General features: G+C 43.2%; 1 protein-coding gene across 1 annotated transcript; it reads left to right on the top strand.

The window, feature by feature from the left end:
* Nucleotides 1-31,782: 31,782 nt before the first annotated feature.
* Nucleotides 31,783-46,076, top strand: si:ch211-137a8.2 (uncharacterized protein LOC777613 homolog). Its single transcript, XM_063492623.1, has 13 exons — nt 31,783-32,006; nt 32,338-32,488; nt 34,134-34,316; nt 34,391-34,525; nt 34,614-34,808; nt 36,614-36,728; nt 36,883-36,981; nt 37,103-37,185; nt 38,718-38,789; nt 40,020-40,250; nt 43,314-43,472; nt 43,629-43,684; nt 45,872-46,076. The coding sequence occupies exons 1-13, from the start codon at nt 31,783-31,785 to the stop codon at nt 46,074-46,076; spliced, it is 1,908 nt and encodes a 635-aa protein (XP_063348693.1).
* The last annotated feature ends 23,373 nt before the right edge of the window (nt 46,077-69,449 follow it).

The following is a 69,449-nucleotide window of genomic DNA, read 5'->3' as shown; positions in this document are numbered from 1 at the left end:
GTGTTACTCGTCTCTAACTTAGAGCTGACAGTGATGTGCTTCCACACAGTCCTCCAAAAGAACAACAGCATGTCGAACAGCAGGCGAGGACACTGATCAGCTGGTGAAATAAAGACAAGAATAAAGACAGGATTACACACACACATGCTCGTTTTGATATCTTAGTGATGACAGCTAATGCTTTCCCTAGGCCCTAATCCTAACCTTCAGCCTAAACCTAACCATAACCTAACTCTAACCCTGACACTAAAACCAAAACTCGTGAGGACGGGCACTTTTGTCCTCACAAGTGACTGTTGGTCCCCACAAGTATAGTAACATTCCAATTTTTGGTCACAGAGGGGCGTTTTCCTGTAGACGTCTTTTTGCAACCACAGGTATCGCCCCCTGGTGGGTGTTAAAAAGGCTGTATGGCCATTTTTACTGTGTGGTTGTTCACATATGTTTGACACTGCTCCAAGGGGCACAGACCGACTGTCTCAGCCTTCCAGGGACGAGTGTTAGTCAGTATTTGAAAATGACAAAAACAAATGTTTTCATTTCTCAAAGATCAGACGCTGTGTAAAAGTGCAGACCTGAAAAACGTCCCACCATGAAGCAGTTTTGATGTTTGAATCATTTAGTTTGCAGAAATGAGACAAACAGACGATCATGAAGTGACTCCAAGCTGTTGCATCAGTTTCTTTATTCTCAGGTGTGTGGAGCCGTCTCGGCTCTTCAGGTGCGATTAAAATGCAAATTTAGCTCCAGTGCACGATGCGTCGTGGTCGCCTGTTGAAAATGTGAGAAAATGTCAGCGATTAACAACAAGGACAACAAAAACAAGACATTTGACCCTTTTTTGTCATTTTTCTCCTCGTAGCGTGTCAGATAAAATGCCGCTAAAAAGGTCGCAGCCGATGTAGCTGTAAAGGTCAGGAGACGCACACACACAGAGCACAAGTGTACAGCGAACAACACAAAGAACGGACAAGTGGAGCTCAATCACGCAGCGTGTGTTCACGGGTGGAGTTGGGTCAGGCGTAAAGACTGGGTAGTCGTACTGCCTTCTCATTGGTCGGTTTTGGGGGCACATATGGAGTCCTGATTGGCTCATTTGCATCATAACAGGAGCTGTTACTGGCTGACGGCCTGACAGGCGGCCGTGCCATTGGTCAGTTTAGAGAACAAAAGGCTGTTTGGGCATCGAGGCGGAAAGGTGAGGAGGTCGGAGAGTGTGCTGAAGTCCACATGTTCCCTCTGCTCTCGAATGAATCGCACACAGATCAGCTCCAGTAAATGTGAGCCTGAAGGCTTTTGTACCAAATATACAAGCTGCAATTTTACTCACACAACCATCCATCAGTAACACTGGTATGTTCTTGGATTTCAAGCTAAGCACCATGAAAATCCACACGTTAACATTACCATTCATTTTCTTCCACTTATCTGATTCATGGTCACGGGCGCCTGGAGCTTATCCCAGCTGTCACAGGGCGAGAGGCGGGGTAACCCAGAGAGCCAGACAAGCATTTACACCTACGGCCAATTTAGAAACGCCATGCACGTTTTTGGACTGTGCGAGGAAGCCGGGGTACCTGGAGAGAGCCCGCACTGACACAGAGAGAACGTGCAAACTCCACGCCACGGCCCCAGACGAACACAGGACGTGCTAACCACTGCACCACTGTGCTGTCCTGTTAATATTACACGTGTTAAATATAAAAGACTGGAGAGAAGCATGCAAAAAACTGTTTCTAAGAGAAAACGAAACCTCGGCGTTATCATCACAGCCGGTGGTTTTAGTTTTGTGTTGTGTTCCTCGTCTTAGGCTCAGGCAGGTTTGATTCCCACTGGGCTGTTTTGGGTAATGTAATTGTATTTTGTTGCAGAGATATTGAAAGAAGCTGAAATAGCTGTGCTCTCATGGAATATCACTTTGATCCAGAAGCTGACGTCCAGCCTGGCCTGAACCCAACATGACATACAGATCACTAGCTAATGTTAGTGCAACTTGCACAACATGAAATCATGTAACTGTCATACTCAGCCGACTAATTTCGGTAGAATAGAAACATTAGATTAGGTAGAAGACGTCTTTTAAGCAGCAATACAAAATAACTTCCAACATATGTAAAAAATGGTATACCAGTCAGAGTGCACAACTATACTAAAAATGCTGCCACCGTGTGGTGAAAACTTTATTTATTTATTTATTTTTTAACAGTAAGTACCATTAAAGGGAACCTCTGTCTGTCCATGCAGCTGTCAGATAGTGGGGATTATGGGAGCGTGACGCATCAAATGCAAGAAAGACTCGAAGATTAGAATGAACAGCAAACAGATCGCAGTCACTAGCAGCTCATTCTTCAACCTGTTCACACAAATCCACAGTATCCATCACCTCATCATCCGAGTGTAAAACACTAGCTCCATGTCAGGAAACAAATGTTAAATCACATGACTGTGAAATCGACGTATTTCAGTAGTAAATATGTTTCTTGTTGTAGTGACTTTACAGAGACGCGTCACAAGTTTTATTTTAAAATCATGATCTACAGCCGCCTCCAAACAAGGAGTTTTATTAGGAATATGTAAAAATACTCTAACCACAGGGAGCGATGACATTATTTACACCACTGCTGAGCCCTCCTGCCTCCAAGTGCAGACTCCTACATGTTAGGTGCACACGCAGTAGTTGTTTGTTCTACGCTCTGTTTTTATGGCCCCTCCTGCACTCTGGGCAGAGTTGAAATAACTGACTGATATCTTGAGTGTCTGTACAATGATCTCAAGTTTCCTTTAAACCTGAAAGCTGAATCTTCTGGATTTAGATGAATCTCTTAGGCCATAGAAACCCTGGCACAGAAAAACTGTTCTGTCGCCACACTGCCTGAAGTTTAATCAGTGCTATCTCTGCCTCTGAAGCAGACCCTGATGCTAACGCTATCATAGATACTCCCATTCTCTGCCCCAGGAGCCTTAGCTCACTGAAGCCAAGAGATGCAGCCCCCATCAAACTGCCATCAGCTAATCCTCCACAGCCGCTCTGTAGCATCTTCTCTCCATCAGAGGAATGCACTCAGCTCAGTAACGGCTTCATCCCTATCCACCGGTTTAAGTTGCTCTTTGGTCACTTAGACCCAAGTGAGGCTAATCAACCACTGAAAACAACACATAAATATTCATGGACAGGAGCGCACGTCATGATCCTGGGTTTTGGATCCATGTTTTCTGTTTTAAGAAGAAGAAGAAGAAGAAAAGCCCTTTATTGTCATGGTACAACGAAATTATGGGTGCTCCACGCCAACTGTGCAGGAGTAAAAAACTATATAAATAGTAAAGATATCAGGAATAAATAGTAAACAGAAGAGATTTATACAAACTAGAGAAATATATACAAAACAATAGAAAGGCACACATTGGAGAGCAAAGTGCTCGGAGGTGCGTCTGAATAGAGTCTGCATGTGAGTGACCTGAGTGATGAGGGTTACTCAGACCGAGACCCAGATTGGTGAGGTGGGTGGGCAGGGGTGGAGGTATGGTGTTTGTTTGATTCTGATGAAACTAATGTTTTACTAAAGGGTAACCATAATTTGGAAGCTTTTATTAATGCCATATGGCCCGTACCCCATACTTCTCTAAGAAGACAATCTTCCCCATTTCCATAGCGAACATTGGTTGGATGTAGTTCCTGTACAACCACAGCAACAGGTTGGTTTGCATTCCTGATAATAAGTCAGATTAGTGCCCAGCAGCACCTGACTCTGGGCTTTCAGAGCGATCCTTTGTCACAGATGTGCTTGAAACTTTACATAGAGAAGTTTTAGGTAGCTAGCTGGAGGATAGCTAGCTGGGGGCAGCTCTGCTCAGACCGTTGTGTCCTGACCCGGATCCAAACAATAAGCACAAAGATAAGATTACTCAAACTTCATAGTCGGCTTCACTTCAGTACTCAGCAGCAATGCTACAGAGAAACCACCTGTCCTAATGCTTAACCCTTTAACATGGAGTGTATCATATTTAATACATGAGTTCCTAGACGTCTACATCAGCCCCTGAAAAGCCAAAATAAATTGTACAGTACATTTTAGTAAATAAAAAAAAGAAAAACAGCAGAATGTAGCCAATGTAAACAAATGAAAACTCATAATACAAATTAATATTTACCTTTTACCTGATTCTGCTCTCCCCCCATCCTCCCTCACCCTCTGCTTAGCTGAACTAAATTCATGGTTCTCTTCTAATTTTCTCAAACTCAATAGTAATAAATCTGAGCTCCTCTTGGTCGGCACTAAATCAACATTATCCAGAACCAACAGTTTCTCTGTTACTGTCAATAACTCGCCGGTCTTCGTTTCTCCCTCTGTGAAAAGTTTGGGTGTCATCCTCGACAGTACTCTATCTTTCAGTTCACACATTAATAACGTCACTCAGTCTGCATATTTTCAGTTGCGCAACATTAATCGTCTCCGTCCTTTTCTCACCCCACATGCTGCTGCCATTCTTGTCCATAGCCTTGTTACTTCCCGGATTGATTATTGTAACTCACTTCTTTCTGGTCTTACTCAAAAATCCATCCACAAGCTCCAACGCGTCCAGAACTCTGCTGCCCGTATCATCACCAGGACCCCTTCTGTCCATCATATCACTCCTGTCCTGCAGCAGCTTCATTGGCTCCCGGTCAAATATCGTATCAATTTCAAAATACTCTTGTACACATTTAAGGCTATTCATCATCTCTCTCCTCCATATCTCTCTGACCTGGTTCAGATCACCGCCCCATCTCGATGTCTTAGATCTTCTTCTCTTTCTCTCTCCGTCCCCTCCCCCCGTCTTGCCACCATGGGGAGCAGGGCTTTCAGCTGCTCTGCTCCTCGACTCTGGAATTCCCGACCTCCTGATTTAAGAAATATCTCTACCTTCTCTCTCTTTAAGTCCCAACTCAAAACTCACTTGTTCAAAATAGCTTATCCCACATAACCTCTCCACTCTGCTATTTTAAATTTGTTTATGTCTTATGCTTTTATGATTGTGTAAACTGTTTGCTTTTATGTTGCTTTTATTATTCTGCTGTGTACAGTGACCTTGAGTGTTCTGAAAGGTGCTTTCAAATAAAATGTATTATTATTATTATTATTATTTTATTGTTTTTTAATTTGTCATTTTCAAGAAAATAGAATTTTCTGGGGATTATTTTATGGTTCAGGCTTCAAAAGGTTAAAATGAGAAACAAAAATAAAAAATTTTTATCGATTAAAGGAAATACTGGAGAACAGAACCCAAACTTTTCTACAGTCGTTCATGTTTATTGGATGAAAGTTAGTTTCAGCTGCCACTCAGGCCTCAGCTCAGTTTGAAGAAAATATTCAGTCAATCAAGATTTTTTTTTTTTGTTTTGCACATCAGGTGAGGGATTTTTGTTAAAGCACCTTCAGCATCGCTGCTACAGTAACAGTCATGTGATTAAAGGTTATAAACTGACAAAAACAAACAACACTGACTCTTTGTGTGAAACTGGAAATAAACAACAACTTCAAGTCCAGTCCAGTGTTTTGTCTGCCCAACTACCCACCCCAAACTCCTCATAACCACCCATTTCTTTCATTTTTTGTTCCCTTCACACCCTCTGAGCAGGTAAAAAAAAAACATCATTAAAAAAAAAAAGAGGTGGATACGGGCTTTAAAGCAGCCTCTAAGCCTCATAAAGGCACCAAGCAGGATGGACAGTTCAGATATAATTATTGAAAGTACAAAAATATGTTTATGCACCTAACCATAAGAAAAAGCAAGTCCAACATAATAAGAGCCGTGATCAGTCCATGAATTATTATCATGGTGAGCTGAAGAGAGCCAGAATCAGCGTGAAGGCGACAGATGGGGCCATGACAAGGTCATCCATTCGGCTCAGTAGCACCAGAAACTGAACTTGGCAACATTTTTGTGTAAACAGTTGTTTTGGCCCAAAAATGACAAAACAGAGCAGAGGGAGGTGATGTGGATTCCTTCCTCGGTCCAAATTCAAATCTGCTTAGTTTTGAGTCTGAAAATCAGCTGATCAGAGCGTGGCTGAGAGCAACCACACAGCAGACAGCAGGAGACCATTAAATATGAGAGTTTATCGAACAGGGAACTTTAAAAACTCATGGATGGCTCTGGTGGTTAAACCTTTTGAACAAAAAGAGCTTCCCATGACTGGCAGATGTGACAAACCAAGCAGCTACAGCCTAAATTTACCAGCTCCCTGGCTCGTGTCGGCCGTTAAATTCCCTTTTACTCGTAGCCATAAATACAGCTCATTGTCCTGGTGGGATTGTGTTGGCAGCACGCCGTTCGCCGTGGCCGTAAATAGCCTCAGAACCGGCATCTTATGTAATTTCCTACTAAACCTCTCTTTGAAATACGCCGCCTTACGTAACTGTCCTACAACACCGGGCCTCATTTACATAATTGTATAGCGATAAACTCATTGCGCTAATCTATAGCCCAGAGTGTGTCCCCTCATTTACATATATGCAAATGAGCCTCACGTGTCTGCAATTCCTCAAAATACGGCAGGACTTTGATTTCTTCTGTCTGTTTTTTCATGTGTGTGTGTTTGTGTGTGTATGTGAGCATATATGAATACATATCAAACGACTGATCATATAGTTCGAAAGTATTTTTGAGGCTCAGAATGTGGTTTTAGTGTCAGGGTCACAGTTGGGTTATGGTTAGGGTTAGGGAAAGCAGAGGTCGATTAGATGTCCCCGCACGATATGAATACCCAACTCTGTGTGTGCAACATTCTGATTAATAAATTGTTTTGTTCTACTGTCTGCCCCCCACAACAGATAGTTTGACTCTGCTTCAGCTGTCAGATTCAGCTCTGTGTTATAAATCTGTGATTTTGGACGATGATGATCATGGATGGATGGTTAATCATCCAAAATGCCGTTCACGTTATAGTCCAGAGATTCTACGTTGAATGAAAAGTGAATACAGTGTTGGGCGAGTCTCACGCCACCCCTCTTCTCTTTATATTACAGAAAATATATTTATTGAAATGTATGAAAACATAAACTAAAACAAAGCAAAAGAAAAAAGAAAGAAAAGGAAAACAATGCTGTTATCAGTCAGATGCTTTCCGGATAAATCTGATGGTGTCGTCTGCGTTCGTAATTCCATCAGTTTCGAAGGATCTCCAACATCACCGATTAAAAAGCCAAACCATGACAGAGCCTCCAGCGTGTTCACAGATGGCTGTAGACTCTGACTGCTGACCTCCTCCTGAGCGTGGATCCATCTCTCCATCAGACCGGTTCCCCTGGTCTTCAGTCCAGTTTCATACCTCTCCCTTCGCACGGCTTCCTGACAGCCGTCCTTCACTGAGACCATTTCTGCTGAGAACAGCAGACGATCAGCTGAAGGTCCCGATCGTCTCTCTGCTCTCGTCTCAGCTCTTTGCTGGATTGTTTTCCTGTTTCTTTCAGACACTCTTCATTTGTTGCAGACAGTTTTTTAGACGTTACACTTCTTTTGCCCAGCTTCCTCAGAATTTTTAACAGCTCTTTTGTTTGTGCAGAAATACTCCTTTATGCTGTCAAACTGTGTTTTCTTTGAGATTTTTTATAGATTCAACTAAAGAAATTGTTTAAAAATGTGTTGTGTGACAGGCTGCTGGTAACAAGGTGTCTAAAGATACTTTTTAAAACTGGTTCTTTAGCTTTGCGATGTGTAGACAACATTGTTCGTGCGTTGAGTTGGGAGCCCTTTATGCTTGAACGATTCATATGTCTGCATTATCATTCCTGTGAAAAAGCAGCTCGTGTCCAAAGGAAAACTCTGACAGGTCTCAGAAGGAAAACTGTTGCTCAGGAGCACTTTAAGACATTTTGGCTCCTTGGAAGGTTTGACTCAAGACTTTTGCACGGCTAACTGTATCTCCCTTTGTAATCTCACTGATAACAAAGTCCGACAGGAAATAGTTTGTTAGCTTACCAAACCAGCAGTTAACACGATCCATGATGCTAACTCATCTCTCCAGCCTGATATCAAAGCCACACATGACATGGTCACCTAACAGTAATCTGTCTTCTCAGACATGAACTGTCACATCTTCATAACAACCAGCAATGATGCGCTCCATCACCAACACCTTCAACCTTCAAATGTGGACTTTTCAGCTCTTTACAAGTAGAAAATGTTCATCTTGTATACATTGACACGAATTATGAACACGTGAGACCAGAGAGATGAAAATTTGCTTTCAGAAACACGAATCAGATGTTTGAAGGTCGTGACTGTTTCACAGAGCGCTGTGACATCAGCCTGCGGAGACTCGAAGAACATAGTCTAAGGTACGTCACATGCAGGCTCTGTTAGCTGTCAGATGTGTTTCATTTACAATGTAAGGGCCTTCACGGTCACTTATAATGGTTTTCTGGACTTACACCAGGCTAGTTTCAGGCTGGCTCAGACGCACGATGGATATCTGGGTCAGTTTTAGGAAAGAAAACAGCAAAAAAGAAGAAAATATATAAGAAGAAAGTTTTAAAATAAGCATGTTTTTGTTCATCTCAACATCTCACATTTTCTTCTATCTGAACACTGGCACCAAAACATTATCTTGCAAATATAAAGACATTTTTAAACTGTCAGATTTTGAAATGTCTGCCTTTCATTTTTTGTCTCCACCTAAACTGCTGAGGAAACGGCCCGTATGTGCAGGCAGCTCATTACGACTGTAGTTACTGTGCAAACTCAGAGAGTGACATGAAGACGTATATCACACGGACAAAAGAAAGGAAAGAAAACATCAGTTCATAAAGGACTGCGAGTTTTTTCCATGGTGATGTTGTCACTGCGCGAGTGCTGAACAAACACCTTCTCCTCTGCACATAAAACACACAAAGGTGTTGTGTGGGCTGCCTGACGAAGCCTCCGCCTGGGCATGTTTTCACACAGAGGTCAGGACGGCGCCGGGAAATGAGGCGAGGCCGGCCACACGGGCTTCACTTTTCCTTTTGTGGCCTTTGAATGTTTTTAATTTCAACAGTTATGTACAAAAAGACCAAAAGCTATAATTAAACTACACAAAACACTGAAAAATGAATAATTATGTGAAAACAGCTGCAAATCTGGTGAAACTGCTGGTTTAGGTGGACGCTCACGTCACCATCCCGGAACGTTTCCATCCTGATCATGAAGCAGCTTCATGAGATACAAACACCATAAAACATAAAGCCAACACTTCAGAAAGCAGCACATGTTTGTGCTCGTTGACACGGAGGGTCCGAGTTTTCCTCACAGCCACAAATATTCATGGATTTTAATAAGAGCTGATTTGTCTTCAGTAGGGATCTGTTACCACGGCAACCCAGAAAACAGGGCTTTAAAAAACTCTTTGAACCGAAAACACAAATGTTTTCTGAACTTTCTGCTGGCTACGTCTAACAAAATTGAAATTCTTAAAACTTACAAAGTTTTTAGGGCTTGACTTTAACTTTATATAATTAATAGTAAGATTAAAATAGTCTGTAGCAATCAGCTGTGTGAGGAACTCGAACTGAGCTCTCCAGGCTTCAAAGGTCGACTTTTTCATCCACTAAAAGTGTAAAAACTAAACATTGTGTACATGGATGTGCTTTAAAACACATGTGAAGTGTTGTGGCTGAGCTGGAGAGGAGCAGGTGCCCGTAAGCACAAATGTTGTGTTTCATGAAGTGCTCTGAGACTGTGTTGTGCAGTTTTCATCATAAACGTGTTACTGTAAGATTTTTTGTGAATGTGTTTAAGGTTTTGCTTAAAGACTAAATGCGGTTCAGTGTCGGTGCTTTGGCAGCTCAGGTGAGCACAACAATACCTGAATAAGGTTTATAATTAACGCTGTGATTATAAATGCTGCATCATCACATGTGAGGCCTTGGAAAGTGTGTCTGCTCATTAAAAATTAATCTGCGTGTTTACAGTTCTGAGCTAGATGGTTTCTGAGTTTTATTGCTTTATGGTTTGATTACAAATTGAAAGCAGGCCAGGCTGACGTGGCCACGTCCCATTCCAAACTCGGAGCACGTCTATGCGTCCTTGACAGACACCTGTGGACCGAGGCAATCCTCAGACAGACTAAACACGAGTGAAATAAAGAGTGAAGAGCACAAAAGCTTCACAAGGTTGTGAAAGGTTGTGGTTTTCTGAGTAAGGAGGCGAACGAGGACACATCAGAGGAAGGTTTGGCACAGAAATAGGACGAGCTATTGCAGCGTGATGCAGGTGACCTGCAGCAGGTGTTTTTGTGTGCGTGCGTACAGACAGGTCTGTTGAGGGGGGCGTGGCTTGTAAACTACCTGCAGCAGGTAAGGTTCGGGTTACCTGCAGCGCTCCAGTCTCTGCACAGTCCGCTTTGGAAGAACAGAATTCAGTGTTTGCTGATGAGTTTGTTCACTTATCGATCAGCCGATCAGGAGCCCAGAGTCGCAGAGCGGAGATCATCCACCCGCAGGTGAGTCGGTCATTACTCACACCTGCGGCCTCCTCACAGTCCGAGTTTCTTCTTTTTTTTTTTATTCTGCTGTTTGTTGGCTGGTTGGTTTCTGGTTGTTTGTTTGTTTTTTATTGGTTTGTTTGTTTGTTTCTGGCTGGCTGTCGCGTGAGAGCAGACTTCAGTAATCACTTCCAGCGAAACTCCATCAACGCTCGTATTGTTTTCAGGAAACATGCGGTTTTAATGCGAGACTGTGACGTGTAATTCATACCTGCGTAAGAACTGGTTTTGTGCACGCGCGTGTTGTTGGAGTCATTCACGGACGGAGGGCTGCTGGGAGTGTATCCGGTGTCCGGTGTGCCCTCCCGATACGAGTTTGCGTGTTTGGTGTGCAAATGGTTCTGTTGCCTTGGTTACAGTGACGTCACGCATGCTGCTGGGGTGACTTCAGCTTCACACGCACTTAATTTAAATGTGCATACATATATTTTTAAATATAGTAAATGCTTTGTTATTGGCGGCGTCTGCAGAGTCCGCTTCATGATAATCCAGCAGCGCCGTCATGTTTGCGTCACTTCACCTAATATTGACTTAAACTAACACGAACCTGTGCAAACCACCTGAGGACAAAACCAACACTGATACGGGATTTTGAAAACAAACTCTACAAATCCTTAAAACTTGTAAAAACATTACATATGAACTATACGTATATAAGTTTGTGTGAGCGTCGGGCCACAGCAGATGGTTTGATGTCGAACAGCCGCTCATCGTCTGTTTTTGCGCCGTTTTAACCAAAACTGGGTCCAAACTGGAGGTTTTGTTGCCGTTAGCTCGGCTCTGTTTCACGCTTCCTGGACTTTGGAAAGGAAAGTTTGGCTATTGGAAGTTTTTTGTCCTGCACGCTTTTATGAGTTTGAGCAAACATAAAGGAGGAAGAACATAAAATGGAAACGCTGTGATAGATGATTACACTTGTTCCCCTAACCATTCATTAACCAAGTACATTGTCATTTAAATGTTGCACTGAAAGTACAAAGAACATGAATTTGCTTACTTTATTGCAATAATATGATCTAATTCAGTTGCTGCTGCCTTTGGAAGCCACTTTGCAACCCTCGCCCCGCCCCAGCTCCTTTCATGCTATCTCGAAAAAGGGCCATAAACGAGGTGGACTTTAGCGAGCGGTCTGCAGCACTGTGATGTACTGCAAAACAATCTTAAAGAACTTACCACCAGTTACTCCTGAGACGTGATGACTGAAAATATTCAGATTAATAAATTTAATATTATGTTCGTCTTAATCTTTCTGTCACTAAAAAAGTCAAACACTCCTCTGATTTAAAAACCTCCCAAATCAGAAGATTTACTACATTTGATAGTTTTCACTTTGAACTTGTTATCTTTAGCTGACCAAAGCACCCTGGACTCCAGCTTTAAATCCAAACATTAAGCTTTCTATAAGTTTTGTCTTCTCTCTCCCATGTTTTGCACAGTAAAGTATTATCAGCAGGTCTTAATCCACTTCGAAACATAAGTATGTACGTTCAGGCGCACCCTCGCCTCCTCCGGTCTGTGTTGACTGGTTCGCTGCAGGAATGTGTGGCTGTGGTTGAACAGCTTCTCCACCCAGTGACAGCAGAAAAATACTCATACCTACTGTGGGCGTCCGACAGCAGGCTGATCCTCCGCCACACCTGAGCTAAGAAACAATTAGATGCACGTTTGTGTCAGTCTCTGAATTTCTAAAACCGACCAAACAAACAAAAGCCCGTCTGGCACCACAGGGCAGCAAACACTTGAGTTTATCTACCCAAAATGAGTAATCAGTTGGAGGTTTGCTTTGTGATTAAAGATTTAATCTTGCAGTCCGGATTTAATGGCCAACATTATGCCTCAAACACTGAGCATGCCAGCTGGTCTTAGACATGAGCTTAGGGTTAGCTTAATGACTTTAACCCATCTCAAATCTAAAAGTTGGCTTTTCTAGGTTTTCCTCCTTTGCCTGGTTCATTTTTTTTCTTCCAGGTTTTGTCAGATTACAGCATCTTTATTTTCTAAGTTTTCGAACATTTCATTGTTCAAATGTTTAATCAACAAGTCGTGTAAAAGACTGGTGACCCGTCCAGAGCGTACCCTGCCTCTCACCTTACGGCAGCTGGGATGTTGACGGCCCAAATCGTAGACGTGGACAGCAGGCAGGATTCAATAATAGGCGAGCTGCTTATTTACAAGGGACAAAACAAAGTCCAAACTAAGGAACCACAAGTTGTACGTGCAGACACTCTGACAAAGATCGACGACTGGGGGACGACTGCACAGAAAAGCAACCAGACACATGGCTGGATGATACTAGAGCAGGGGTGGGCAACTCCAGGCCTCGAGGGCCGGTGTCCTGCAGGTTTTAGATGTGTCCTTGATCCATCACAGCTGATTTAAATGGCTAAACTACCTCCTCAACATGTCTTGAAGTTCTCCAGAGGCCTGGTAATGAACTAATCATGTGATTCAGGTGTGTTGACCCAGGGTGAGATCTAAAACCTGCAGGACGCCGGCCCTCGAGGCCTGGAGTTCCTCACCCCTGCTCTAGAGATAAATAACCACCAAAATAAAACAGGAAGTGAGAAATGATAACTAAACGGAGAAACCCAAAGACATTTACTTGAGATCAGGAAACTGACTCGAGAGGATGGAACAAGAAACTCTAAAGGAAAAACTAAACGCTAATACAACCAGGAACAGAGAAATCTAAACTCAGTACACTAAAGAAATGCATGAAGCACCAACTCCGGGTCAAAGGCCCAGCACCGTGACAGTTACAACATGACTAATTTCTCCCTTTCTGATTGTTGGTAGATGCTTACAGAACAAGGATTGGCTGTTCTTCAGGTGTCCGCTACAGTGTACTTTCACCTTGCAGAGTTAAAAATGTTTGATGGACACCTGAGGTTTTCCTGTTCAGTAAAGTCTGGCGAGTGTCAGCTGAGCTGCGAGCTCAGACTCTGTCACCACGAGCTAAACCCTTCACGGCTCCGATGATACCCGGGTGTCTGTTTGGCAATTACTTTGAGTCAATTTGATCGGTTTAAAGTCCAACATTAAACAAATACCTGGAAGAAGTGAGGCGCCACCTGCTCTGCTAATGTGCTGCCAGAGCAGGCATCAGGTTGATACTGCGTCCTTATGCAACCTCGAGCCTGAGCGCGTGCAGCTGTGTCAGGTTTAAGGTTTTCAGGTTGTATGTTTTAGTCACATGTTAGTGCCGCTGATTCTTATTGAAGAGCTCTGGCTGGTCTGGATGTTTGTTAGAGGAACATTCAGACTGTCGGCTTTTCTGTAGTTTAAACCTGATGGCTTCAGACTTGCGTTATACGGCTGTCCCATGTATGATGTCATTGATGTCACTGTGGATAACTAACCAATCCCTCACCTTATTAGAATAAGATCAGGAGCTAGATCTGACTGTGCAGGCTTAAATTAGCTGTTAAATGTACTTGGTTGGCTCCTGTATGAACTCTGAGGGGAAGGTGACTGTGTCACAGAGCACAGGTGAGATCACCTGCAGCTTTTAATTGTGACAGATCACATGACTGTCTATAGTTTCACTTCAGCCTGAGGTGTTTAACGGTGATTGGACCTGATGGAGTTACTGGAGAGATCCGCCTGACCCTGAAGCTCCAGTGTTTATCGCTTTGAAATTTAAAAGTAAAGTTATTTGATCTTTAAAGGAAACTTCTTGTATTTAAAATAATTTTGAAAGCTTGCAAATGTGACTGTCAGCAGAATTTGAAGAGAAGACGTTTTTGACTTTATCTCCAAAAACTTCCCAGCAAACACGTTTGAAACGATGCTGCTGTCTCTCAGATAAACTCATCAGGGTGTGATGGCAAAATTCACCCTGTAGACGAAGGTTCACGGTGTTTCCATGTAGGCCATAACGCAGGTCCAGCGTGTCCCTGTGCACACACCGGTAAATATAAACACGCTCAATTTGCCTACATGTGATTTTTGGATTTGGTGCATGATGAACTCGACTAGTATGGACGGTTGTAACCATGTCAGCGTTGTGATGTCACCCTGTGATGTGAGCAGTTTGTGAGAAATGACTTTGTGTCGTCTACACTGAGTATTCTCTCCATCGAGATGAATTTGTTTCATTTTGTTCAAAAAGCGCTTAAAATAATTTTTGACTCAAACTTTCTAGGAAGAGGAAGTTTAATGAGCACGTCAAAGCAATGTGTAAGAATGACCCCCAACAGACGTGAACTTTCACCTCTAACATCTTTCATTCCGAATAAAAACCAAGTCTGTGAGAGGAGACGGTCAGACAGCAGCTGTTCAGTGCTGAGATGTTTGCTGGTGTTGACCACAGTTCTACTGAAGTACTTTTTTGTACTACAACATGGGCCAAAGACCTGGCAGGTCATTTTAGAAGACCTTTTTTTATTTGTTCTATTAAAGGCCACACCTGACTTCCTGCATGAGTCAGGTGTGGCAGAGAAATGTGTGAAGCTGGTGCGGGACAGGTATGAGGACAGTGGTGATGTGTGCAGGAGGAGTGACAGATGGGTTCGTGGTGGGGGTGGGACTACATTAGGGATCTGCTCTGATCCCCTTCTTGTTTGCAGTGGTGATGGACAGACTGACAGATGGGGTCAGGCAGGAGTGTCTGTGGAGTTGGCGAGCCGTAGTGAGAGTGGGGAGCAGGTGGGAAAGAGCCTGGAGAGGTGAAGGAATGCTTTGGAGAGAAGACTGGAAGTCAGAAGAACCAAGATAGAACACGTGAGTGAGATGGAGACGTGCAGTGTGATAGTGAAGGTAGACGAGTTTAAATACCTGGATTAACAATGCACGTGAGAGGTGAAGAGATTCCAGGCAGGGTGGAGTGGGTGAAGACAAAACAAAGACGATATCCTAGATGGTGGGTAGTGTCTGAGGAGCTGGGCACTGACAAAAAGGCAGGAGGCTGAGCTGGAGGCAGCAGAGATGAAGCTCAGGTTGAGTGGTTCAGAGACAAAGTTAAAGAGGTAAGGCTGAAACATGTGGACGTGCAGAGGAGAGAGGCGTGTAACGGTCTGTACGAGCTAGCAGCTAGCTGTGAAGTTGACGTGAATTCTCCAGAACACAGCATCTTCTTCCTGTATTTACTTTTGTTGCTCCGCCCCAGACACATCTGGCCAATAAGCAGACTGAACATTGTCACGTGGTTTCAGTGACATTTCGGTTCGCTTGGAGTTTGCTTGAATTTTTCTCAAATCACGAGAAAATGCTACAAGTTTGCAAACTCAGAGTAAATGAACTACAGGCGTGAAAACGCCCCGAGTGACTTCTTACTGCTGCAGGGCTGCTCTGTCATTTTAATCCAGAGGTCTGGATTTAAGAGGAGGGAGTCACTTTGATATTTAAGACAAAAAGCAGCATTTTTCCCCTTTGTGAAGCTGCAGCAAACAGCAGATATCTTTATGAAATCATTCACCAAACAGTCATCTCATGGTTTCAGCTCCAAACAAACACTTCTGGGTCCTTGAGTCGTGTGTTTTGTTTGGAAGAAATGTGTCTGGATGATGATACTGATTACCGATGTTTGCTGTCTGGAACAGTCGGTGCATTTCTTTGAGCCCTGAGATCAGCCTGGTTAGGAAAAGCCAAAATACTGACAGCTGTGAATCTGAACCTGAACGAGAGGAAAACCACAGGAAGGGTAAACGGAGCAGGCTCCGAGTTGATGAGCGTTTTCTAATGTGTTTCATTAGAGCAGCCGAGGCTGCTGGGATTCATTATGATTCAGATAATCTTCACCGTGTCCCAAGGCTCCGCCCACCCCGAGGCGGCGGGCCGCTCTGACTCTCAGCTAGCTAACATCTGCAGGCTAATGTCCCCTCTGATGGCCATAACAACACATAATGTTATTACACCATTAAACAGCCTGTTTCCTTCAGCTTTATGGCTGCTGTTACCTGCAGCCCTCTCACACAAACACACTCAGTCAGCCTGCAGACCCACACGAGCTTCCTTTGCAGTGTTTACTGTCAGGATTTGGCTGAAAATTGCACTGATAGTTCAGTGAGGCAAATGCCTGAATAACAGCAGTGCATCTGCAGCTAAGTGCCGCCTGGAGGGATGTGTGTGAGAGCCTCGGTGCTCCACGTTACCGGATGAGGTTGCATCAAAAGTTGAGCCAGGTCCAGACTTTTATTTATTGTAACTGCTGTTTCCCTGCTGTGCAAACACAGAAGCCTCTTTGAATAAATAGTTTAATCAGGATGTTTGTAAAGCTGATTTAATAGTTGATGTATCGGAAACCAGAAAACTGAGCACAATCTAATGGATGAAGTAAAACGTTTGTATTTAAGAACTGCTTAAAAACTTTATTGCTTTCTTTAACTATCAGGCAATAATTTAAATGTGCTGCTTGGAAAAAGAGCTTTTTGGGTTGAAGTACAGCCAAATAAAAGTGTTACACACACCTTGGAAAGCTGGATTTAAGGTGTCGACACCTGTGCTTATGCGCTCAGCCTCCAGAGTTCAATGACCTGCTTAAAGAGACTGTAATGCTAATTTACAGCCAGATGTTTGACATTAGAGTAGCTTTGCATGATTCAGAGTTCACATTGATCCTCGTTCATCTTACCTGGGCCTTCGTGCAGCCACTCAGTCCATCCTCTGCCTGAAACAAGATGTTTTAGCTCATCTCTCTTTACGCCTTTACTGGGAAATACTGACATGCAGTCTTACACCTCATAGAAAAGCCATTTAGAGACATCTGATCTCTTCATTATGAAGGTGAAGTTTGAAGAAAGGTCATGGGGTCGTAAAAGTCTGATCCAGAAGTCTCCTGATGTGTATAAAAAGTATTATAATGAGACATGAAGAGACCTGCTGCCTGCAGATAACATGGCAGTAACGATGGTCGTTTTTAGGGTCACGTGTGGAAAGACGTTACTCCACTCTGTGATCCTCTCATCTCAAACGCTCGCTCCTTCCTCTGCCTTTAATTCACCGTGATCCGCCGCCTCGTGATGCCACTTCCAGATGAGTTGGTTTAACATTCAAATCTCCAGAGCGGCATTAGCGTATTTGGGTCATGAGATAAAGATCTATGCAGTAAAAAGAGAGTCCTCCGACACCTTTAGAAAGTCCTTTTTTCTGTTGCCTGAAACCAAACGGGACATAATCACTGAGCCTGAGTTATGAACTCGCATCTGTCCAATGTGCTCTTAGAAAACTGAGACTGCTGTTTTTGCATTTTAGGAAAAATAATCTGGGGTTCGAGTTGTTCTGTTTTAATGCCACGGTGTGAGAAATGATGCCTCGGTGTCTTTGCAATACAGCAGCTGGCGTCAGAGTGCCAAATAAAAGCAGGACGCTAACGGCTCGCTGGCCTCGACTGAGAAGCTCTCCGGGGCAAATGTAATTATCTTGATTTATAAACGTGTGTTTATCGCCTGCTCCGCTGGCCTCTGTGCTCCATTAAAGGTGTTAGATGCTGGTTTGTAAAATCAACACGTCAGAGCCTCGTTAATTTTTAAGAACCGGCCAAAATGATCACAAAGAAATGTGACTTTCAGCCTCCTGTGGCCTCCACAGAGTGAAATCTGCAGGAAGAAGAGTTTGTGTGTGGATGTGGATGGGTGGATGGGGAGGGGGGGGCTTCCTTTTAATTAAGCCTTGCAGAAGACGATAATGGAGATGTCGTTGGTCTGATAATTGGACTGAACAGACCACAAGTTTTACTTCATGGTTCTTTCTAGTCTTCTATCAACATGAGTCACTCGGGTTGGATCAAATGCGTCTAAACGAGACATTTAAAACTTTAAATTAAGCAAATCTCCAGAGAAGAGCTCTGGCTTTTAGCTTTGTGATGTGCACTTTTGTTTTTTCTCCTTCTTAATTTGGGCAAACGGAGGACGAAACCATCTCACGTTTCACTGAAGCGGCGTTTTCCTGCTTCAGCAGGAGCAGAGGCTCATATTACCTTCCATCTGAATTACTTTACCATCCATTTAAAACGTGTTGCTGCCACAGCAGGACAAACCCGGGTGCATGTGAAAAGTGTCAAATGTAAGCTGTGACATTGAAGCCGTTTCCATTCTGCAGGCCTCGCTCTGTAATCCTCTGGTTACTGTTGAACTGCAGCTGAGCTCCTAAGACGGCGCCCGAGCCTCGGGACAAGTTTCTGTACAATAATAACAAAACACGATGAGTCACAGACTCAATAAAGCCAAATGTAGCTCCCAGGTCTGAGGACTGCACCTTTGATTCTTCTTGATGAACAGCAGGTGTATTATTTGTCAGGTAGTTGTATTAAAGCTGCTCCAGCATCACAAACAGTCCAGAGGTCCAGTTCAGGGTTTTATCTGGCCGGGGTGAAGCTGAGCAGATAGCTAACAGCAAACCTTAAACTTCAGTAGTGTCCAACTCGATGAGTCAAAAAATAAATGATCCCCTGTTCAGCTGTGTTGGTATCAGGCTGTAAACGTGTTTATTTCTGCTGTAAAGTCGGACATTTTAACGCGGGACTGTTTGGGGACTGACTCGCTGCTGGAGCCTCGTGTGGACATTAGAGGAACAGCAGCTTCCTTCTTGGGCTCTGCCCGTCACTTCCTCTCCTGTGAAAGCTTTTCAGAGGAGCTTGATTTGAATATTTGGATAACACGTCAGCTCTGCATAACCACAAACCCACACACTGAAGTTTGTTTTGACTCAGACGGCTTTAAATGAGATTAATCTGCTGCCAAAAAGAGCTAATAACAAATGCACTTTGTTTGCTGAGAGTCACGAAGACGAGCCCATTGTTAGCTGTCCAGAAAAACACACAATAGCTCACAGTGTTTTGTCCCACGTCGCCCTGTGGCTCTGACTTTATTTTCTTGGTCAGTTATTTTGGAGATGATCGGTAAACTCTACACCTTCCACCTATTCTCACCGTCTCACTTTTTACTTCTACATAATTTGTCTCTTCTCTGCGAGGACGACACAAAGGCAGCTTGTTCCCAGCCTGCCTGCCTTTGTCCAGAACAGACAATGCAGTGACTCCAGGGGGCAAAGGGGGGGAGGAGGAGGAGGAAAAAGTGAGTTAGAGAGAGAAAAAGGTGACAATAGGAAAAGAGACTAATTTTACCCATGCCTGTGGAAAAACATGAGTATCTATATCAAGTTAGGTTTTTTTTTTTTTTCTAGTGTATGAAGTTTAGGGACATTACAAGAAACACAAAATCAGCAGCAAGTTTCTTCCTGTTTATAGAATAGAATAGAATAATCCTTTAATTGTCCCACAAGGGGAAATTTGGTTGTAACAGCAGCAAAAAGACACATATACAAACAAACAGTACACAGGACACAGAACAGAAACATACACAATTTTTCTTAAATATTTACATTAAGGACAATGGTTACTATATACAGTTATAGTTCATGAAATTTATATATACAGATCTGCTCATTGCAAACTCCATGTGTTTATTGTTGGAGTCCTCTGGAGTAGCTCTGCGTGATTCACAGTTCATAATAATCCTCCTTCATTGTACACTTCATTGTTTTTCCAACTACTACCTGCCTCCGACCTGCCTTCCCACGTGATGTCTGTGCGATCTATGTATGGTTGGGGGGGGGGGGTCCTATTTCACTGCAGGTGTAAACTTCTTTGTCTTACTGGGCCTCGAGGAAACCCCTCAGTCCAGAAAATGTCTGAATGGAGCCTTTTTTAGCTCCTCCCCCTTTAAATTCTTCTTTCCTCTGATTGGCTGCCTTGTAAAAACTAAGCAGAGGCCTTCTGCTTACAGTGGTTACTGGGTCATTATTCTCTCTTTTTTTATCAGCTGTAATCGAGACTCGGTGTCTCCTAATTTTTATGTTTGATGAACAGATCGACCAAAGTGCTTCTCAGTTAAAGGTCAGAGTGGATGCTCGTCTCGACTCGTGTGAGGTGACTGAAAAGCCCAAAACCAGAAAATGTCCTCTGTTTATAAAATGAGTTATTACTCAATCTTGTTTCAGCAAACTGCAGCACGACACTGCAAACACTTTTCAACGCGGTCTAACAAAGCCGAGCTCGTAGTTTGTCGCCTGCTATACTGACCTTATTGGAAATTTATCTCCTTTTTAAATTCAACTTAAAATTTAAACGTCATTAATTAATAAAAATCCAGTTTCACCACTTTTTTCCAACTTTAACAGGAATTTTAAAAGAAATTCTTGAATTTTTCTTAAAAAATTTTTTTCTTCAACCCTCAGTGGCCCTAATACAGGGGCGGGGGAACTCCAGGCCTCGAGGGCCGGTGTCCTGCAGGTCTTAGATGTGATCCAACACAGCTGATTTAAATGACTAAATCACCTCCTCAACATGTCGTGAAGTTCTCCAGAGGCCTGGAACTAACCACGTGATTCAGGTGTGCTGACCCAGGGTGAGATCTAAAACCTGCAGGACACCGGCCCTCGAGGCCTGCAGTTCTTCACCCCTGCCCTAATAGATCTTTGTTAATAATGGTGTGAATACAGATTTTAATGGATTTAAATATTCATGAATGCCTATGTTAGTCATTTCAGTGTTTTGGCAAAGTGGGTAATGTTGAAAGGCCTTACGGGGAAAGGGCTAAACCAGCTTGTTTCAGACGATCAACTGAGGCTCTTCTTTATAAGATAAAGAAGGATTATTTTGAGCTGTGACTCATGCAAAGCTGCTTTCGAGTCTAGTGATAAGGGTCTAGCCCGGCTGTTCTCAGACATGTTTCTGCTCCAGAATCGGCGATTTCCTGCTGAGATGATGTAAAACTGTCGATGCAACAAACGATGCTTAATGTGGTCGCCGAGAGGCCACCGAAGCTCAGGTTTCAGGTGTTTGTGTCCTCTGCTGAGGAGCAGGGGGGATGATTAACTTTGTCTCAGGACACAGACGTTATTTTAATCAGTCTTGGTTCTAATAGTCCCAACTTCCTCTCACCTTCATCATCTCCTCAGCTGAATATCGCTTTCCCTCTAAAGCGGCCGAGCTCTAATAGGAGCCATTCGTCTCTTCTCCTCGCCGCCGAAGCTTCAGCGAGTGATGCATTTCAGGGCTTCGTTTCCAGCGTTTTCCAAACTGCACTCGTTGACCTGCGCTGCTTCGCTCTGCACGCACAATATGCTCGATGCCAGTTTTAAGGTCACAGCCAAATTAAAGTGTCACCTTGACTGCCAGCTATGCACGTGGAAACAAATGGAGAGCCAGATTCCTGCTTTTTTTTAATTTATTTTTAATGGAAACATTTCTTAAACACGGATTTCTTCCTGCAGTGTTCATTGGAAATTATGCTGCATCCACAGAAAGGAGGGTGATGGGAAAAGCTCCGGTTCAGCGTATTTTACTGTGAAACTGGTCTAATAGATAAATCTAGGTAATGCAGTTAAAACTTTAAAAAGCTGAGCTGCATTTTATTCTTTAATGATATAATTGCACAGCACATAAGTGGGTTAGATTTGAAAACATCGCATGAATCTGTTTCTGTATTTGGAGCTTTTGACGTGAATAAAATCCAATTTTCCAACGAAGCCGCTGCGGTCAGGGGCAAACTCGTAAAAACAAAAAACTATTTGCTCTGAAAGTCTGGAGCGGTGGCCGTTATGAATTATCCATCACTGCGTGAGCTCAACAGTGTTTAAAAAGACTGAGACACAGTGATCAGGAAAAAGATGATTTTTGGAGTGTTCGGCTATACCCACAGATACGTGCTAATCACAGCTGACCAACATCCGCATGAAATCCCAGAATTTCATCAAATCTGTAGCTCCGCCTTCTTGGATGGTCTCTTAGTACAGTAACCTCACAGCAACCATATTATTGGTCAGATAATGTCATTAAAAAAGCTCCAACATCACAAACACAGTCCAGAGGTCCAGTTCAGTTAGCTGAGGTGAAGCCTAACAGACAGCTGGCAGCTATGGCCCGTTTGGAGCAAGGCCCTCGCAGATCCCTCTATTTGTGGCCCTGGCTGCTAATCCTGCCAATTTTTATTATATATTATAGAAACATGTTTAACGTTTTTTTTAGGGAATGCCGCACAGTTAAAGTGTAAATCTGTCTGCATGCAAGCCCCTTCTACCTCAGACACATCCTGCATATTGCTGCTGCTCTGCTCTGTAGTCTCAGGACAGTGTGGGGCACTGTGGGAGTGTCATCCTGCTCTGAAGCTGTAAACTCGCCTCCTGTCACCTTCACAGCTGCACATTCTGCACATCTAATTGGATAAAACCACCTCAGAGTGCCGTGCTAATAAAGCTGTGTAGAAGTTAAGCCCCGCCCCTTTATCTTGCTATAATAAAGTGTGGTTCGGGGCACACCTCTCCTCCTCCTCTTCATCTTAATCTCTCCCTCAGTTCGATATCAATATCAGCCTCAACCAGAGCCATTTCCTTAATCTTAATAACTTGAATTCATTTCCTATCTCTGCTGCAGCGCGGTTTACAGCAGAGGAGGTGATAGCCTCCTCATCCCAGCAGGGACGGGTCTTAATAGTAGTGATGAGCTGCCTCCCCTCGTTCCCTCACGCTGCTCCGTCTGCCTGCTTGTGGTTTCATGCAGACAGAACAGAATGGCACGATGCATAAAATCTTACGTAATCTAAGAGAAATCTGCTGGTATCCAACAGAAGATCTGCCAACAGGGTTAGAAAAAGTTACCGGATAAGATCTACTACTGCGTGCTGCCTGACCTTAAAGAGCAGGGACAAGAGAGAAGCTTGCTGGAAACGGCAGAAATGGGAGATAAAGGTTCCTGAAACTGGATTTTCTTAATTCTCTAAATTAAAATTGTAGCTCAGAGGAAGATCTGATAACGCCATCCTCTCCCTCGACTCTGGCAGGGTTGTCAGAGTATTTAACCTTAAAAAAAAAACAAAAAAACAACTTTAATAAGATGATGTAAATGAAGCATTATTCAGAAGCAGTACGACCACAATCATCCTCCGTGTTTCAGGAACATGGACATAAAGTGGATTCTGCTTCTCCTTACGTCTCGTGGTACATCTCCTGCTCCATCCGTGGACGTTCACGTTCAACGTTAAAGTTAAAAACTTCCAATAATGGTCGGTGGCTGCTCTCAGACCATCAGTGTTTCCTACTCTTGCAGATGGAGGGGCAGCAAATCAGAAGGGGTTTAAAGGGGGAGGAGCTTAAACAGTCCGTTTCAGGTAAACAGAGGTTATAAGATGAAGATTATGTGATTCACAGCACAAACTAAAGAGTACTCTGAAAAACTGCAGTTCCTCTGATGTCCACTCGAGGCTCCAGCAGCGAGTCATTCACGTCAGGCTCGATGTTAAAACTGTACAGCAGAAACACCAGAAGGGCAAAGGTAAAATTAAAACTGGTGTTTTATAATTTTTTTTTAAATTGCAGCCTGTGATGTCATTGTGACATCATATGGCGTCGTATTGGGGGAAAAAAACGAAGTGTGCTGCACAGCTCTTTGCCTGCCCTTTCACTCAATATTGAAGAAACCATATTGACTGATAGATTTTTACTTTAAGTTTAATTTTGGCCCCAAACAACGAAGGTCAAACCTGAAGATGATCCATTTACTGGTTTTCACATTTGGTGTCACCTAATGACCTTGACCTGGTTTCCACCAAAAATTCAGTCAGCTGATTACATCCTGGCGCCCTTCAAGGGGAGAATAAACATGTTTACAGGCAGCTACTGATGAGCTTTCTATGAATAGTTTAATACTTCGTAATGACTGTATAACTCTGGTTAAATTGTATTAAGGCATAAAGTTTGCATCATTGGGGCGTGGCCTGTTTGACTGACAGGTGGATGGCGATGCAGGTGGCTGAAGCTGCTAGGTGTCGCCTCAGCTGCCTGGAGTCCCTGAACTGGACCTTTGTACCACGTTTGTGCTGTTGGACCTTTTTAATGCAATTATCTGACCAATAATATGGTTGCTGTCTCTGCCAGGTCCGCTTTGTGAAAGATTCTTATTCAGTTTCACTTCCTCAGAAAGAAAATGTTGTGAACAAAGACATTTTTAACCATTGCATTAACCTAATCGGGGTGTGTTTGGTGAATAAATTGAGCCAAAAATGAAAGTGAAAACGGTGCCAGAAAACGACACACAGCAAGATGCTCGTGGGTTCACACCAGGCAGGACCAATCTGTGTCAACTTCTTTTATTCTTCTTTGAATGAAGGGAGGACGGGTCCATCAGTCAAAGTCACATGACATTAAACAAACCCTATTAAACCTCAGTCTTCATGGAAGGGATGAGGAAAAGGGAAAAAAAGGTGGGATTAAGCATATCAAAGCATTTAGATCAGATTTTAGCTGAAAGGGCAAACATTGTGTAGTAACCCCCACAGAGCTCTTGAATGTCCCAAGAGTCAGATTTCCTGGTTAATAAAGATTTAAATGAATCCAGATCTCCCAAAACTGATTGGTTACACTGATTTCTCGGCTCCGGGAGCGAACATTGCTCTCTTTCTGCAACAGATTGCCCTGATGTTGTTTCCTATCTGATGAAATTAGATTCTGCTAGAGGCTGGTAACGTCTGAAAATGCAAGTTCAAGTGTTAAAATGATGAAAAGTGGGCCAATAAAATGAAATAAAGGCAGAAGAAGTGGATTTTTAGATCCAGCTGAAAAAGAGAGGAGAATAAGGACAGCTGGTTTTACGCCCTGCTGAGCCTCAGCCTGGCTGTTTGTCCCTGCAGACAGGTGTTACCGGCGTCAAAGTCATGGAAGACACACACACACGCACGTGCGCACAGACACGCACAGCTGTCGGGGAATCATATTGGATGACGAAGCATCAATCATTACAGCCAATCAGACTTCACTGCTTGTATTCTCATCCAATACGATCACAAGATTTTTTTTATTTATTTTTGCCTCCCTGGTGCTGCTGGTGATGTTTGACATCATAAGTGATGTCATCAGTATGTCAGGTAGTAGACTTATTTTCTCTGTTTGGGTAAAGGTGTGTGTGTGTGTGTGTGTGTGTGTGTGTGTGTGTGTGTGTGTGTGTGATTTGCATTCCTGAATGTCCTCTAAGACCTGATGAGACTCTAATGTTTGAGCAGTTGTTATCCTCCTGTAATTCAGCCGGGTGTATCTCGTATTCAAATTTTTCCCTCTCATGGAAAATTACCAGACACAGGCCTGCTGTTGTCCCGGGCTCTGTACTCTGTCCACATTTGAAGGACTGGTTCAGCAGTTCGGGGGAAGTGCACTCATCGTTCTCAGCAATAAGCAAATATGTTTAGATGGCCATGAAACTAATGCCACAAACGGTTAGCCGAGCTTAGCACACAGACAGGAAACTGGGGTTAAAGTGGACCTGTTCTGTTCTTCCTTATTTCCTGTCATGTCTCGTGTTCATATTAATGTTTCAAATAATAAGTAGTAATCCTTTTGTCTCGAGCTCTTCTCTCAAGCATGGAGGGTTTTTTTTCCCTGTATAAATATAATGAATATATAATGAGCTTGTCCTTGGTTGGTTGCAGGAAATGGTTCCAGCCTTGTGCTGTGAGTCTGTTACATACCACACTGCTGCATAACGAGGGAAACTGAAGATGGCACATTTGTTCAGTCTGACAGGAAATTCCACACTTTTTTTTCCCACCCTGTCAAATTTCCAGAGCCTCTTAGTAACATTTTGTGTTGTTATTCAAACTCATCAGCTGCTCACTTTTAATTTCTGCTGAATGGCGTAACTTACATTTGTTTTTACTGAGAGAAGTACAGCAGGGATCGGCAGAGTAACAGAAAATAGTTTTGTTTCCCCTTTAATCTTTTGAATCTTATTTTAAGCATTCTGCATATCTGGAAATGTTTTATTGTTCTTATTACACTTTCCTTTAGAAGATGCAACAAAGGTTAATGAGTATTTTATCTGTGGAGTTGGATGTTGTTCGCTGGTTCAATTCCAAACGCTGTTATGAATAAACTTACAGAGAAAAGACGTGAAAGAGTCAAAGTTCGATCTGCTCAGTCTGTTTTCTTCATCTTGTTCTTGGCTGTTCCCTTTAAGGAGCATCACAGCAGATCATCTGCTTCCATCTCCTCCTGTCCCAGAATCCTCCTGTCACTCCGACTTCTTAGACCTGCTGGGTCTAAAAAGAACTTTGACTTCCTCCAGGGTCTGAAACTGCACTGACAGCACGAAGAGGACAGCTCGGGACTGAGAGTTCACTCGTGTCTGTGATAAGACCCAATGAGTGGGGGGGTGAGGTTGATGCAGTCATTAAATCAGGTGTGTGTGTGTGTGTGTGTGTGTGTGTGTCTGACTGAACTGCAGGCAGCTGGTGACTCATCAGCAGATAAAGATGCTCGCTCGCTCGCTTGCTTGCTCTCTCTCTGTCTGATAAATCTACATAGTGAAGCTTCATTCACACTTTGAGCTCAGTGGGAAAACAGCCGTGTGTGTGTGTGTGTGTGTGTGTGTGTGTGTGTGTGTGTCCACATGTTAAGCAGATGTTCATGTTCTCGTCTGTTCTGTGGAGACTGAGGTGATAAATGTCACTAAATGAACTGAGATGAACCTGCTTGTCTCCCGCTTTCATACTTCAAATGGTAAATGTCCTGTATTTGTATAGCGCTTTACTTAGTCCCTATGGAACCAAAAGCGCTTTACACTACATTCAGTCACTCACACACTGGCGATGGCAGCTACATTGTAGCCACAGCCACCCTGGGGCGCACTGACAGAGGCGAGGCTGCCAGACACTGGCGCCACTGGGCCCTCTGACCACCACCAGTAGGCAGCAGGTGAAGTGTCTTGCCCAAGGACACAACGACCGAGACTGTCGGAGCCAGGGCTCGAACCGGCAACCTTCCAATTACGAGACGAACTACCAACTCTTGAGCCACGATCGCCCACTTCAGGCACAGACTGCACCACAGCGTCGATGTACACGTACAATGGCAATAAATGGCTGTTTTATTCTATCCTATACAAAAGATGGATCTAGATGCCGTGTCAGCTCCCTCCCCACCACCAGTGGTTCGGTTCAGTGAGTTCCTCTTTAATCAGTCCTGTGCAGTGAATTACCTGCAGGCAACTAAAACCTGCTGCTCAAACATGATTGGTCAGTAGACGTGACATTACAAGCTGCTCTTGCTTTACCATCTGACAATCAAACCTGATTAAAGCTTTTAAAGGCCTGAGGGCCATAAAACTGGTGTGAAAGTAAAGTCCAGGTCAGACACACACACATGCTTTCGCTGTGTAAGAAATAAATGGTGTGTAATGGTTAAAATATAACTGGACGCAGACCGGAGAGGTGCACACGCTCTGCTATAGCAGGCAGACAGGTGAGCAGGATCTATGCAGCCTCAGTGGTCCAGGGCTAACGCCTTGGCCTCATAACTCTGTTACACACTCAGTCCCCAGGTGGGAGTCTGGAGGAGGCGGCCTTGGCCTGATAGGCAGCGCCTGATCTATGAGTCTGGGATACTAAAGCGCTCAGGTGCAAACACAAAGGTGTGTGAGCACCTGAGGTGGCTGTCTGACCGGAGAGGGAAGGACGAGGAGCAAACGAACGACACGGTGAAAGGAAATCTGTTACAGTTATAGACTGTATATAAAAGATGACCATCAGCGCATCATCAAGCAGCAACCTCAGGGGCTGAAAAGGCCACAAAAACTGCAGTTACTCTAAAAACAAGCCAGTGCTGAGGGTTTGAAATCCAACATCTGAGACCATAAACTCATCAGGAAACTGTTTCCTGAGCTCTCACCTCGACCAGACGTCAGCTGCCTGCTGGACGTTTTAAGAACACTCTGTTTGGCTCTTCTCATGTCTGAGTCCCTCCCACCACAGGTGTAAGCAGCTCTGCTGTTCTTACAGCCTGCAGCTGTATCTTATGATCTCAGATGTCATAAAGCACAACATTTATGCCTGAAAAGTTCTTGATTAATCACCTGAGGTGGCAAAAGTAAGTAGAATTCATTCAAGTAGAATTACACCTGCAATACTCTGGGTGGGGGGGGCCTCATGCTGTATAAATAGTATTCCTGTGTCCTAATATTATAACATTATAATATTTTTCATGTAGAGCATGAGCACAGAGGAACAAAGGGAATTAAAAATGGTTCCCTGCATTGTACTTTGTGGCTAACTGAGGATATATTTGGGTGTGGTAGACAGTTGTAGTGGTGCAGCGTGGGTAAAAGAGTGGCAGAGGGTCTTTGTGTACAGGCTGTGATCAGCTGACCTTTGCTGCTCTTTGACCTTTTGCTCACAGACGCACTCAAACCGCACACAAACACTTTGTTTTTGCTGCCTTTTGTTGAGCAGAACGTTGCGTTTGTTAGCTACCTGGCTCCTCTGTGATGCTAGCTACATGCTGATGTACCCGCCCACTTTAACCCCCAACATGGAACAATAAATGCTTTCTCAGCTCTTGTGTGCATATAAGCCCCAGTGATGGATACACTATTAGGACTGTTTTATGTGTTCTAGTTCCTTCCATTTAGGTCACTGATAGATCTTAAAAACACACAAAGCAGTCCTTCCATTCTCTTCTGCTTATCAGGGTCACGGGGGCCTGGAACTTGTCCCAGCTATCATAGGGCGAGAGGCGGGGTACATCGTGGACAGGTCGCCAAAGGATTTGAATATAAGGGGGCTGCTACGTAGAGTCTTTCTCCAGATGTGGCTTGTATAAAACAGCTGTGCATTACTACACTTGAAGGTAAAATCCTTTCTGCAAAAGCTTTACCTGTGCACCCATTATAGGGCCGCCTCCGTGCACCTTGGGAATTCAGGAAAACATCTTTCGGGATGGCTCACTGATTTATGGCTCACTGGCAGGAGGACAGACTGTCTCTGTCAGCTTGATGATGATGTTGTTGTTCTTCCCCCTGGTGGACAAAAACCGGTCAACTAGTAAAGATGTTGACCGATACGTGACCATAAATAATGATATTTTCTCCCATTTATTTCCTTATCACAAGAGTTAATTAGTTAAATAAAGGTGCACAGAAAACTAAGAGTGTTGGAAAGGGAAACCGAGCAGACTATCTGTCTTCAAACACGGAGAGGACGGGCAGTTTTCTCTTCATTAAACTTGAGCTTGAACTTCAGCTTCACTGAACTGTGAAATCCCTGCAGCACACTTTCTGATGAGACTCTACAGTTTGCATTTGTCTGAATTTACTGAGCTCAGACTGGCAGATCTGCCATCACTGTTTCCTCTGTGTTCATTTTATCTCAGAGTACACTCCTCCTGCTCCTCCACTAAACGCACAATAGATGGGTATGATTTATGACAGGAAGTGTTTTGAGTTTATAGATGTGTGTATGCGCACTCTCTCACGCACGCACACACTCGTGTTTTCATATCTTTGCGTGGACCTCTCATTGACGTAATGCTTTCCCTAGCTGCCTACCCTAACCATCAAAATCAATGCCTAACCCTGACCTAACCATAACCCTGACATTAAAACCACATTTAGAGTCTCAAAAATGCCTTCAGACTCGTGGGGACGGGCACTTTGTCCCCATAGATATATAAACATGGTACACACACACACACACACACACACACACACACACACACACACACACACACACACACACACACACGTCATTCACTCGGTTTTTAATTGTGTTCACTGTTAGTCTTGAGGTGGAGTCGAGCTTGTATTTTCTTGTCACACTTTATTAGTTTTTGATGGTTTTGGTTCATACACTGATTTCAAACTGTTGGTGTCAAAAGTGTCCGGATTTTAGTTTCTCTGTTGTGCTGCAACAAGTCCTGAGTTTAATCAATCACCAGATGATTAGGAATGTGATTCAATAAGACAGTTATTTATTTGAATAATGTTTCAGCCAGTCATGAATGGATGATCAAACTCTGATGTCAGAGGAGAATGCTCAGACTGCTTCTGGCTGATTGGAGGCAACAGAAACTCAGGTAACTAAACTATGCAGAAGAGTACACTGAGTGTCTCTCCTCTCAGCTAAGAACAGGAAACTGATCATCACGTCTCTGCTGCCCGTTTACGTGATGAAGCGCAGATGGACCAAACGGCTATAATTTAATATTCCAGCATTAAAAGTTTGAAGCTGTTTTGGGGCTCAAAGTGGTTTTTAGAGTCAGGGTTACAGTTAGGTTATGGTTGGGGTTAGCATTATGTTAATTAGATGTCCTCACTAAGATATGGAAGTGTTTGAGCGTGTGAGATTTTTTTTTTTTCTTTTCTTATCTTTGAGAAGAGCAACGTATTTAAACGTGTTTAAATTGGGCTGTAACAGCTTTTACAGACATCCCTCACCATCATCTGGGGAAGCACAGCTGGCAGATTAGTCAGTAGCACAAGTAACTGTTGGGCTAAATTATAAAATCTCCTTTTTACGTACCTTTTATTACATGATGGTCTACTTTAACTTACTTCCACATTGCCAAATCCCCTGAATGCTGTCTGAAAATGTTTTTGATCATCTTAATTTTGAGGCGTTTGGAAGGGAAAATGGCGTTTTATTGTGCAGAGAACGCCTGGATGTCGGTCACAGGTCCTGAGTGTGTAATCAGCTGCTGCGTCTGTAAATCAGGAGATAATTACACACAGACTGTGAGCACCAACTGAATGAAAGGTGCAGTGTAAATTTGTCCTGCTTTTCATAAATCAGACCCGCTCTCTGTCTCCACTCATTGAGAACAGTTCTGGCTCCATCTCAATAAAGAACCCGAGTGACTCATGAATAAGCAATACCCCTGTGTGTGTGTGTGTGTGTGTGTGTGTGTGTGTGTGTGTGTGTGTGTGTGTGTGTGTGTGTGTGTGTGGGTCCTAGTGGAAGTGATAATGGTGAATCATGGCTGTGTGTGGTTGTCCTCCTGGCTCAGAGGATTTAAACCACCGACTGGCAGCCTGATTTCTTGTTGTTAGCTTTTCTCCAGGAGCGCCGTCTCAAACGTGTTCGTGTCACCTTGTTAAAGCAGTCGCTTCAACTTCAGGAACAACTAAAGATTGTGGGAATAAAAAGATTCTCCTTATTGCCCACAAACGCTTGGCAAAACTGGGACTTTTGTTTAGTCATTGAATATAGTAACTCCATAACTTGGCTATAGAGTGAAGAAAATAATTATTTGATCCCCCTGCTGAATTTAAGTTTTCTCAGAATATAATGAATTAATTTTGTTTTTATATTAATGGACAGGGACAGAATATCAACCAAAAATCCAGAAAAACACAAACTGACCCAGAGTTGGATCAGCAGAAGAGCACGGAGGGGTGGTTGGCAGTGGTTAGTGTAACCAATATTGTTGCCATGTATCATGTGTTAGGCATATGTAATGTCTCTGAATTAATGTGAATTCTAATCAGTGGCGTCTTCTCCATCAGGTAAAGGTCACATGATGTTGAAATGCCTGGCATAGACCTGCCCACCTCGGAACGCCACAGCAGCATCACCCCAAACCCTGAAGGAAGTGATATTGTACCCGGAGATGAAGTGAGTGACACGGAGCACCTCCTGGATCTGTACCAGTGCCGGCTTCCTCTCCGCTCGTCTCCAGCGGAGCTAAAGGAGGAAATGCAGCGAGTCGACAGCAGCTGGAGCCAAGATGGAGACCTGCAGGACTGTGGACAGTGAGTGTCCTTCAGCTGATAATCAGACCTGAGTATTTAGGAAAACAGATGATAGATTTTTAAGAGTGGCTGTGCATCTACTCTGCAGCATTTTTTCAGCTGAGGTCACTTTTACCTCAAAGTTTGAAAGAAGTTGGAAAATATATACTTTCAAAAGTACCAACTTTATTTTTCTGAATGGATAGAAACTATATATTCTAAAAAAATAAGTGAACTGCTTGGTAATTCTGAACGATGAATTTGCACTGCTGACTAATAACAGCACAGTTACACTTTTCTCAGGTTTCTTGTTCAGCTTGAAAACGTCTCACTTTGTGCATATTTCTGCCAGGTTGGAGAGGAGATGGCTGCTCTGGCATGAGTTTATGAAGGAGTACGACCACTTGGATGCTTGGCTGAGATTGGCCGAGGAGGCCGTCTCTTCCCCAAACTCCGTCCACGTTACCTACCAGACCGCCAAGGAGGAAATGAAGAAGTTTGAGGTGGGGAAAAAGAAATAACTTAAACAGAAACTGAAATCTAAACTTGGCTTCAGGTGTTTTAACATCACGGGGATTACAGTAACCAGCAACGATCTCTTTCACCTTGGGTTGATCTGTATTTTTGTTGTGCACTGAATCTCTTTTGTTGTCTCTCTGTGACAGAATTGATGTTTGAGGTCTGTGTTTGTGTTCAGGCACTCGCACAAATTAAAACCTGGGTCAGAGCAAAGCTGGGCCAAAGTTCAGCACGTGGTTAAAGTTGTAATCCAGCCAGGGTGTAAATATCACTCAGCAGCCAGTCGTAAAGCTGAAGCAGGCAGCATCAACACATAAATCTACTCATGCTGCCGGCTTAAATAACAAGACCACCTCTGACCGAAAAGCTGTAGATTCTTCTTGTTTGCACAAATTAATTCAGGTTCACACTAATGTGTCTGCAGCTCCAACAAAATGAGGAAGAGGAGGAGGAGAAACACAATTAGACTGAATTAGAATTTGATGGAAAAGGAGGACAAGGAGAAGGAAGAGAATTGGGAGAATGAGCATCTTTATGCATCTCTATGATGTCATTGAGGTTTCCTTTCATTAATACGATCCTCTCACAAAGAAAGACGCCCCTAATGTAGTTCACCTACTTCCTGTATTAACCTCCTAAGACCCGAACTTTCATGGCATTTTTAATTTCTCTTTGCTGTTTGGACTGATTGGGACCTGATGAATGTAAAAACAAAGGATTGCATGATTTTTTTTTTTTTTTTTAAATTTATTTATTTATTTATTTTTAATCTGATTTTTGTTTCTGAGAAAATTGAGATCCACATATGATGATATGACACTGGCAGTATAATGTCCTCGTAAGTGGATATCAGGCCCTTGTAGAGCAAAATTAGGTAGTTTGGTCTAGACAACCCAAAATGTGATGTCCACATATGTGGACGCCAGGTCCTCGGAGGTTAAATACTGGTTTGCAAAATGTTCTGGAACGCCACTGATCAGGTGTGTATAGTGCATCTGCAGGTAAATGAACATCAAATCTCTAAAACGGATTAAAATATGTATTATACTTTCAGTCTTAAGACCATATGTTGTATATTTATCATCCTTGTAATAAAACCCATGTCAGCCTTTGGTTTATGGACTTTGCATTTTGAAGCTTTAACATTTGCTTTATTGCTATGTTGGTTTTTGTGAGCCACTCGGGACCATATTAGGACGAGAGATCAGAATCTGGAGTCGTGCACACTATAGTTTTACTAAGTGTGTATCTATAAGATTTCTACAACAGATCCAAGTTGTGCCTTGAGAACAGGAAAGTCGTCTGCATAGAGGAGAACTTTAATAGCAGGCTTGTACAAAGTGAGGCTTTGTGCTCACATTTGCTACAAACACTCGTTTTAATTCCTTCACCCTGTTTTGATGCACAATTTAGTTGAAATCAGGCAGAAACGGGACTTTTATAGTGTGTGAACTGGTTGTATATCGCATAGATTTGATTTGGGTTTCATTCTTTCTGGAAGACAACAGTCGCAGGCTCGTCCAAGTTTTCCAAATATAAGAATATCTCCACGTGATCAAGCCTGGATTTGGGAAACCAAAAAACATCTGCACCTCCTGCTTCAGATGCACTTTGTGTTTGTGTGTTCAGAGGCTGCGGCGAGAGGCGGGGCCTCGCCTCATCCAGCTGGACAGCCTGACCCGGAGGAATCGAACACTAACTCGGCTCTTCCAGGGTACCATGCAGGCTCGGCTGCTGGCATCGGCGAGGGAGTGCGGCCGCCGCTGGGATGACGTGAACGCCAGACTGCAGTCCATCACAGGCCAACTGCAGGTATGCGAGTCAGACCTTCTGAGGAGGGTTTCACTCTCTCTCTTCTTTATAGTTGACTCTTCCCTCTCTCTCAGCTCCTTGTCTCAGAGTGGGAGGGGTTTGATGCACAAAGGGAGGAGCTTGCAGTTTGGTTGGCTGACATGGATGTACGCCTGATTGAGGTTGAGCAGCTGACAGGAAACACCTGTGAAAAACTGAGACAGCTGCAGGTGTGGGCTTGTTTTGAAGTGACACATCAGTTTCTTTCTGCATGTTTTTACTTTGTTATTCATTTTATTTCATCTTTTTTATGCGTAGTCATTTCAGGAGTGCGTATGCGAGAATTCGGGGCGTGTGAACGCCCTGCTGCAGCGCGGCGAAGCGTTGATCCAGCACAGTGTGCCTTCTGACGCTCAGCACGTCGAGAGCCAGCTGCTGGAGCTGCTGCAGCATTGCAGCCACGTCTACAACAACATTGGACGAACACACACCCGGCTGCTCAGCATGAGACTGGTATACACACACACACACACACACACACACACACACACACACACACACACAGTAATCAAAGCGTGTCTCAGGTAATTAATATAGTGTTTGATTTTTGTGCTTTTAGACATTTAAGAACATGTCAGGATCTGAAGTAATCACACTTATCATTCATTTGGTGTTTGTGCATCTTGTCAGCATGAGTCTGGTAACCTGAGGGCACAAAACAGACAAACAGTGTGTCAAACAAATACCTGTTTGATTTTAAACTCTTGAAAGTAAAATTCAACTTCTCTACAGCTTCCCAATAGGATAGAACAGAATAGAATAGCTCTTTACTGTCATTCTACATGTACAACGATAGCACCACACCAACTGCGCCGGAATAAAATATAAATGGTAGACATCAGGAATAAATAACATGCAGGAGAATTGTGTATAATCAACAGGAATATGTTCAAAAATGATAAAGGCACACATCAGAGAACCAGATGCAAAGTGCTCTGAGGTAGTGCAAAGAAAAGACTTGACCTCACAGGTGAGATCAGCAGAGGTGTGGGTGGGGGCCCTGTTTATGATGAGAGAGGAGTGGACCCGTCTGTGCCTCATGAAGTCCAGGATGAGTTTATAATGCTTAAAAGACATTCAGCTTCAGGTTAGTGGGAATATTCAGAACTTGACGGATGAGGTTTTTTGTACTCCTTCCTTCCTTCCTTCCTTCCTTCCTTCCTTGGGATGATGCCAAGGCATTCCCAGTCTACCCCTTCTCCGTGTCCTGGGTCTGTCCCAGGGTCTTCTCCCAGTGGATGATGCCCAGAACATTTTACACAGGAGTCATCCTGGTCAGATACCTGAACTACTTCAACTGGTTCCTTTCGATGATGAGGATTAGTGGATCGCCTCTTGGCCCCTCCCAGAGTTCCTCATCCCATCCCTGAGGCTGAGCCCAAACACCCTTGGGTAGAATCTCATTTCTCTTGCTTTTATCCACCACCTCATTCTTTCTATCACCACTGAAGGCTTGTGGCCATTGCCCAGTAGACTGGCTTTGCTCTTCAATCTCTGGCTTCACTCACAGAGAAGAACCCAAAATACGTTTCCATTTGTGGGAGCAACTCACTCCTGACACTCCCCTCTTTCCACCAGAGAACTATGCCCTCAGACTTTGAGGCGCTAATCTTCATTCAATCTGCTCCAACCTCGGCAGCCACCTGACGAAGCCAAGAAAACCATCATCCCCAAGAAGCAGAGACGGGATCCTGAGACCACTGAACCGGACACCCACTTAACCCTCGGATTGGTTACAAGAAGCTTTCTGGTTCCTGTTTTCATCATGCTGACAATTCAGGGTTAGTTTGCATGCAGGTAACAGGTCTCTGAGGAACGGAGTGAATATACTGGCATCAGTTGTCGTTTTTTATTTTAGCTTCCTATTGTTTGTGAGCAAGGTTTCTTTAATTTTTCTTTTTTGTCATCATCTAAGCCTCCATGTTTTGGCCTTTCTTACATCAAGCCCCTCTTTGTTTCTTTGGCCCAGATTTACTGGCTGCATCTGAAACATGGACCATCTTTCCCAGAAGCCGTGTCTGCAGGCAGTAGCTCCCAGATTGAGGAATCCTGAATGGACTATCCAGATATTCCAGTCATAGAGATACATAATAGTAAAAACTCGGGCGTATTAAGGACTTAATGTTGTGGTCTGACATGAGTGCTCCAGTAACTGAGTACTGTGATAAAGTCTGAAGTCAAGCTTCAAAAACATGCACATCAACCAAACCCCAGCACTCATAAATATCCTCTTCCTCCTCCCCATCCTCTTCCTCCAGGTGTTTGAGGACGACTGCATTCTGTCCCAGGCTACAGACTCTGGTTGTCCTTCGGAGAGTCTTTTAGAAGATGAGGGAACAGCTGAAAAGCAAAATGTGGACCTCCCCGCATCTTCAAACCATCCTAAAGGTAAACCAACATCTCTGACCTGAAGGAGTCGATTTGATCAGTTACTCACAAAAGGATTAAGATCAAAACCTCTCATCTGCCTCCTCCTCCTCAGACTCTCCCTCACCCATTCACCATCCTCCTCCTCCATCCTCTCCTACCCATGAGCACCTGGGGCTGGAGTGGGACCCGTCAGTTGACATTGGACGCTCCGTCTCCCGTGACGACGCCGACTCATCGTATTTCAGTGCCAGCACAGGTAAGAAGCGACAGAACAGATGCCTCACCTTACACGGGAAAACCTCCTTAAGAAATCTAAGGTGGCGCACCGTGAGAATGCAGATTTATTCTGTCAACAGGATTTTCTTTTTTTTCTGCAGGTCTGAAGAGGTGGAGCTACCTGAGTTCCTTTGACTCTCGGTCTGACATCAGCGCCGACATCAGGAACCAGGAGGGAGACTTGGTGAGTTAAAATCTTTTTAGGTGTTCTAACATTGATCCATTTCCACAGGTTAGTAGAAAAAAATCTTGATTGTGATCTGCAGTGAACCCCGCAGACTTCCTGCTGCACAAACTCTTGGAAATATTCCACTTCTGCCGCCCATTTGTCAGTGTCCTTTTATTTACTTTGTTACTCCGTGCTTCTCTTTCAAAGGATGGGAATCGGCCGACTGCGGTGACTTCACTGTAATTTGTTATTGATCAAACTATTACAGAGTCAATAGTTCATCTATATTTTGGTGTTAGTGATAGAGGATGCTGTGATACATTTATTCTGTTCCGTCAAACATACCGTAAACTTCAATTTTCTAATTTGACGCGCACAAAGTGGCACAAAAGTGGAAGCAGCTAGTCCGTTACCGGCCTCTAAGGACAGACAGGACTGGATTCTGAAGTAAAAATCTGGTTCCAGTTTCCGAGCCCTGGACTGCAGTGATGAGTGGTTTTCTCATTTGAAATCATCATTTGTTATTTTTGTCACCAGTTAACGAGTTTTAAATCGCAGAGATTGTTTCACTCTAAAAAGCTGACTGTAGCCGAGAGAGCCAAAAAAGTCAACGTTTGCTGTTACGATACCACCAAGATTCTCACAATTAAACAAATGAGTGGTCCTGGAATCGAACCCTGGGGAACACCTTTAGTTCCATTATGGTAGAAGTGATTCCTTCTGCCTGCGCACACTCAGATCTGTATGACAGGCGATTGTCAAACCATCCAGCAGTGTTTGATTTGTTCTCCGGTTTAAGAGTATTTAGTCCGTTGTGCCAGACGCCTTAGCTCGATCGAAAAAACCACATTGTTTTTGTTTGTGTGTTTTTGTTTTTTGAATGGATATAGTCATTTATTTCTCTTGAGGTTCTGAAAAAAGACATCACTTGGTTATTTTAGTCAATGAAATGGCTACAAAACCTCCCATCTCTCCCTCCATCACAACATCCACCAAACTGTAGTCTGGAGCACACCGTGATGATATAAACCAGCAAAACGTTGATGTTGGAAAACCTTTTCTTGCAAGACCTCTGCATGAAATTAAAGCCAGTCTTTGTGGCGTTTGGCCTCCTAATTTCGTTGTTTACTCTCCTCTTGGTTGTTCTGCTCTGACCCAGATGCTGCATGGCCCAGAGGCCTGTCTGCCTGCCTGCCTCTGTCTCACTCACACAGTCATTGATGTTCAGATACAGCGGCTCTCTAAAAACGTTCCCCATCAGCGGCTGAATGAGCTGGTTACAGCAGTTCACCTCCTCTTCTGCTGATTTATTGATGATGCCTGCAGAACGTGGCACCTCTGCATGTTGTCGGGTTTCCTTTTTTAGCTTTATTGTGGCGAGACGCGGCAGTGTGTTGAAAAAGCTGCTGTATGAGACAGGCAGAGGAGGAAAAAATAAGATGGGAAACAAAGGCGAGGACAGACGTTGTCAGAGAGTCTGAAGTAATTTGAATGTCCTCCTCTGGCAGCCTGTAGCTTCCTCGTTTTTGTGTATTTGTCTCTTTCAGACAGAAACGCACTGTGTCGCACTGTCGGTGAACCCCAAAGCCCAACAGGAAAGAAACAAACGAGAGGCGCACGTAAAACTGAATTAGCATCTGATTACAGCTGCAGGATCATAACAAAGACATCAAAGTTTGTGTCATCTCGCTCTGCTTTCTTATAAGCCCAGCCTCATTATTTACTGGGCTGGCGAAGACGTGATGTCAGCGTGCCGTCCCCACGGGCTCGGCTCTGCTCGGCACCACCTGCCCCGAGGACTCGGTGTGGTTGTACTTCATTAAATCTGCGACTGTGTGACCTCGTCTCTGGGTGCTCGCACGCCGCATGAATTCTGAGTGCTACTCAAAAGACGTGCCTGCAGAGTTTTGTGATCATGTCCACTATAGTCGCCACCGCTGGCTCCCTGTAAAGAGAGAATTTGTTATTTTTTCCATTTCTTGTGATTAGAAAAAGCAGCATGACTGAAAATGTTCCTGGTCATCTTTTTATACAGTTAACTCATTAAAGGTACATTTTGTGAGAGCCCTCTGCAAAGTGTAATGACGACCTGCACCACAAGGTGGCATCGTCTTAATGAACATCATGTTTACAGTACAGATAATCTTTGCATCATTTCCCACAATGTTTTAAAAAAAAAATTAAGAAAAGACATAAATGCACACGAGCTGCTATAAGATTAAAATGTAAAATAAAAAATATCGATATAAACTAAACCTTACAGTTCATGAGTTCACTACTCAAAAATAACTGATAACTTTGCATTACTTGTTACTAAAATACTTTTAGCAAAATTAAGTTACTTAATTACTTGCCAGAATAAAATAATTACATGACTGGTTACAGTACTTAAAAAGATCTAAAAACACATTTTCACATAATTACCAGTTAATATAAACCTGTAGGCTACAGTCCCACACACCAGCATAGACCCCTGTCTGCATGAGGACACACAGGATCTTTCATTTAGCTTTTATGTACAAGCACAAAGCAAAGAAGAGTTAGTGGTGAGTGGCCTGGATGCACTTTCCACTTCACCATCCTGCTTTTCCCCTTTTGTGGAACAAAATTAACCTTCTGCTTTTCTTTATTTCATGCTGTCTTCCTGTTTGTTTGCTTTTTCTACTCTAATTCTTGCTAAGCTGCTCCAGCAGATAATAAAACACGGAGGTGGGAATGAGCAGAATAACTGAAGTTTTGCAAACCTGGATGCTACTAGAATTCTGGGTTTGACTTGGAAAATAAAAAACAAGCTTTAAAACCTCACTGAGATGATTTAAACTTTTCTATAATGAACTCTCTGTCTGCAGGAATGGCTTGATCACACTCAGCCGGGCTTCTTCTCGCCTGTCGCAGACCAACAGGAAGAAGCTCTGGGCTGCAGGGACCAGTGGAAGACCTCGACTCCCGACCGACAGGACGGCGAGCCGGTTGACTTTGACGGAGGCCGCGTGCAGGCGTGGCTGAGAGTCCAGAGCGCCGCTTTGCCAGAGAGGAGCACTTCCTGTTCGAAAGAAGCGCAGACTGATGGGAGGCTGAAGGTACTGTCTTAAAAAATGCTCATGTTCAAAATCCATGGTTATACTTTCTCTGTGGTCCAAATATAACCATGAAAAACAACCGAACAGCGCGCTCGATCACTGAAGTTATCTTTATAGTTTATTCTAGTTTATTTTACAAATAACATTCTCCAAGATGCTTAAACAGTTGGTGCTGCTGCAGTTCTCACAAATCTTAAGTCATTAGAAGTTCATGAGCGGAGCTGTGCATTCAGAGCGGTTTTATTTTACATTTGTTGGGCGATCGTGGCCCAAGAGTTGGGAGTTCGCCTTGTGATCGGAAGGTTGCCGGTTCGAGCCCCGGCTTGGACAGTCTCGGTCGTTGTGTCCTTGGGCAAGACACTTCACCCGTTGCCTACTGGTGGTGGTCAGAGGGCCCGGTGGCGCCAGTGTCCGGCAGCCTCGCCTCTGTCAGTGCGCCCCAGGGTGGCTGTGGCTACAATGTAGCTTGCCATCACCAGTGTGTGAATGTGTGTGTGAATGGGTGGATGACTGAACGTGTAAAGCGCTTTGGGGTCCTTAGGGACTAGAAAAAGCGCTATACAAATACAGGCCATTTAAACGCTTCCAAAACGAAGCCGGTGCCCACGAGGTCGGCCCTTCATTTGAGAGCGTCTGTTTGTGGGAGAGAGAGAAGCAGAATGTCAGCAGAGGCAGGTCAGGAGGTTTTACACGCAGATGATATTCATGTGATGCCATGTGCTGCATGTTAATGCTCAACTCCAGGAAAACAGGTTCAGTTAAAAAAAAAAAAAAAAAAAAAAAAGTTGAGGACAGTCGGTTTGGTTTTATTCCAGATGTTCATCACAGACGACACATGAAGACTCCAAATGAAAAGCTCAAAGCACGGTGATTAGTACTGCAGATATAAACAAAACATATTAATTTAAAAAAAATAAAATGTACAATATTAAAGGATGTAGACATGCGTATGGTGTAAATTGTTTATGGAATCGCTCGGGTTGTGTAATGTTGTGGTTGTACTGCAGGGTCACAGTGAGGTCGTTATAACTGAGAGTCCAAACAGTTCTACCAGGATGACTCTCAGACTGAAAGTGAGCCGTGAGGTTGAAGAATGAAAGCCTCTGTGGTGTTTGGTCGGTGGGAGAAGTTCAGGCAGGTGTGTGGGGTCACTGCAGCTTCTGGTGGCTTTCCCGAGGCAGCGTCTGTGCTTTAGAGAGAAGCTAAACCACCGCCAGCTGCCTTCAAACGCCATTGATAAGCTCCTCCTCCTTTCTGCCTGTCGGGGGCATCAGGAGAAGCCCGGCTGATGGGTTGTGATGACAATAGCACACTCTGCTTTGTGGTTAAAAGCGGAGTTACACACTAGTACAGCTCAGCTCTAGTTCAACTTTAGTTGATATCTATGCTGATATCACACAGACATCTGTAATATCTTTTTTTGATGGATTTAGAAAGTTTTAAATTCTTTTTAAGCGAGTTTGTAGAAAATGTCTTTAATCGAAGCTGTGAGCGACGTGTCAGACGCGCAGCTTTAAACTGTTTACGCTCTCCTCGCTGACTGCCAAAAGTGAGAGTGAGCAGATTTGATAATTGTAAGCAAGAGAAGCTCTGTTGATCTCTGATTTAGTTACACAATTTCTTTTGCATGGCTCCAAACAGCTGCTGCATTAATGAGTCTGTCCTCAATCACACACACAAATCCAATTCAGCTCTTACAAATCTGTCCTGCGTGCTCACAGATGTCGAGTTGCGGCCCGACTTTGGAGAGCACAGATTTGTTTAGCGCTCACTCACGTCCGTATTTTTTACCTTGGTTTGTCCCGAGATGGTAGTCGGGTCCCCGAAGTGTGGGTGAAGAAGCAGATGTGTCCCCAGAAGCTCATTAATACAGGTTTAGACTTTACACTGACGCAGCCGCACAGTCTATATGTTCCAGTTTAAAGTTGCAGCTCACACAACAGATCCCATCAGCCTTTATTTTCCTCCCAGATTCATCCTCCTGAGTAACTGTCCTCTCCCTCCTCTCCAGGCCTCATGTTTCTCTCTCCATTTAGACTTCATTGGCCTCAGCCTTCATTTTCTCTCCCTCGCTCTCATTACTGGGGAAAAGCATCTATTTATCCTCCTCTTCCTCCGTCCCGTCTGCTGCTCCTCGGGCTGAATGAATCCATAAAGTCTTGATTTATGCATCGTCTGACTGCACTTTAACTGTCACCATAAAAACAGAGAAGCACGCCGACTTCCCACTTTCCTTCTTCCGTCTTTAGTTTCTCCTTCCCCTCGTCTTCCTCCGTCTGACTTACAGCCAGTCCACATAACTGTCCGTGCGCAGGAAATCTATAAAGATGAGGAAGAGAGGGAAGAAAGTTTGTGGATTAGTTTTTAGGGGTCAATTCAGATGACAAAGTGTTATTGTATTAGATTTCTTTATGTACTTGAATTTGAATTATGCAAATTTGATTGAGCGCGTGTTTGTGCAAAATAGCACTGGGACTTTCTAATGGAGGTTCATTACAGAAAAAACTATCGAGTGAGTGCAAAACAAATTGGAGGAGAAATTAGCTGCAAGTCCAGATCGAGAGCAGCGAAGGAGAGAATCACAAAGTTTGCAGCAGCTGCAAACTTGTGATGAAAACAGAACTGTGTGGCGTTTGTTCATGCGACAGGATATAAACTGTATATAAAAGATGGACACAGTCGTTATGAAAAAATGAGTTATAAAACAAAATCTATCCCCCGTACAGCTGTTATGAAGGAGGACATTGGCCATAGAGACCAAACAGGTGTTTGTAACCACGTGTTAACTTGGGCGTCTGTGAGGACTGATTCACTGCTGGTGCTTCTAGTGGACATTTGAGGAACTGCAGGTTTTTAGGACTTCCATATTTGCTTAATGCTTCAATCCCGATGTTGCTGCTTGCCGATCTGACAGATAAGAATGCAAATATAATCACAAAGCTCAAAAACACAGCGTCCGTGTCTGAGTTGTCGTCCATCTTTAAACATTGATCATGATTTGAGGAAGGATGAAGTAAACTCTCTCTAACATTTACATTTGTTTACCAAAATTCCCACGTTCAGATGTCGCAGTGTTACATGGATGAAAACCTCGCTGATGCATCCAACAGCAGCCATGGCTGCCACAATGACACACGGCGGCTTTCTCCTTCACCGTCAGATCACCTGAATTTAAAGGCCAGCTCTGATAGGATGAGGAACCACTATCAGTCACGAGTACAGGTGAGCTGATGGTCTTGGTTTTCAATAACAACTCTTTGTTTTTATTACTTCAAGGAGAAAATAAGCATCTGGACGTGTTGGTAGATCGTTTTAAATCTATAAAGTTATAAGCTGTTGACACTGGTGTGGATTATTGGAGGCTCTCTGTTCTTTTAGGAGGAAGAGGAGCTGTACTGCTGTGAGGAACCCGAGCGTCTCATCTCTGAACAAAGGTGAGGAAACACAGAAATCCCTCAGAGAGGAACTCGGATGCAACAGGAAACTGTCCTGTCACATATGTCCTGTTCTAACATTCTAACAGTTTGTTCAGGTCAGCAAATGTAAAAGTAATTATGAGTTCAGATTGCTGTAAATACTATATCAATGTTTTTTCTGCTGTCGGATCTGTATGATGTCACGTGGAGCAGATATGCCTAATATGATGGTTGATAACAAGAAGTCTCCCTCAGCCCAATCTTAACTGACTCATTTTTGAAGTATTAAAATATTCAATATGTGGGACACTGTGTGTCCCAAAGCCTGTTTTTAAAGAAACTGGGCTTCAAGCTACGCTTCACCTGAAAACATGCAAAAGTAGGATGATAACTGTATTGTTTTTAAAGGCTTGGAGCCATAAAATGGTTAAATATCACTCAATACTTAACTGAGAATATAAACCATGTTGGTAAGCTGGTCACATAAATATCTGACCTCTAGATTTATTATATGATTAGACAGTTGAATATAATATTTAATATTAGTATTTAAATATATTCTTTAACCTTGTTCTGTATATTTTGCTTTGATTCATTTTTACCTATTAACATTAACGCTTAAATGTAAATAAAGGAAAGCCTAAGTTAAGAAAAGAAAGTAAAATAAGCTGCATCTGATGACAGAACATGATGATAATACTTGATCGCAGAGGAGCTAAGATTTATTTCTCCGGGAAGTGATTCTTGGATTTGTTACATAAAGTTTGATGTCATGTGTGAAACAATCATAAAGTTAGAACACCGTGTCATCCGTGTAGAAATGTGATCGAGTTTGTTTCCTGATGGGAACCTTTTGTGATTTGCTCGTATTTCTGTTTAGTGGAATTAAAGCTTCTGTTTGGCTGATTAAACTGAAAGCTGATCAGCATCAGTGTGCTTCGTGTGTCCCATCAGCACGGCCTTTGTCTGTGAACTAAAGTCCCTGAAATGCTGAGACCAGATGAGGATTGTGGTGTCGCCTCAGTGTGAGGAGGCTTCTCCGGCTGCTCGACGCGTATCTCAGGCTGGTGACTGAGAGGAGATGAAGCGCTCAAACTGCCTTTATTGATGTGACTGTGTGGATATGGTGTAAAGCTCTGAGAGGTCAGGAAGAGAAGAAAACTGTTACATAAACAGTCAGTTTCCATTTGCACAGCTTTAAGACGACTCGCCTTTCTACTCAAACTTCAGATGCCCAAAGCAAATTTCTTAAAATGCTTTAATTATTCAACTTTTCATGTTTTAATTATTGATTTAGTGCCTCAATTATATTTTCTGCAGGTTTTATTTAAATGGAGTATTTCCAGGGCAGTTTCTGATGACTTTATAACTTTTTACATCTGGTGACTGTGGAGACTGTGAGCACAGTAAAGTCCCATCAGACGATGGGATGCTGTTCTCATTGAGGGATGGAGATGATCGGCAACAACGCTCAGGCAGGCTACGGAGTTTAAACAAGAAAACCTCCCCCACACCATCACACCACCAGCAGCCTGAACTGGTGCATGCATCCATCCTGTCAGTATCGCCATGTAAATGTCGCAGCAGAAATTGAGACACATCGGGAAACTTTTCTCCATCTTTTATTGTCCAGTTTTGGTGGGTCTGTGAGCTGTAGCCTCAGCTTTCTGTTCTTAGCGGACAGGAGTGGTACCCGGTGGTCTTCTGCTGCTGTGGCTCGTCTGCTTTAAGGTTTGAGATGCAGAGATGCTCTTCTACATAGTTTGGTTGTAATGACGGAGTATTTGAGTTGGTGTTGCTTCAGCTTAAAGCAGTCTGTCCTCTGACATCATCATGACACTTTCTCCCGGAGATTTTTTTCTGACCATTATCTGTAAACCTGAGTGTGTAAAATCATCTTTCTTCCTCATTCTGATGCCGAGTTTGAACTTCAGCAGGTTGTCTTAACCGCAGGGCTAAATGTGCAGAATTGCTGCCATGTTATTGATACCTAATAAAGTGGCCAATGAATCTGCATCTTGCTTCCTAATGTTATTGTTGGCAAAATCAGATTACATCAAACATGACAAACTGCAGCCCTGACTCTGTTTATCTGACATCAGCAGTTCTCCTTAAAACCTAATGGTTTTCTCAAAGTTGCACTGAGCTCCTTTAAACTACCCGGGCAGGTAAACCAAACACTAACACCTCCACCTTCCCCTCCAGTGTTCCCCGTGTGACCTCCAGCAGCAGCAGCGGGGCTGCTTCCTCGCTCTCCCCCACCCTCCTCTGCCTCCTCCTGGCTGCAGCACTGGTTCTGCTGGCCTGTCTGGCCTGGGTCTTCACGGAGCAGCCATGTCACCGCAGCAACACGATGGCCCGTACCTTCCACCTGACACTGAGATACGTCAACGGACCCCCGCCTACCTGAGTGCCAGTGGAAACGCTTTCTTGTGGCTCTTCAGGACAGAGGTTTGCAGCTCGCTGTGAGCAGTTCAAACAGCAATAACTTGAAACGAGACCAGACAAATCTGAAAACAAAACCCACCAAAAATAACAGAAAAAGGAGGAAAAACAAAAACGAACAGGTCTTCTGCTAGAAGATGGGAGAAAGTCTGTATACATGATACACAGGATGCACCAAATGTTGGAGATCTTCTCACTCTGAAGTCACATTATGTAAAAACTGTAAAAATTATATGGGAGAGGTCTATATATCCACGATGATGTGTCCTCAAACTGTGCTAATGTTAAAATGCAGCTTACAAACTGACATCCCCCCCTCACTACATGACTGTATATAATTTTGACATTTATATCAAATATTTGTAGTATTTTGTACTTCATAGTCCTTGTCTGCCCGTGACGGTACTTTCCTAATTCACTTTGTACAGTGTTGCATGTTTTACAGGAAAATGCTTTACTTTAAGTGAACATCAGCATTTGTGTCCAAGCTCATGACCGAGAGTGACGTTGACATTTTTTCTAAACCACTTCAGTCTTTAAAGACTTTAAACGGGGCCGGGTTCTATTTTTTGTGTGTAATAAGACTTTAAACCAGAAGGTGGTGCACTGAGGTAAAGACGTCCCAAAAATAGTCAAGCTAATCCGACTTATTCTGGATTCGTTAGAGTTCATCCTTCAGAATAGTTAAAAGAAAATATGATTGAAAAGATGACACAGTTTGACGGCAACAATGAAACCTTCTGGTCAATGTGCTGCCACCTTGTGGTGGAATATTTTCATTAAAATTTACAGAAGGTTTTTACAAAAAGTACCTTTTGTTATTTCTAAGGTTTCAGACTTCTGTGAGAATCAAACTGTAGAGCCCATCTTTGGCCCTGTTGGTACCTGACATCAAGCATCTCTGTTGATTTCCAAGTTCAGAGCTGTTCTCACGCACTGAGACCTGATTACTCAGACCATTTTTGAAGGTGGTCTGGGCGACACTGAAGGACCACCTACACAGCTCACAGCTCTGCTAGTCTACCGAGCTATGTGGGGTCGGGTTGCAAACTAGGACCCGTGCAGGACTCTGGCATCTGGTCTTTGCAAACATAAAGAAAATGTAGGGAGAGACATCCTGGAAGAACTGGTCCCCTCATGTTCTTGGAGCTGTGAATGCACATTAATGAGAGGTGTAAACGGGGCCTGTGGAAGTCAACATGGCGTCTTTTTAAACAGAGAGACGAGCTTTGACTGTTCTGCAGAGGTATGTGAAGCACTCTCACACATTAGAAGAAGAGAGCATGTTTTCAGTATGAAGAGCTGTTTGATGCCATGTGTGAGTCAATGTCTGAGTTCAGCACAGCTTCCTAAATGTTTGAGGAAAAAGTCATTTTCTGTTGCTGTCAGCGAGCTACATAATTATGAGATGTGTTTTTTAAAGCTTTAATGTGTTTGGCAAAATAACTGTAAAACTGAAGTTTGTATTGGTCGCCTGCCACCTCATACATTTCACTTTTTTTTTTATACAAGAATAATTCTTGATGTGTTGTTGAATATTTGAAAAAAGCCTTTTTGTCCAATGAAATGTCTTTTTTATATATGTGTAAAGATTAATAAAAATTAATTAAATGAAAAAGTGGTATTTTCTGATCTTTGATCAATGACCTCAGTAATTCCTGATCAGTTTCTGGTCAAAGTCCACGTTACTGTCTGCAGTTTAGCTTTAACTGAATCTAAAGAGCCAAACGGACTTTCCTGAATTTCCTTCCCCCTTTGAGAAGCTTCAGTGGAATCACAATTAATCTTAAATATTCACTGAGGTGGTGTTTGAAATGGTATTTGCTGATTCTCAGAAGGGGGGGCTGTAATACGGGAGTTTAGGATTTTAAAGTGATGAAGAAAATGTCTCTTTTGGTCACTTTAATTGGCAGTTAAACGTCTAAGCTGTGAGAAAAATCACTAGAAGCAGAGATGCCCTCTTTACAGCCACCTTCTCGAGTTCTTCTGAAGGTGATACTGAGGTGTTTCCACGACAGACCTCAGTCTTTCCTCTGGTTTTCCTGCAGTCTCCATCCAAAGAACATCCCAATCATCATGAGCAGTGGATCCCCTCTGAGCTCCTCATGAATGAATAAGCTCCTCATCTTATTGCTAAAGCTGAACTCGGACACCCTATGAAGGACTGTGATTGTATCTGTGAGCTTATTCTTTCAGTCCCTGTCTTCAGCTCATTGCCGCAGGTGAGACTAGAAAGGAATCAACCAGCAAACTAGGTTTGGAGGAAAAAAAAAAAAAAAAAAAGGATAGTTGCCAGTTTATTTCATAATCTGTTTTCTTGGATTCAGACAACGTCCATGCTGCAGACCTGAAACACCCCGAAACATGCTGGTTTTAAAGGGTTGACTGTAAAGGAAAACCTCACACCCATAGTGCACAGTCCATCATTTTCCAGCCAATAATCAGGGACTTGGAGGAGCCAGTTTTCCTCCTTGCTGTGTCAGCTACAAACCAGCTCAGCAGGACCTGGATGTCCAGAAGTACCAGAAGACTCCAGGGAAGCTTTAACAATTCCAGCTGAACAGCCAGTTTGGTGCAAACCACACTGGAAGGTCAAGTTTGACTGCAGCGTGTCTGCAGGTTGAATTTGTGTGAGATGTTCGAGGCATCATCTAATCTAGAGCTGTTCGTGTGTGTGTGTGTGTGTGGCCCAGATTTGCATGCTGGCTCTCGTGCCGCACTCACGTGTCTGCAGAATGCCGAGTCACAGCGATCAGTGACACTGCTAATACACTTAAAAGGGATAAATGCTGCAGGGCGAGGTGTGTGCATGGAGCTCTGTACATGACATTCGGCACGAGAACACAGGTGTGTCAGCCACACCACCTCCCCTCCTTTTCCTTCATGTTCTCAAGTGTAGTGAAGCACAGACGAGATAAAGGAAGTTACCTGTTTGTGCTGAGAGACCGGGTAAGCAAGCAAGAAAGAGGATGTTGCGGTCGCCTCTACATTTCAGATATAGAGCTCTACTAATATAAATTAAAATGGCTATATGGTGAAGTGCTCAGCTTGACTAGGATCAGTTTCTAAACCAAACAATCATCATTCCTCAACCTAAAGCTCAAACACAACCCAATCAGGGGCACTGCGCAGTGGGCCATAACTTTTGTTAATTTCCTGTAGACTCCTTCAAAGTAAAAGCTGTCTTTAACATCATTAATCTGTGCCAGTCCAGACCTCAGTGACCTCTAGCTGTTGTTGTGATGAGAAGCCAGACTGCCCACGGATTTCCTAGTCCTCACTGTCTGATGTGTGTACACCAGGGGTGCCCAAGACATCGATCGCGATCTACCCGGCGATCGCAAAGGCAGCGTGGGTAGATCGCATGGCATTTAATAAAAAAATTGACATCAGCCAAGTAAGAAGCCAAAAACCTCCCATCTCCATACAGAATGGGAGGAGGACTTTTTTTCGTAATGTCATATTCAAAGTGCGTTTGCCCTCATCTGCCAGTCTACCACTGATATTCCGAAGAAGCGAAATGTGGAGCGGCAATTTTGGACTGCTCACTGAAATTTCACCGGTAGATTCTACTGTATCAAATTCTACCGTTCCACCATGATGATGATCATTTGGAAGTGGGCCTGACAGCAGCTGCTATCTGGACTATCCCAAAAGGTTGAAACGCTACATCCAGATGAGCAGAATCAACCTTTTGGGATTTACTTACCTGGATGATTGAGCATGCATCGAGATATCCGGACTATGCATCCCTGGCTGAGTCCATTCAGTCCAAGTCATCAGAGTAAGGTAATAATCAAAAGTGTATTGTGCAATATGGGTTCATACAGTTATGCAAGGTACATCAACATGTTGTACAAATAAAGAATACTCGATGTTTTATAAATGTTTTACATTTTTATAGCAGGTAGATCATTTTCACTTTCATTTTTATAACTAGCTCGCATGCTGAAAAAGTGCGCACACCTCTGGTGTAAACCGTTCGATGCTTAATCACAGGCAGGTCAGAGAAATGTCACAGTAACGTGAATTCTGTACAAACAGTGAGCCAAGATTAGTTCGAGAGGGCAGGTTGAACGCTACGCTGACTCACTGTACCATCTTCTGGTTAGAAGTAGTATTACTCACAGAGAACATTGGATCTTTAGTTGATATCACTCTGTGAGGGGCTGATTACTGATATAGCTTCAATTAAGGCATCCTTAAATTACGTTTTTAAACCAGGAACTATTTGAACACTGTTATGTTCAGGTGTTCAGCTATATTTTTGTCATACACTGCCTGTGTTTGCCTGCACGAGTGTTTCTTCCTCCAGAGACGGATTATTTTCATCTGTGTGTGTCTGTGTGTGTGGTTTCTTATGAATGACTCCACTGATAATATACTTTTATCTGCGTGACTTTCCAGCTTGTGTATGTGTGTGTGTGTGTGTGTGTGTGTGTGTGTGTGTGTGTGCGTGTGTGTGCGTGTGTGTGCGTGTGTGTGCGTGTGTGTGCGTGTGTGTGTGTGTGCTTTGCTGGTGATCCAGTTAATGAAAGTGCTCCATCTGTTCGGAGCGCCGGCAGGCCTGCAGCTGAGACAATGATGATTATGATATCCGCTCATTAAGAGGAGGGAAAAAAGAGAAGAAAATTTTAAACTTCCTTCACTGAAACCACAAGACGACCATAACAACCACTGCACTGTAGTTAAGTTTCAAATTTAAGCCAAAGGCGCGGGCGACAAAATTTTTTCTTCACACTAAGAACAAAATATTCCTGGAAGATCTATTGAGGTTTTACACACTCGCACAAATCTCATTTCTTTAGCTTCTTTGCGAGTAGCAGCAGCATTTTTTGAAACCCCATCAATAAGCCGGATTCCCATTTTAAATCTGCACATTGTCTGATAGAGATAGCGTGTGTTTGGATGGACAAAGCCTGTTTTTCAGCCTCTGCGCGTGGAAACGGGACGGAGGTTCAGGGAGGCGGAAAGCGTACGAGGGCGGCGAGCAAATGAATGGACACGATTGTTTCAAACAGCTGAGAAATCGGCACAAATTCAGTTAGAGGGCAAATAATTTCACATTAGCAGAGGAATTCACCAGTGGACTTTTAACCCGGCAGTTGTGACACACAAAGAGAAGATAAAAGAATAGAATATAATAGCCCTTTATTGCCACTGTACATGTACAACAAAATTACGGGTGCTCCACACCAACAGTGCAGGAATCAAATATAAATAGGAGGAATAAAAAATCTACAACGAAGATGGATACATACAAAACGAGAAAGGCACACATTGGAGAGCAAAGTGTTTGGAAGCAGTGCGAAGGACTGAGTATAGAGTCCGTGTGTGAGTGGCCCGAGTGATGAGGGTTACTCAGACCATGGCTCGGACTGGTGAGGTGAGTGGGGAGGATAGTGTTACATACACGCTTATGTAAAATGGAGAGGACAACTGGAAGCTTCAAAATAATTCTGCAAAACATTTGTTGCAGACTGAAGAGTTCCAAAGATGATGTGAGTGAAACTTTCACCACAAACCTAAAAGTGTTGACGATGTTGGAGTTGTGCAGGTTTGCAGTTCTTAAACTAAAGCTCACTGTGACTGATTCTGCCCCCAAAATATGTCACTGTGGGACAGCAGAGACTTTTCCACAGCTTCTCTGCTACTTTGGAGGAATGTCCTACCTTTTTTCTGTGACCTGTACCATAAGGTCAAGTCAAAAAGCTGCCAACAGAAAGGACAAACATGTCAGTTTGTGGGGGGTTAAAAATAAAGATACATTATTTAAGAGCCTGCCTAAGACTATACATGACTTCCAGAGAGCACGAACAAATCTACTCTGAATTTATCTTAAAAAGGGAGTTCTTTTATATTTAAGTCTATATGTTTCCCTTCCAAAGAGCATTAAATAGCAGTGGGTTAATTCTAGGAAGCAGTCCTACTCAAAAACAACTGAAATCCAATCCAAGTTCAGGAAAAGGTCCTGCCGGTTTTATGGACTACCAAAGTTCTTGGAAACCCCTGAGATGCCGCTGTAATTAAGTGATATCTTTCACTGGGCTGTCCTCATTTTTACTGCAGAACACACAAATATGTAAGATGAGATTTTTGTAATCCGTCTTCAGGACATGACAAACCAAGGACCACATTATGGCTCACACTGAAAGTAAAAAAAAAACAAAAAAAAACAGGATGGTAATTAAGAGGAAGAAAAAAATTTAAAATCAGTGACCGAGGTTTTTTTTTTTTTTTTTACTGTCAGATTTTAAACACAGACCAACTTGTTTATGAACCAAGCTGGTGTAAAACAGCAGTATGATAGAGTCAGTCTGCTATCAGATTGCGACTGAATGGGGTCAAGTTGGTCATCTGTTGGTGACGATCCGGTCTTTAAGTGATGATGTATGAACCCTGCTTCTGGGTCCAAACTACTCTGCGTTTATTAAGGCTGTTGTGTTTTTAACATGCTTTGTATCTTGTTCTATTTAATCTGAACAAGCCCCTAAAAACAGTCAGTGATCACTGTCGGCCTCTCTTGGTTTTTATTACCACTGTTCATTTTAAAGCTCAGTTTTAAAAACCTTACAATGTAACTACAGCCCAGCCCATGCAGCAGTATATTAATGATTAACCTCGTATTGTGGATGGATTATCTCAGTTGTTCTCCTGACTGAAGTTTGGTCCGTTTACAGCATCCTGCCATGCGATTGCATTTGTCTCTAACCATCAGGAACCCTCACGTTAACTTTTATCGAGTGGAAAAAAGTTAGCGTTCATCCTGCAGCTTCACTGTTTATGTTATGCTAACATAGCTGTGTAGCTAGCCACCACGTAGCACATCATTATATAGCAGATAGCCCAACTTCAGTAACCCTACAAACGTCACTGCTGTTTAGTTTTCTGTCTTCATTTATGTTGGAAGTGATAGCAGAGCTGTACATTTGAATTTTTCATGAATCCCTCAGTCAGAACATGCTATATCATGTTTAGATGGAAGCTAGCGAGCTAACTTCCTGCTAACTTCCAACTCAGTTAAACTTCATGAATACTGTTCTCTTCGATGCCTGGATGTTAAACTTAATTGTTACACCTGGTAAAGCAGCAACGCTGATCATTTTATTAAAGATGAAAGAATTTAGACAGTTTGTAGCTCTCAGTAGTGCTGCAGTGTTCGTTTGACTTTGGGACCTGAAGCAGAGTTTGGACCCAGAAACGGCTAATGACTCAGACTTAAAGACCAAATATGGTGATTAATTGTGAAAAATCATCAAAAATCACAAACCTGTTGGCGTCTACATACACAGACTATGACAGTTTTTTGTATAAGAATGTAACCAGAATACCAACAGCTGGAAAGCAGCTGTCCGCTGTTTGAGAGTTGCATTGCAGATGAGTTGCGCTCGTCAGTTCAGACCGGCTCGGACTGATTGCACCATTTTTAATTTGTAATTATAAATTAGGCAGTCATTGTCAAACTTCACCACTCTTCCTGAAAGTTACTGCAGTCAGTCAAAGTTGGATCGTGAACGTCTGGAGGCAGGTTGCCTCCCACCTGGCAACCCTTGCAGTCATCTTTTGATGAAAGGTGTTTTTTCTAGAAGTTACCTGAAGGAAGTACAGGTGAGAAGTCTGGTGTCTGATGCAGTTCAAGCACATATTACATAGTTCTTTATCTGCAAAGTGCATTTCACGGTCACTGGAACCAGAATATCTCCTGCTTTGTGCTACACCTGAGAAATATCCTCACTTTATCCAGAGTTCATGTGTAAAATCACCCTAATTTTCAACAAATACAACTGAGATGCCTTTATTAAGACTTATAAATGTGCAGGCATTCATCTAAACTAGAAATAAACAGCAGTGTGCAAAAGTCTTGAGCCACCCATGCTGTATTTCTGTCTATACTTGCAAATTTCAATAATTCCTGCACATATTTTACTGTTTCTTAGCAAAATATAAAGAATTGAAGGGTGGCTCAAGACTTTTTGCACAACATTGTGAACTGCAGTTAAGTTAACTCAACCGAACTGCAGAAACAAACCACAAAAAGGGAAAAGACTGCGATGGATTCCAGTCGCATTGCAGCTGCGTTCAGGAATGTGAGATATTTCAGAGCATGTTTAGGAAGAGCACACAGGCCGTGTTGTTGCATCCACAAACCCTCCTTCAGCCTCCAGGCTATAGATGACTCTGTTCGCAGCTGCTTCCTCGCACTGAGGCCACAGTTTAGCATTTTAACATGCTAACGTTTGTCATTAAAGAATTTTAAACGCCATTCCTTCGGAGCACCAACGGAGCAAATGTAAAGAAAAAAAAAACAAATTCCTGCACTGATTTGATTTAATTTGAGCTGCGTACGCCAGCTGCTAGCTGCTGTGGCTAATCAGATTTAAAACACACACTGAGGTTTTAGTGACGTTTAAAGAAAATTGATGTCAGATAGAAACACTCCCGATTTAATGGAGATGTAATGGAGTTAGTCTATTAAGTGCTTAAAAACACAAAACCAGAAAAATGCAGCTTTCTTTTTAGGCTCGCTGTCTCTGAGTGTACAGGGGCTTTATTAAGTGTGTGTGTGTGTGTGTGTTTGTTTGTTGGGAGTACAGATAACACAGTGTGGCTCCAGGCTGGACACACACTCTCCCTGATCTCTAAAACTAATGAACCGTCCAAATTACCATCCTGGACAGCCATCTTCTCGAGGTTTCAGCATCCTTAAAAGACCCTCTTATCAATTCTGTCCCAAATACATTCTCTGCATTTCAGCATCACAAATACATCCACACAGACGCAGTTTTTTTTAGTGAGCAGAGCTCCAGTGTATGGAACGGCAGTGGCTGAAAGCCAATATTATCATGACTGTGAAAAATATAAACTTTTATCATCTTTTAATTTTTCTACATGAAGAAGAGGAAATGTGAGATTCTTCAGTAATCAAGTCACCTGATCTGAACTCAACAGAGCAGCTGTAAAGACAAACCTGCAGCAAAGGAGAAGCAGAGTATCTGACAACGGGAGGAGCTGCACCAAAGCCCTGTACAACAAAAGGATTGATGCAAAGCTACTCTACTAGAGTAGCTTTGCATCAAGAATTACAGTGTGGAGCTGGAAGTGAGCAGAACAAATCTCTTGGTATGAAAATGTGTGAGAAAGAAAGTCAATTTTAAAAAAAACCAAAAAACCTATGAAATCAAGTAGGAGGACTTCATCCTGACCTCCAGCTCAGGCTTTTGTTTAAAGCGCTGCTAATGTTGGGGAGGTCACGGGTTCGGATCACTAATAACGCTAACCATCATCGCTCTGCTGCGAGCGTTAATGCAGATAAAAGCATCCAAAGGAGGTTAATCATAGTCCTGAGCCTATAAACACACCAATTAACACAGCATTACCTGCACCCGTCTGTAGGATAGGACAGGTGTGTGTGTGTTAGTACTGCAGTGCAGGATAAAGTCAGGATGTTCCCCCAGCTAACCGCTTTGGATCAGAGCCTGACAGTGACAGAAGTGACTGACTGACCAACCGGCTGCTGTGGGAAAACATCTGGATCTCTGCCAACTCAACACACACACACACACACACCAGCTGAGGCAGGAAGCTGATGGTGGGAAGCGTGTGTGTGTGTGTGGCAGGAAGCTGATGCTTTTTGGAAATTGAAAATGACACGCTGCATCCGGAGCATGAAAAGGGGAAGACGTTGGGGTGTTTTTGCTACTTAATTATTTAAAATGAGCCTCTGAAGCGATCGATACCAGAGCAGACTGACTGGAATATTTAAGAAGTTGATGCTGTAAGCTTCATGTAGCTGTTTAAACGCCTTCAATTTCTCAAAAAGTCTTAGAAAAACACAATAATTAAACCAGGTTTACACTGAGTATTCCCTGTGTCTGTGCTGGAGCTTCATCAGATGGTCCGTTAGTACAATTAATACAACTGATCAGAGAAAATCAACCGGTGAAGCCGAGCAGGCAGCTACCTCCACCTGTCAGTCAAAGAGGCCACGCCCCTAATAATTCAAACTTTATCATCCATACAGGTGAGCTACAAAAAAAAGTCTCAGTGAGCAGTTCGAAACTGCAAAATGAGCTGAATGAATTAAATTAATCAAACATTTATTTGTAATCAGATTTTTGTAACACTAAACATATGTGTCTTTATTATTTAAAGCCAAATATTCAGAGGTTTAAACATCACGGTGGGTGGTCTTCAGTCAGCGTCCCAGGGTTAAAGGTCACTGAGGTTAGAGCCTCAGTAGATTAGTATTGACCTGAGTCAGTGCTCGCTCAGGACCAATCATCTGTCCGCGTGTTAGAGCCCAGCCCCCCAGTGGAAACGATGGTGGAGTGCTGCATGCTCACCTGTACAAATACTCAGGTTTTATTTCAGCAATCATCAGTTATGTTCATTTTTAGTTTTGTGTTCTTTATGTAAGCAGTTAAAATTCTGAGGTGATCCCAAAACTCAGAATAAAGACGGTCGAGACAGCTGAGCTGTGGCGAGCTGTGCGGCTCCGTCCAGGCGATCTAAGACGTTTGTTCTCCACCTGAGCAGCGATGCCTCGCAGGCTGCCGGCTTTTTATTTTTGAATGACTTGACATTTAAGTGATTTTGTAGGGAGGTGAGCTCACTGTGTGTGTGTGTGTGTGTGTGTGTGTGTGTGTGTGTGTGTGTGTGTGTGTGTGTGTGTGTGTGTGTGTTCGTTCACTGTGGAAACACATCACTATCTGCCTTTCTCCATGTCTCTCGTCCCGAGGGTCCACTCAGTACACCAGTCAAACCGCAATGAGTTCACTCAACCACCGCTCCCCTGGGGCAAACTGGGTAAACTCACAACATTATGTTCTCTATTGACTAGGTGAGTGTACTCCAGGGACTGTGGACCCCGAGCAGTTACACACACAACTGTACACAGTTGTGTGATGTACACAGGTGAGCTGTGCTACGTGCATCAGGGGATTGATGCTACACACACACACACACACACACACACACACACACACACACACAGATGATCAGATGATCAGGTGAAAACATCCTCACACATGGGGTGTGTGTCTGTGCTCGACTATCAGAGTGACAGAAAACAACTACGCCTGCTTCCTCAGTACAGAGTGGTGACACGCTGCGAGTTGTTGAGGACTCGATATGTCTGTAAAAGCTGGACGAAGCCGCCATGACATCACCAGGTGGATTCGTGAAAAATTAAACACCACGTAGGTTTTTTACTGTTGTTGTTTTTGTATTTAGAAGCTGCATTATTTAGATCAGAGTGTTATCATCGAATGTTAGCCAGCTCACATAGAAAGCTGAACTGCAGAGACTCGGATAACCTGCAGTCAGGTAGCAGACTAATGAACTCCTCGTACTTCTTAGATGATCTGTTAGTTCAACCAACCACACAGCAGGCATAACGGGCTCACTCGTGGTCTGGTGCACCGTTTCCCTTCATTTGTTCAGGTGTGTGCGAAGTGTGAAGTCCCCTTGAACTGAACGTTTTCACTGTCACTATGCTGAGGCTTTGGAACCTACAACGGAGCCTCCGGGCCACATTAGGAAAAAATATTATTGGTCGCTTTGAGAATAAAATCAAAATGTGGAGATTCCAGTTACTGCCACGGCTGTTATACCCTCTACAACAGGGGTGCCCAATCCCAGTCCTCGAGAGCTACCGTCCTGCAGCTTTTAGATGGATCCTTGTTCCGACACACCTGAATCAAATGAATGGCTTGTTATCAGGCATTTGCCAAACTTGATGGCATGCTGAAGAGGCAATCAAACCATTTGATTCAGCTGTGTTGGAGTAGGGATGCATCTAAAAGCTGCAGGACAGTAGCTCTCGAGGACTGGGATTGGGCACCCCTGCTCTACAAACTGCGTTAGTGAAAGTGCACTTCATCAGTATGAGGCTGTTGAAAAGACAGTGCAGAAAACTGCGTCTGGTCAGAAGGAAGAGTTGGCCTGATCTGTGCGATGTGAAATGGTTTGTGACGGACAGATCTGAAACTCAAAGTTCAAACCTCGGAGCAAACCACAGCCTGATTGTTGAGACAGCTGCCCACTACCGCCACCTCTCCAACCTCCTAACATGGACTTTGTGGTTCTCTAAAACAATCCTGTCATCTGTTGGCGGCTCACACATCAATGCACAAATGCCAGAGACCACCTGGTGCGTCTGACAAAATGGCATCATGGGGAGGTGGGGAAGGCGCTGACTGTACCCCGAGGCGTGGGGTCAGTAAAGTTTTGGAGCTCACTCCTGCAAGCTCGCAGTGAGTCACAGAGAAAAAAACAGAAAGCGGAAAAAACTGTGTTTTTAGGGCAGTCTGGTTAAGATTTGACTGTCCCAGATGAACAGAATATAGAGCTCACACTGTGTGTGTGTGTGTGTGTGTGTGTGTATTCATATCTTTGTGGGGACCAATAATTGGAAGTTTGCTATACTTTGTTTGAAAACATTTTCAAGACTCAAAATGTGGTTTTAGTGTCAGGGTTACATTTTGGTTATGGTTAGGTTTAGGGTCAGGGTTAGGCATTCATTTCTCATGGTTAGGGTAAAAGGCTAGGGAAAGAATTATGTCAATGAGATGTCCCCGCACGATATGAATTCCCAACGTGTGTGTGTGCGGTACACTCAGCAGTAGGTCTGCCTCTCTGGGACAGATCTCACTAGGAGCTGGAGCAACAGTGTAGAATAAATCTGTAGCAGTGAGCCGGGCTCTGTGTGTCGTGGCTTCTATCAGAGTACGTGACAGAAACTGTTTCCGATAGATTTAGACTTCCATTCACGAAGTGGATGCAACACAAACGAAGCTCAAATCAGACCACAGCAGGTGAAGCAGAGGAATTTAACACAGGTTGGTGACTTGTGGTCTAATGATGAACACAGTTTAGTTTACATGCTGCCGTGGTGCTTACTTATTGTGAGCTAAAGCGATGCATGAGCGATGACTCTGGGAGCTAAAATCTGCTTCATTAATTTAATTTAAAGAAATGTGAATGGCCTGGTCTATATTAAGCATGTTTCTGCTCATTCAAAGTGATTTATGTAACATGCCTCATTCACACAGCAGTTTCTTCTACATCTTAGTGCCTTCTAACATTTATACCCCAACGGGTGCATCACACAGAAACTTGGGGTTCAGTATTTTGCCCAAGGATATTTGGCAAACTGGAGCAATCAGGGATTGAACCATTCAATTCAATTCAATTCAATTTTATTTATATAGCGCCAAATCACAACAAAAGTCGCCTCAAGGCGCTTCATAGGTACAGAGAAAAACCCAACAATCATATGACCTCCTATGAGCAAGCACTTTGGCGACAGTAGGAAGGAAAAACTCCCTTTTAACAGGAAGAAACCTCCAGCAGAACCAGGCTCAGGGAGGGGCGGGGCCATCTGCTGTGATTGGTTGGGGTGAGAGAAGGAAAACAGGATAAAGACATGCTGTGGAAGAGAGACAGAGATTAACAACAAGTATGATTCAATGCAGAGAGGTCTATTAACACATACTGAGTGAGAAAAACCATCAACCTTCTCAATTAGTGGATGACCTGTTGTACCTCCTGAGCCACAGTCACATCATCCATGGGAGACCTCAATGAGGAGTACTGATGCTGGAACCTGAAACTGTGACAAGTCCTACAGGCGGCATGATTTATATCAAAGTATATTTTCTTTAACCCTTTAACATCCACCAGTTCATCACCAGCCCAGCTAGGGTCAAGTGTAGGGTTTGAGTTTGTAAGCATACAGGACAAAGGTAACATGTCCAGTTTGTGAAAGCCCTAGCCTGGTCACTGTTGGAGATTAAAAGGGAGCAGATATTTCTCCAAAGGCTGGGTGTTCATATTAAACATGACCAAAATCTCAAGGCTTATTTTGAACTGAAAATGATGCAAAGCTACTCTGATAGAGTCCAACAATAAAGAGCAATAGAACAGGTCCACATTCAGCAGCTGTATCAGATTTTTGTGCCGCATCTAAACACACATTTCTTACACAGATGCTGTTTTTCTCACTGCTATCTAAATATGGAGGTGGTCTATATATCCTGAGCCATAAATAACCTCCTGTCTGTCTTTCTTTATCCTGATAAGGTCAGTGACTGTACAGTTTCAGTTTAAGGTAAGATGTCTGTGAGCGACAGAATAAAACAAAGATACTGAACCATCTGTTTGAAGTAATCTAAAATAACTCCAGAATTCATGTTTTAACCTATTTAGTTTTGTATCCTGTCGTCCTCACTCTATGAAAAATGTCTCTTTTTACCTCAGTAAATACTCCCAGTGTCTTTTTTCTGCTGACCACTGCCTGTTCATGTTTTTGTTTCACTTACAGTGTTGTACAGCTGCTGCCGGGCTTAGCGTACTGTCCTGGTTTGACTTGTAAATCTGCCCTGTTGTCCACCCATTGGCCAGTTTCAAACCATGTTTACTGCCACCAGATTAGCCTTTAGCCTGACTGTACAGCTGATTGTTGGCGAGCTAGCAGACTGGTTACGCTGCCCACAACAACAACTTTCCTGCTGGAGCCATCAGGTGTGTCACAGGTGAGGTGAACACCGACCACTTTGTGCGTATTACATATGCCGCCCTACATTTCCAAATTTTCCAAATTTTACTTCTCAAGAATTATGGATGTGCTTTTTGTTTGTTTGTTTTTTACATGGATTACTGTTTCAGCCAATCAAGTTTTGGATGATTTGGCTCAAATCCTCCAGACAGAATTTACTCCCCTATAAAAGTGTACATATTTTATTTTTCTTTATTTTAAACGTCAAAGTTCAAACGTAATCGCTGCGAGCCAAACCCCTGCAGACCGCTCGAAACCCTCAGCTGATTAATATTTTCTTTGCATGTGCAGAAATCTTGTTTTTCCTATTTGATTTAAAAACAGAAAACATTAATTGATCTGTGACCTTTTAATAGGTCACAGAGCAATAGCAGAAAAATCGAATATACCTGTTTGAAGAATATTTTACATTTTTGACCTGGTGTACTCCATTTGCTGCTGCTCGCTCTGAATATTAAGGAATAACTCACAAAGAGCAATAAAAGGAAAGATCATTGAGAGTGCCTCAGCTAAAATGAGTGAATGCACATTTGTCCCTCTTCACTTCTTTCTGCTTTTCTTAATCTCTTTCTCCTCCTTGTCTTATCCTCTCCTTCACGCTGAGTTTTCGGACTGACCTTTATTCTGTGTTCGCCTCTGTTATCTTGGACTTCCTGTAACAGACTTTTGTTTCTCTCTTTCATGTTTACATTCTCTGTGCAGTAGAAAAGTATGTTATAAAGAGGTTCGAATATCAGCGGGAGAAGGACCGGCCACGTTATTGCTTTCCCAGACCTCAGTCACCTTTTGCTTCTCTCATTTTTGGTGAATCCTGTCAGGAAAATCATTTGCATCTCTCATCATTCCTCCAATAGAGATGCTGATCATGATTTCTGATACTGATACGTTTCCCCTGCTCAGCTAGTACACGAGCAAGTCATCATCACAGGTGATTGAATCTGGCTACTTTGATAAACTGAATAAACCGGATTAGCAAATCCTGGTCCTACACAGCTGTGAAAGGTTTTAGCGCTTTAGTCAGTCTCAAGAAGAACCAGCACGTTCAGTTAGTTTCTCCATCCTTCCACGAGGCGACAGGCCTGGTCTCACTGTAAATCATGAAATCATGAAAGAGCAGAAAGAAACAAAAGAAATCAGAGCTTTAAAAGAAGCGACAGCTAGTATTTGAACTAAAATTTGAGCTCTTTATAACACATCTCGAGTCAGGCACTTTGAGTTTATGAATTAATACAAATGATGTGTGAAAGTCTGTGTGTCTGATGTGAAACGATTTGCTCCACCACCAAACCCTCCAACCTTCAAATGTGGACTTTTTCACCTTTTTGAAGTGGAAAACATTCTTTTCATGCACACAGACAGGAATCCTGTGAGACCCGACAGGAACACGAACCAGTGATTAGATTTTATTTAGACGACATATTTTATCAGGAAAGGAGACAGAAGCATTGCTTTTAGTCCAATTCTGTTTTTTGAGTTCTCAAACATAAACCAGACGAGATGGGCAAGAAGCACTGCTCAGACATGACAGTCACAGGATGGCAGGGTGTGTCCTGGTAATGTCCTGGCTCTGTGACTCTGTGTTTATGGATTTGTTCATTTCTATTCTGGTTTAATTATTATTGTTTGACTGAGTATTTATCTGGTTCTGGGTCTCTTAGTTGTTTTCTGCTTGTGTTATGTTTGTATTTTCTAGTCTTTACCTCCCGTGTTCCACGTTTCCATGTTCGGCGTTCCCTTTCTGTCTCCTCAGTCAGTTATGTTCCCATGCCTGTTCTCCCCCCGTTCCCACGTCTTAGTCTTTGCCTCCATAGTTATTGTACATCCTGTTTTATTTTGACAGTCTCTCGTCCTGTGTTCAGTGTGTTAGGTTTTGCTTCCCTCTGTCTCTCATGTCTGATTAGTTCCCTCTGTGTTCCCTCGTGTTTCCCATGCTCTTGTTATCCTGTGTGGATTTAATTTTATATGTCATTTCTTCTAGGCGTTCATCATCATTCCTACTACAAACACCAGAGTCTGATCGTATAAATTTGGTACCACTTCAACGCAGCACAAAAACCTTTTTTCTAACTCCTGGAAGCAGCACGACTCAAATCTGGATCCTCATTTCTGCTGCAGCCCGATAAAAACATCCAATATGGCCGCCAGCAGGTGCGTTACATCACCTGAAAATCCTTCTGTTCTTTTCTGTGTAACTCCCACCCCCACCGCTAGCCCTCCTCCCCTCCCCCAGAGTGGGTTGGGCTACATAATGAGATCACGCCAGCTAATCAGCAGGGAGGCTTCCCATTGGCCAGTCCGGTTCATGGCGGGAGGTTGGCATGACGAGAACACTGATTGACACTGACAGGTCGTTGCTACACATAATGGGATTATGGAGGGACAAGGGGTGGAGGGATGGGAGAGGGAGGCTTTGTTCCCCCCTCTTTGCTCTGACAGGGTTTGTGTCGCTATGCGTTGGATCCAAAGTTTATCTGTGCTGTGCTCCAGCGTTTTCACATCACAGCTAAAGAGGAACACGACTGCCCCAAAGGTTTGTTGCTATAGTGACGGGAAAGCAGACCCCCACCTGGAAAAAAGCCTCACACCCTCAATAACTGATACAGGTCAGAAACAGCAGTCAGTCCAGAGCATAAGGCCCGTGAGGGCAAGACATCTCTCACTCACTGTGTTAATGTAACTCACATTTAAGGCAGCAGAAACAAGAAGTAGTTGTTCAAAATACAGACGTCTGTAGTCCCAGTAATGTTGAGCTTCCATGATCTTCCAAACAAATTACATTTTTAACAACTACTTCTTAAATTTCCAGCTTCATTTCTTCATTCTTGGACTCTGCTACAGTAGCTTTGCATAATTCAAAGTTGGAATCAGTTATTTTTATTCAGAAAAGGGAAACAAAGAGTAAAACACAAGGTTGAAACAGGATGGAAGACCTGGCTGACAAACCTGCGACATTTAGTCCAACAAGAACTGAGCCAAGGTGTACAGAAGAAGCAAAGGAGTAGGCGTATGAGGCTGACCTCATAATCAATAGTAACAGTACTAAATAAGTATTTGAGAGGACAATATTTCCTAAGTGTCTCCAGTAACAAAAATAACCGCAGCACTCCTGGCTCATAAACTCAGCGGTTACAACATCCTCCAAAGCCGTTCACACACGCACAGCAGCCCTGAACTGTTCTACGATGTGAGAACACAAATGTCATCAGTCAGAAGTGTCCTTCACTCATCACGTCCGCTTTCAAAACACCAACATCATGTAACATCATGGCGGATATGGCATCTATTTTCTTCACTGTGTGTAATCTCAGTGGCTAAATACGTTAGCGCAGGGGTGGGCAATCTCAGTCCACGAGGGCCGGTGTCCCTGCAGGTTTTAGATGTGTCCTCGAACCAACACAGCTGATTTAAATGGCTAAATTAGCTCCTCAACATGTCCTGAAGTTCTCCAGAGGCCTGGTAACGAACTAATCATGTGATTCAGGTGTGTTGACCCAAGGTGAGATCTAAAACCTGCAGGGACACCGGCCCTCGTGGACTGAGATTGCCCACCCCTGCGTTAGCGTGTTCTTCCTTCGTCTAAGCCAGGGGTGGTGGAACTCCAGGCCTCAGAGGCCGGTGTCCTGCAGGTTTTAGACGTGTCCTTGATCCAGAGGCCTGGTAATGAACTAATCATTTGATTCAGGTATTTTGACCCAGGGTGAGATCTAAAACCTGCAGGACACCGGCTCCTGAGGCCTGGAGTTTCCCACTCCTGGTGTAAGCCATTCCCTCCAGCTTATAAACCTCTGTAGTCCGACTTATCATTGGCGCTAACCACAACCCTTAACTATAACAGGCAAAAACAACAATAGTATGAGTGGTTTTTTTGTTTGAATGAGGGTTTTTTTTGTTTGTTTTCTGACTGCCAAGATCCAGGAGAAGAATTTAATAAAGAATAAAATGACACATTCTGAGTGCTCAGTGTTAGTTTAGGGTTGGGTCTCACAAGGTTAATGGAGAATGGTATTATATTTCTAAGGTAGAGCGAGCCTTGAATACCCGTGCAGAGGCAGATGCGCCTTTAACCTGCTAACAGCAGGCAGGTTCTGAGAGACCCGTCCAGGGTTAGCCAAATGCTGAAATGGCAGTTTTTATACAGCTGAAGATGTGACCATTTAAATAAAGTCACGCACATTAACTTTGGCCTTACAGTTGACTTTAGATTTCAGTGTTTGAAACAGGCAGAAATAATATTTAAAAGGGGGCGGAGCTTAACTTGGTTCAATCCAGAACCAAGTTGATGGATGACTGAGCTCACCTTTAACCTGACCAGAACCTTTCCTGGGTGGCTCAGGTGAGCTCAGTCATCCATCAAAAGAGGCGTGTCTTCTTTCTTTATCCACAGCTCATGACCAAAGGTAGGGAGTGAAACTGTAGACTTAAAGTTCCTTTTTTTCTAATTAGACCCACTTTCACATCGCGTCAAAGGTCAAGATTTTTGGTAGTAGAAGCCTTCTGATTTCCATTTGTAGTCTGAGTGGAGTCCAAGTCCACCAAAGCTGAGTGGGCTTTGGTTTCATGTTTGAGTTTGGAGAGCAAACGAAGGACTGAGTTACGGCAGATTACCTACATTCATAAACAATAACTGGAACCCAGACTTGAAGTCTTGGTGTGGATCTTTGTCATGTTGCTGCAGGTAAGCAAACATACATACATGATGTTCATGGCTGTTTTTCTTTCATACAAACATGAAATATTAAGTTATTTTCTTCCTTTCTGTTGAAATTATGCTTCTCTATCAGGATAATATACCCAGTCTCCAACTGTGAAGCAGTCATAACTGTAATGAGATTAAAGTGATAATGCAGCACATTCCTACCAAAATTAAACCCAAGACGAGAACACATCACTATAAAAATGATTGCCAGGTTTCTTAATATTCTGCGCAAAACCCAAATATGAGTTATTATGCTTCCAGCATAAGAATTTTCCAGACAAAACAAGAAAAGGGCAAACTAAATAAACTCAGTTCTTATTTTCTGTCTGCAGCCGTCCTGACCCTGTTTGTCCTCCTGCTGCTGCTGAGGTTTCAGGGCTGTTTGGGGATGTGACCCAAAGAGGTGAAAGACAGCAGACAGCACTAGTCAGCACAGATAACACACACAAACACACACACACACACAGGCTGAGCAGCCAGTAGGACTTGTGTTTGAGTGCTACCAGACTGACTGTCATGTCAGCCCCTGCAGCTCTGCCATGAATCAGCAACACAGAGAGAGACGGAGACAGGCCATCGAGACACAGAGAAGGACAAACGGATGAAGAGATGGAAATACTGCATGTAAACAAATCAATTCAGCGACTTCATCGTTTTATCATGCATCTTAAATATGTACAAAATTACCGCCCACTAAGCACAAGAGCTTCATGGAGGGTAAATTTTGTACCAAATCTGGTATTTAACCCTTTATAAGATTTATTTTCATGTTCAAATTCTATTTACAAATCCACCCATTCATCCATCCATCCATTATGCATCCATCCATCTATTCAACCATCATCCATCTATTCAGCCATCCATCCATGCATCATCCATCATGCATCCATCCATCATGTATTCATCCATCCATGCATCCATTCATCCATTCATCTATTCAACCATCATCCATCCATCCACCCATGCATCCATCCATCCATTCATCCATTCATCTATTCAACCATCATCCATCCATCCACCCATGCATCCATCCATCCATTCATCCATGCATCCATTCATCCATTCATCTAGTCAACCATCATCCATCCATCCACCCATGCATCCATCCATCCATTCATCCATTCATCCATTCATCTATTCAACCATCATCCATCCATCCACCCATGCATGCATCCATCCATCCATCTATTCAACCATCATCCATCCAAGCAAGCAAGCAATTTATTTATATAGCACTTACAGAAAACTCCCAACTGAAAACAAAGTGCCATACACTTGACATGCCAAAAAACGATACATTTAATACATGCATCCATACATCCATGCATCCATACATCCATCCATACTTATGCTTATCCAATTCAGGGTCCTAGGAGAGCCTACCGCCCGTGCCACAGGTTGAGAGGCAGGGTTCGCCCTGAACAGGTTGCTAGTCTGACACAGGACTTGGTTAAAAAGTGAAATGTTTTGAAGACATAAACATCGGCATCAGCTTCAGGTATTGAGCTCATTAGCACACTGATACAGCAAACTACAGCTGTGTCTAAAATCATGTACATACTTACATGCTAACTATTCCGAGGGCATGCGTGTCTTCACACCATCGACTACTACCTCATAAAGGGCTCTAAGAGTATGTGAAAGGTCAAAAAGCTGGATGCTCACCATCTTGGCTTTGGAGAGGAAACCGAAAGATCACGAAACATTTTTCAGCCAGTGGAAGGAAGAAATGAGGATGTCAAAGAATCCAGCGTGAATGGGGCTCTGTGAAATGTAGACTTTGTGGGGAAAACACTTTTCTTCTGGAAATTTTCATCATATTGTTGACAGAAGGGGCTGAGATAACAGATCTAGTGGAATTTTTAGATTGTTTTCGACTGGTTTCTGCTATAGTAAAATACCTTTCTGTGAGTATCAGGAATGTTTGAGCACCACGAGCCGAAGCATTTGGTGAGCAGCAGAAGATTTTTAGCTGCAGCCTCCTGATGGTATCCTCTCCAACCACCACGACCAGCTGCTTCGACACACATGGAAGCTCCTGCTGGGCTTTAACTGCACCTTAACTTGTTCTAGTTATTAAAGTAAAACCTTACCTGGTCAGTACTTATTTTTCACAAAGTTGTTGTTAGGTCTAATTGTTGAATGTTGCCATTGTGTTTCTTAAATTTGTACAGTCTTAGTTCAAGCAGTAGGATCAAAGCCATTCCTTTGATCCTAACCACCTCTAACCACTTTGTGCTGGGGGAGGTTTTATTGCAGATACATCCTATCTGGAAGATCTGCTTCTTTTGATGTAAACTTCCTGCGTTTACGACCCTTTGGTCAGCAGGAGGTAACACACACACACACACACACACACATTCTTACCTACATACAGAAGTTCACACATATACATATAATGCCTTAGAACCATGTGGGCGTTGCTTTGCTGTGTTTTGTGTGAACTGTCTCTCAATAAAAGGCAGCGAGAGGAGGCCGGATTTGGGGTCATTTTCGTGCTGGACACAGATGAGGCCTCCCTTGCACAAGTAATCGATCGAGCGCTGTTGCCTTGTTTTTCTTTCATGATGAATAAGTCTCTAGAACTAGCGGGGTTTGTGGGAACAGAGCCAACAGTTGTCTAATAATTTTTAACTATGGTTTGTTCAGAAGTTGGCATCAACTCATAAACATATAAAAGATGGACCAATCCACTTTGACATCACCCACTGGTGAGTGAATTCACAATGAGCAAACCTGAGATGATCCACCTTTCTAACAGAATGGCCAAAATGTATTTAAAAATGCTTCATGTTTCATTCAGTAAGACCTGAAACTCGTGACTGAGACCATGAACCCATCAGGGAGGTGTTGACAGGCGTCACAGCTGATGGTTGTTTGTCACACACACTTCTATAGGACTGGAAATCTTTTGCAGCCACAGCTGTCGCCCCCTGGTGGCCATTAAAGTGAATGCAGGTTCTGTGTTTGCTTCGTGAGTCAGACCCAGAAGCTACATTCATCTTTTATGCTGTCTATGATTGTTATACACTCAGAGTATAACCAGCAGCACATTTTTCAGAAAAATATTTAAACAAAGACTGAATCGTTACTTTCAGTTGATCTCTTGCCACAAGGGGTCACTACAGCTGGTAGTTTCACTTATTTGATTTGGCAGTTTTATGCTGGATGCTCTTCCTCACACAACCCCAAAGGGGATTTAAAAATGTTTAGTAGACATTAAGATCAAACCTCGCCTTTGTTTCAGAAGGTCAAAATAATACCACATTTGACCGACATTTGGGGAGATACGCCGAAATTCGATGTTCTTGTGATGAGTACACACACACACACACGTATGTAAAACTTTGAACTTTGTTTGTTCACTGTTGGTGTCCTTGTGCTCGTGTTAGGTAAAAATAGGCCAAACGTTGTGCTGAGCTGCAGACTTAGTGTTGAATCAAGTGACACTAATCTCAAACTCACTCCTTTATCCAGGTTAAGGCGTAAGTAGAGGTTATTTGATGCCTCCAGCAAGCAGCTGGTGGCTCCTTACTCCTTTCATCTCAGCTCCACCTGGACTGAACTTTGTGTTTTTTTTGTAAAGACGATAGAGCGAACAAACCCAAATTCCAGGATTCATGGCATCCCCTCAGTTTTTCCCTACAGTCTGCAGGATTTAGAGATGTTACAGATAAACAGCTCTTTGCTTCTACTTAAAACAGCACAAGCTGATGCATTTATGGAGGCCAATAAGCAGATACTCACATGGAGGATTTTCCTCATCCCTTCATATTTTCCACTATTATGGTAAAATAACAGTACAATCACACTAAGCTTGGTGTGAGCATCTCTATTCTTCAGCATAGCTTGAACTCTCTTCTTGTTCTGGTCCCTGTCCGGACGATCCCACACCGCTCCAGTAATGTTGAGGTCCGGGCTCCAGGGACACCGATTCATGACTGATAGTGATCACCTTGTGAAAACTGCCACCTGAGCATACCCGAGACCATTTCTGATGAGGCTTCAGTGAACAGTCGATGGATCAGATGCATCTCTCAGGTCCTGTGTCAGGTCTTTGCTGGATGTTTTCCTGTTTCTTAACA

This window comes from Pelmatolapia mariae, linkage group LG14 (assembly GCF_036321145.2).
Source record: "Pelmatolapia mariae isolate MD_Pm_ZW linkage group LG14, Pm_UMD_F_2, whole genome shotgun sequence".
Lineage (NCBI taxonomy): Eukaryota > Metazoa > Chordata > Actinopteri > Cichliformes > Cichlidae > Pelmatolapia > Pelmatolapia mariae.
Note: the sequence above shows the minus strand (reverse complement) of the source record. Positions and strands in the feature narration are given on the sequence as shown.

Coding starts and splice junctions, on each gene's coding strand:
- si:ch211-137a8.2 (XM_063492623.1), top strand. CDS start 31,783: ATGCCTGGCATAGACCTGCCCACCTCGGAACGCCACAGCAGCATCACC. Junction 40,251..43,313: donor AGACTGATGGGAGGCTGAAG/GTACTGTCTTAA, acceptor TCCCACGTTCAG/ATGTCGCAGTGTTACATGGA. Junction 43,473..43,628: donor ACTATCAGTCACGAGTACAG/GTGAGCTGATGG, acceptor CTGTTCTTTTAG/GAGGAAGAGGAGCTGTACTG.